This window comes from Mercenaria mercenaria, chromosome 3, assembly GCF_021730395.1.
Source record: "Mercenaria mercenaria strain notata chromosome 3, MADL_Memer_1, whole genome shotgun sequence".
Classification (NCBI taxonomy): domain Eukaryota; kingdom Metazoa; phylum Mollusca; class Bivalvia; order Venerida; family Veneridae; genus Mercenaria; species Mercenaria mercenaria.
The window spans coordinates 86,576,887-86,637,111 of record NC_069363.1 but is presented as its reverse complement, the minus strand read 5'-3'; the positions used below and the strand labels follow the sequence as shown (position 1 = coordinate 86,637,111).

At 34.4% G+C, this 60,225-nt stretch overlaps 4 protein-coding genes and 1 non-coding gene across 7 annotated transcripts; 4 read left to right on the top strand and 1 right to left on the bottom strand.

Moving 5' to 3' along the window:
* Positions 1-1,418: 1,418 nt before the first annotated feature.
* On the top strand, positions 1,419-2,495 carry LOC128555957 (histidine-rich protein PFHRP-II-like). The gene has a single exon (XM_053539809.1). It carries the CDS (start codon positions 1,419-1,421, stop codon positions 2,493-2,495), a length of 1,077 nt encoding a protein of 358 aa, XP_053395784.1.
* Positions 2,496-3,942: 1,447 nt separating this feature from the next.
* Positions 3,943-4,704, top strand: LOC128555956 (histidine-rich protein PFHRP-II-like). Its single transcript, XM_053539808.1, has one exon. The coding sequence runs from the start codon at positions 3,943-3,945 to the stop codon at positions 4,702-4,704; it is 762 nt and encodes a 253-aa protein (XP_053395783.1).
* Positions 4,705-7,485: 2,781 nt separating this feature from the next.
* Positions 7,486-24,313, top strand: LOC123523370 (uncharacterized). Its single transcript, XM_053539807.1, has 7 exons — positions 7,486-7,679; positions 10,328-10,573; positions 19,365-19,610; positions 20,176-20,376; positions 21,856-21,973; positions 22,709-22,839; positions 24,231-24,313. The coding sequence occupies exons 1-7, from the start codon at positions 7,523-7,525 to the stop codon at positions 24,311-24,313; spliced, it is 1,182 nt and encodes a 393-aa protein (XP_053395782.1). The 5' UTR covers positions 7,486-7,522.
* A 5,522-nt stretch (positions 24,314-29,835) lies between these two features.
* Trnai-gau (transfer RNA isoleucine (anticodon GAU)) lies at positions 29,836-29,909 on the bottom strand. The gene has a single exon. It is a non-coding gene; the product is annotated as a tRNA-Ile (tRNA).
* Positions 29,910-30,617: 708 nt separating this feature from the next.
* On the top strand, positions 30,618-57,156 carry LOC123523371 (uncharacterized). 3 transcript variants are annotated; one of them, XM_053539161.1, is made up of 11 exons: positions 30,618-30,692; positions 32,580-32,685; positions 36,863-37,114; positions 49,966-50,184; positions 50,577-50,786; positions 51,631-51,810; positions 52,733-52,912; positions 53,300-53,405; positions 53,661-53,722; positions 55,475-55,489; positions 56,070-57,156. In XM_053539161.1, the coding sequence occupies exons 1-11, from the start codon at positions 30,690-30,692 to the stop codon at positions 56,096-56,098; spliced, it is 1,362 nt and encodes a 453-aa protein (XP_053395136.1). In that variant the 5' UTR covers positions 30,618-30,689; the 3' UTR covers positions 56,099-57,156. The 3 variants fall into 3 exon arrangements, with proteins under 3 accessions (XP_053395136.1, XP_053395137.1, XP_053395135.1); XM_053539162.1 differs by lacking the exon at positions 55,475-55,489; XM_053539160.1 differs by having other exon boundaries at positions 55,475-56,110.
* The last annotated feature ends 3,069 nt before the right edge of the window (positions 57,157-60,225 follow it).

Below are 60,225 nucleotides of genomic sequence, written 5' to 3'. Positions count from 1 at the left end.
CACAGAGATCATGCAGTTTTAAAGGTTTACATAGATCATGCAGCTTCATAGGTCCACATAGATCATGTAGCTTCGAATGTCCACAAAGATGATGCAACTTTAAAGGTCCACATAGATCATGTAGCTTCAAAGGTCCACATAGATCACGCAGCATTAATGGTCCACATAGATCATGAAGCTTTAAAGGTCCACATAGATCATGCAGCTTTAACGGTCCACATAGATCATGCAGCTTTAACGGTCTACATAGATCATGCAGTTTCATAGGTCCACAACCATCATGCAGTTTTAACGGTCCACATAGATCATGCAGGTTTGAAGATCCACAGAGATCATGCAGCTTTAAAGGTCCACAAATAGCACGCAGCTTTATAGATCCACAAAGATATCGCAGCTTTAAAGGTCAACATAGATCATGCAGCTTCAAAGATCCACACAGACCATGCGGCTTCAAATATCCATATGGATCATGAAGCTTCAACGGTCCACATAGATCATGCAGCTTTAAAGGTCCACAGAGATCATGCAGCTTTATTGATCCACAAAGATCTCACAGCTTTAAAGGTCCACATTGATCATGCAACTTCAAAGATCCTCACAGATCATGCAGCTTCAAATATCCATGTAGATCATAAAGCAATTACAGTCCACACAGATCATGCAGCTTTAACGATCCACAAAGATCGCGCAGTTTTAACGGTCCACAAAGATAATGCAGCTTCAACAGCTCACAAAGATCATGCAGTTTTAACGGTCCACATAGATCATGAAGCTTTAACGGTCCACATAGATCACGCAGTTTTAACGGTCCACATAGATCATGCAGATTTAACGGTCCACATAGATCATGAAGCTTTAACGGTCCACATAGATCATGCAGATTTCACGGTCCACATAGATCATGCAGATAAAAAGGTCTACGAAGATCATGCAGATTTAACAGTTCACAACTATCATGCAGTTTTAACGGTCCACATAGATCATGCAGTTTGAACAGTTCACATAGATCATGCTGTTTTGACGGTCCACAGAGATGATGCAGCTTTAACGGTCCACATAGATCATGCAGCTTTAACAGTTCACAAAGATCATGCAGCTTTATCGGTCCACATAGATCATGTAGCTTTAACTGTCCACATATATTATGCAGTTTTAACGGTCCTCATAGACCATGCAGTTCACAAAGATCATGCAGCTTTAACGGTCCACATGTAGCTTTAACGGTCCACATATATCATGCAGATTCAAAGGTCCATATAGATCATGTAGCTTTAACGCTCCACGTAGTTGATGCAGATTTAACGGTCCACATAGATCATGCAGCGTTAACGGTCCACATAGATCATGCAGTTTTAACGGTCCACATAGTTCATACAGCTTTAACAGTTCACAAAGATCATGCAGTTTTAACGGTCCAGATGGATCATGAAGATTTAACGGTCCACAAAGATCATGCAGCTATAACGGTCCACATAGATCTTACAGCTTTAATGGTTCACATAGATCATGCAGCTTTAACGGTTCACAAAGATCATGCAGTTTTAACGGTTCACATAGATCATGCAGCTTTAACGGTTCACAAAGATCATGCAGTTTTAACGGTTCACATAGATCATGCAGCTTTAACGGTTCACAAAGATCATGCAGTTTTAACGGTTCACATAGATCATGCAGATTTAACGGTTCACAAAGATCATGCAGTTTTAACGGTCCACATAGATCATGCAGTTTTAACGGTCCACATAGATCATGCAGCTTCAAAGGTCCACATAGATCATAGCTTTAACGGTCACATGGATGGAGCTTTAACGGTTCAGAAAGATCATGCAGTTTTAACGGTCCACATAGATCATGCAGGTTTAGCGGTTCACAAAGATCATACAGTTTTAACGGTCCACATAGATCATGCAGCTTCAAAGGTCCACATAAATCATGCAGCTTTAACGGTCTACATAGATCATGCAGCTTTTACAGTCAGTTTTAACGGTCCACATAGATCATGCAACTTCAAAGGTCGACATAGATTATGCAACTTAACGATCTACAAAAATCATGCAGCTCTAATGGTCCACATAAATCATGCAGCTTTAACGGTTCGCAACGACCATGCTTCTTTAACGGTCGACAAAGATCATGCAGCTTCAAAGGTCCACATACTTCATGTAACTTCAAATGTCCAGAAAGATCATGCAGCTTTAACAGTTCACATAAATCATGCAGCCTCAAAGGTCCACATAGATCATGTAGTTTCAAATATCCACAACCATCATGCAGCTTCTAAGGTCAACATAGATCATGCATCTTTAATGGTCCACATAGATCATGCAGCTTTAATGATCCACATAGATCATGCAGCTTTAACGATGAGTTTTAACGGTTCACATAGATGTTGCAGCCTTAGAGGTCCACATAGATCATGTAGCTATAAAGGTCCATATAGATCATGCAGTTTTAACGGTCAACAAAAATCATTCAGCATTTACGGTCAGTTTTAACAGTCCATATAGATCATGCAGCTTGAAATGTCAACATAGACCATGTAGCTTTAAAGGTCCACATAGATCATGCAGGTTTAACGCTCCACATAAATCATGCAGCTTCAGAGGTCCACATAGATCATGAAGCTTTAAAGGTCCAGAAAGATCATGCAACTTTAACGGTCAGTTTTAATAATCGGCCTAGATCACGCAGCTTCAAAGGTCCACATATATCATGCAGCTTCAAATGTCCACAAAGATCATGCAGCTTCAAAGGTCCACATAGATAATGCAGCTTTATCGGTCCACATAGATCATGCAGCTTTTACGATCCACATAGATCACGCAGCTTCAGAGGTCTCCATAGATCATGTAGCTTTAACGGTCCACAAAGATCATGCAGCTTTTACGTTCAGTTTTAACAGTCCACCTGGATCATGCAGCTTCAAAGGTCCACATATATCATCCACCTTCGAAGTTCCACACATCATGCAGCTTTAACGGCCTACATAGATCATGCAGCTTTAACAGTCAGTTTTAACTGTCCACATAGGTCATGCAGCTTCAAAGATCCACATAGGTCATGGAGCTTTAACTGTCCGCATAGATCATGCAGCTTTAATGGTCCACATAAATCATGCAGCTTTTACGGTTCACAACGATCATGCAGCTTTAACGGTCCACAAAGATCATGCAGCTTCAATGGTCCATATAGATGATGCAGCTTCAGAGGTCCACATAGATCATGCAGCTTCAAATGTCCACATAGATCATGTAGCTTTAACGGTCTACAAAGATCATGCAGCTTTAATGTTCCACATAAATCATGCAGCTTTAATAGTTCACTACAATATGCAGTTTGAAAGGTCAACATAGGTCATGCAGTTTCAAAGGTCAACATAGATCATGTAGTTTCAAATGGCCACAAAAATCATGCAGCTTTAACGGTTCAAATAGATCATGCAGCTTCAATGGCCCACATAGATCATGCAGATTTAACCATCCACATAAATCATGCTGCTTTAACGGTCTTTTAAGCGGTCCACATGCAGCTTTAAAGGTCCAAATAAATTATGCGGCTTTATCGATCCACAAAGATCATGCAGCTTTAATGGTCCTCATAGATCATGCAGCTTCAAAGGTCCACATACAACATCCACCTTCGAAGTTCCACAGATCATGCAGCTTTAACGGCCTACATAGATCATGCAGCTTTAACAGTCAGTTTTAACTGTCCACATAGGTCATGCAGCTTCAAAGGTCCACATAGATCATGTAGCTTTAACGGTCTACAAAGATCATGCAGCTTTAATATTCCACATAAATCATGCAGCTTTAACAGTTCACTACGATCATGCAGCTTTAACGGTCTACAAAGATCATGCAGTTTCAAAGGTCAACATAGATCATGTAGTTCAAATGTCCACAAAAATCATGCAGCTTTAAAATAGATCATGCAGCTTCAATGGTCCACATAGATCATGCAGATTTAACCATCCACATAAATCATGCTGCTTTACGGTCTTTTTTAGCGGTACACATAGATCATGCAGCTTTAAAGGTCCAAATAGATTATGCGGCTTTATCGATCCACAAAGATCATGCAGCTTTAATTGTCCTCATAGATCATGCAGCTTCAATGGTCCACAACTATTATACAGTTATAACGGTTAACACAGATCATGCATATTTAAAAGTCCACAAAGATCATGCAGCTTTAAAGGTCCGCAAAGATCATGCCGCTTTATCAATCCTCAAAAATCTCGCAGCTCGAAAGGTCCTCATAGATCATGCAGCTTCAAAGGTCCACACAGATGATGCAGCTTCAAATGTCCATATAGATCATGAAGCTTTAACGGTCCACATAGATCATGGAGCTTTAACGATTCACAAAGATCTCGCAGTTTTAACGGTCCACATAGATCATGCAGCTGTAACGGTTCACAAAGACAATGCAGCTTTAACGGTTCACAAAGATCGTGCAGCTTTAACGGTTCACAAAGGTCATGCAGCTTTAACGGTTCACAAATATCATGCATTTTTAACGGTCCACAAAAATCATGCAACTTTAAAGGTTCACAAAGATCATGCAGCTTTAACGGTTCACATAGATCATGCAGCTTTAACGGTTCACAAAGATCATGCATTTTTAACGGTCCACAAAGATCATGCAGCTTCAAAGGTCTACATAGATCGTGCAGCTTTAACGGTCCACATACATTTGTAGATCATGCAGCTTTAACGGTCTACATAGATCATGCAGCTATAACGGTCCACATAGACCATGAAGCTTTAACGATCCACATAGATCATGCAGCTTTAACGGTCGAAGTAAAAATATGCAGAGAATTTTACAGATTGAAAATGTACATTTTGATAAAACATAGTCTTTAGTAAATACGTTTTTGATACATATACACTTCGTTTTAACATCTTTCAAAGCATGCTTCTCAATGTTTAGATATTTTCGTTTCTGTGTGATTCTTTTATAGATTTGCGCTACATTATTTATCATCTGTATTCGTAATTAAATAATATCGGTTAGATTATCTAGGTGTTGACAAGTCTTGAATAAATAAAGTTGGCGTCTAATTTTTCTAAGGCCCAGATATGGCCGAGATTGCTGAACCATCTGTATCGCTTTCGGAAGTGTTGATGAACTAATCAAATTAAAGGACTCGGTTATTTGTTCATAAAACCCTGTATTGACCCAGATGAATCAAAATCTTATTGTCTACGTTTTTACTCATCGCATGACTTTGGCAATTAATATCTTATTGAAGCAAATAATACTTACTTCGTTGATAATTCTTAATGTTTTCAAAGAATAAGATACGGACTGCGGGGTCATGAGTTTGATCCTCAGGCTGGCTGTATGTTCTCCGTGACGATTTGATAAAATACATTGTGTCTAAAATCATTCGTCCTCCACAATTGATTCAAATTGGGAAGAACGCAGTTTCTTGCGGGAAACAGGTTTGTACTGGTACTGAATCAAGTAACACTGCTTAGGCTAACTGCCCGCCGTTACATAACTGAAATACTGTTGAAAAATTGCTTTAACCCCAAGACAAACAAACAAACAAACAAGCAATTTTTGTACATAATTACTGAATGCATAAGTCAAATTTCCGAGCTGTGAAGTGATGGTTTCAAACTTCTGGGCTGCGAATATTGGCTAAAGAGATTTGTCTTATGTATCGGCATTCGGGCAGAACGCTCTGCAAAATTCATGTTCAGTTTGCAAAAACATTTAAGACATATTACTAACACTGAAGTATTTTTTTTCCATTTTAACCGAATAAATACGTCGCTGCTTGGATATGTATTGGAAAGCATATTTGTGATATGATATATTTTACATGTTTTATAAAGCGTTGGTCACAGAATACCAATCATGTCGGTCCGCCTAAAGGAAATACCACTCTTTACTGTGTGCAACGGAAAGAAGTCAGAGGAGAGTTTCCGCGGAAAGGATCGTCCCACATGATTCAGATAGGCAATCTTACTTTCATTCCACTAGTATGAGAAGATTACACTTCTGTTTCAACTAGGTGACATACAAAGCGTCGGGATGAGAAGCGTGAGCTTATTGTAATAGTGGTTGTATATGACTTGATTGCAAAGGATAGGGTAAGTAACTACGTTAGGAATACTGTTACATTTAAACATGGATCAGTTTCCAAGTCGTTTCGTTCTATGACCTGTCTGCAAATCTGTTTATTAGGTGTGTCTTTCATTGTAACCTTTTTCCGAAATAGTGTGCTTATCTAGTAATTTGTTGGAGTAATAAAAAATGTAGACTAAGTACACTTAACAATTAATATGTTTAAACTGAATAAACTTTATCATAACGTTCTCAATTGGAATATCTTGTTCTTTTACTTTATTTCAATGTCTAAAGTCATTTTTCTTGTCAAATTATTAATTCATCGTTATTGTCATAATCTAAAGTAAATCAAGAACCGTTATAAACCATGGCAACTCTATTATTTGTATGTTAATTGAAAAACTTTGATAAAGAAGTTATGTTATGTTGTTGAAACCGTGTCTTAATTCAATTTTTGGTTTATACTGCTGAAGTGCGAATTCTTTTATCGCTTCGCACTGGATACATTAAACTGATATATGAGTGTTTTTTTTTCGATTCCTTTGTTTATCCAAGTAGCTATTTAGATAACACCAGGAAGTTCAGCTGTTGACATTGCGCATTGAACTTTTTGGACTGAAATGTATGAACGACAAAAGGAAAGTACTGACTGAAGTCAGTACATGTCAAATGGTAAGCATGTAGTGTTCATTTGCTATTACAAATCTTAAGATGTCGTAATTCTGTTTAAACCAATATTTCTTGTAAATATATCATAATTTCTTATTTTTACAACATTATTTCTGATAATAAATGGGACATATCTTGTAATAAGGAGTAAGGATATTGAAATTACGTGTAAAACGAGTCTTAAATACTCAACTAGTTGTTTTTTGGTGATCTTTTCGGCTTCAGGTATAGGTCCATGTTTCGGAGAAAAAAGTTCGAACGTCATCAAATCATAGTAAGAAAACGATTGTTTTACATGAAATTATAACAGCATATAAAACATTTATATTATTGTACAAAACCATTGTCAATTTATTCATATATGTATTGAATTCCAGAAAGGGACTACACGAAGGGGCCACATTTCTGGACAGTCCAGCGCCTTTAAAACCTCATCAGTTTTAAAAAGCTGTTACATGTCGTCGTTTTGATGCATTTGCAACATCGTGCGGGTGTTTAAACTTTACATAACTAGGTATAACATCGTTTTGACAATTGTTTACATTTATTTCTTTACAAACGGCATTCTAATTTAAAGGCGGACAACTCATTTAGAATAGTTTAAGTATCCAACTCCGTGGGACAGAACAGTAAAACATGTATTGGACAGATAAGTTGTGTGTCAAGATGCTGTTCATTCGCTAAAAAAATCTGTTGTTTTGTGATATACTGCTAAACCTTCAGCACAAATCAGGAAAATGTAACACCGTTAATTGAAGTTGAATAAATGCTCCTTCTATGGACTATTGTTTCCATGTGTACAAGGTTCGTGTATATTTTAGATTTGAAAGTCATGAGAAGATTTATTTGGACAGCTGTTGTACTTGCTTGTATGGTCTGTTGTGATGTCATTTGTACAACTGTCAACGACTGGCATTTCTCAGGTAATGTAAAACACAAATTAATTGTATCGTTTGTACAAGGTGTAATGAATATTGCACTTGTATACATATCTTTAAAGGCCCTCTGTAGTAGTCCAGGGGAACTGTCGGGTGATTGACATTTATTGCTAACTAATGGCCCATTGATCCAGCAATCTGACCACAACGATTATTTCCAGTAGGGTGTGAATTGTCTAAGTTTCATTGAATTCTTAAAGATTCCTCTGAATATTTGATAAACATAAAACACATTTCTTACTTGTAAAAAGCCTTCCATCAGGACAAGGAATATATTTTGCACTTGGTTTCCGCTATGTTAGGTTTCTTTATAAACATTTCAATTACAGCAATAACATCAAAGCAAAAGCGTAATTTTGGAAAAAAAAACAAACCCAAAAATCAAGAAAAAAACTAGAATACTAGAATAATAAATCAATTAAAATAACAGTTTTTTTTTGTACTCATTGCATTGAGCTTCATGATGCTTTCCAGCAATACTAAGGATATAGTATATGCCACAATTTTATTTGCTAAAAAAGGTATTTGCCAAGCAGGAAATCACCTACTGTAAGACACATATATACTGGTATCAGATTTGACCAATTATTGTTATTATTGTTGACAGGCATACAGGAGGATTGACACACAAACAGACACACAAACAGACATAAAAATTAGTCCATTTTATGGCCCCAACCGGTATGATTATCCATCAGGGTTTTGATATAATCCTCGTGTGAATAATAACATACATTCAGGCATCACTTCACGTTTGCAGTACACACCACTCTTACACTCTTTTTGATAACTTTCAAAACCGTTTATAAATACTTTTCTGAATCAGAAGATTGCATTCAGAGGGTTTGGGAAGGATGGATGGACGGACGGACTGATAAGGGCAACTGTAAATGCCCCCGCGCCCTTCTCCCTATCCCTGCCCCCAAAATGAAGAAACGTGGGGCACAGGATGGACAAGATATTCATGGCATCGGTTATCGGCATAGAACATTATGATGAATAAATTGACAATGAACAGAGGGATACTTTTTTATTAGTATGTAAATGATGTGAAGAAAGTGTTTGATATTGAAAAGATAAGGTTTCTATATAATTTTAGTAAAATGAATATGCCAAAATTCGGAAAAGTTAGTACTATAAATTAAAATACTACTATCATATAAACATGAAATATTATTCTTGAACCAGACTTTATGAATATAATTATGACATGAAGTTGACATTCAAGCACCTAACTAGAATTGTACTCACTATGTTTTTATTGGAGTTTGTCACTTGCATGTACGTGTAAAATGTAGACCATGATTTAGTTATACTGATTATTTTGTTATATAAGATATGTATTTTTTTCATTTGGGCATTGTCTTTCAATATTTTATGTAATCAGTGGTCATATATCTATATATATATATATGTAGAAATTGAATTGAACGAAGTTGAAGTTTATAGGAATTGTACCATTAAACGTTTTGTAATATGTTATGTGCAAGTACAGTGCTGATATATGGTTCTTTTTTATTCTTTCCTTCTCGCAAAATATTTGCAAAATCCAGAATACTTTAATGTTATGAGATGACCTGAGCTAATCACAGAAATTTCTACCGATAATATCAATCTTGAAATTCACACAAAAAGTTAACTTAATAACCTGAACCTACAATGTGTTAATGATAGTTGCCAATCTTCCAAAGTTTTCCCTGGATACCCAAAGTTGGCCTTTAAGGTAAGGTTTACTTACCTCTTATACTTATTAGCACGGGTTAAATGTTATAACCACAATTTACTTTTACGTTAAATTCAAACAAATTCATCAATATTTCTTATCAGAAATTATACTTATTAGCACGGGTTAAATGTTACAACCACAATTTACTTTTACGTTAAATTCAAACAAATTCATCAATATTTCTTATCAGAAAATCCATCAAAAATTTAATGCTTGATTCCCATTGAATAAGAAACAAAGTACGTAAAACTATACAACTGATTACTTAGCATTTAGTAGAAGTTATAGTAGTTTTGATCTCAAGAATTTGACCTCGTATGATTATAACGATATCGTCTGATTGTTGAACATGTAACAACATGATATCAACTTATGTCTGATGTAACCATAAAAACCGTCCGATTGTTCGAATAATGAAAACATTACATTGTTGAATGTTCCGCGTAAACATTTCTAGTTTCCGATTTTTCAGGAAGTCAAAATTTATCCTATTGTCCGATTATCTGGAATTGTCGCATCACTCTTAACAAAATTTATGAGAACGAAAAATAAACGTTTACTTTACTGTGTTTTTCATTGTTTGAAATGAAATTAAGTATGCATATTTTATTCACTGGCTCAATTTATGAATATCAAATTGATTGCCATAATATATACCTATCATACAATGATAACAGCTTGGGAATAAGATAAATGTACCTGTAGTTTCATTATACTTTGAAAATTGTCATTAACAATGAAAAAAAAGTCTTTCCATCAGGAATACATAATATTCACACATTATTATATACTAAACTTTTATAATTTCACACCTGCTTTTTTGCCAGATTTGAATGAAAATATGTTTAGATTAAAACATGAATATAATATTTTCCGCAGTAAAATTCTAGAAATATATTTTTGTCAGGACCAAATATTGCCCTACATAAAAGCGCTACCCAGAAACCAGGAACATACAAAGATAACAGACTAGGATACAGCTATCCAGCAAGTCTGGCTGTTGATGGAAATGATGATAACGACTTCGCTCATAAAAGTTGCAGCCTGACAACTGGCACTCTAATCCATGAACCGTCACAGCATATCGCACAATGGTTGGTTGAACTTGGTGGCAACTTTTCTATCACTGGTATCATCGTTGTGAATAGAAAAGGTAATATTTTAGTTGGTTATTTATTGCTTTAATCCATCCACTTGACAGTTTACTTTAAGAAAGTTGTAGGGTTAACGATAATCTTTATTTATAACACAATGAAAAGTTTTACCAAAGAATTACTGCTCTAGAAATTTAAAATAAGTGTATACAATTTCTACACAGTACAAATTAAAAAAATTACTTTTGACAAAGTAATGCGTTGTCTGTTTAAGAAATAATATATCTCATCCAGTGATTTGTCGTTGAATAAATCACTGCTTGGAGTTCAGATGCGAAGGAATTATATCACGAGGGCGTAGCCCGAGTGGTATAATAATACGCATCTGAACGACAAGCAGTGATTTATTCAAGAGCAAATCACTAAATGAGATATATTATTTCGATTCTAACACGTTATAAAGGATTTTAAAGTACATTCTTGATGACATGCATTAAATATTTGCCCGTTTTCAATCGGTTTCTTTTCCAGCGCGCCGCTATGCCGCTTGACGCCGTGACGTAATAAATGTGACGTCAGAACAGTGATTTGTTGTATGATAATTCATTGCTTTCTTCCTTCTTTGTTTAATAGGAAAATGAATCGGATCGTGTTAGAATTACTGTATAAACTACGTTTTTATTCATTTATATAGAGTTAAACAGTTCCTTGACTTTATTTTATCCCTCCGTGATTTTAGAAGTCAATTATATATTGCAATGTGATGTCTTAAAAAAGTAACGAACATCATTGACAACATTAATTATATTAAAAATGGGTGTTTAGATCAATGAACAATACAGGCGACCTGTTATTTACACACAAAAATGGCAGGGTGTCTTAGCTGAAGCAACGAAAGTATTGGGTTATTTGAAATATGAAATATGTATTTTCTTGAAAAGACGTTTCCACTGATAAGATGGTTTGATTACAAGAGATAGGGGATGCAATCTTTCCGAGTAACAATTTCTATACTCATATGTGGTATGCATTTTACCTGCTCTAGCTATATTCTGTTTACAATGTATTACAACACAGTATTTACCCTAACGGGTACCAAATGTTTAAAGACTCTATAGTTCTCACTCAGTTTTATTAACGTTTCGGCCATAAGGCCTTTATCAAAATGACAAATTCCGAGAATTACTCTACATCATGGCGTCTCATAATATAACAACATTTGAAATACAAAACCGGAACTGACGTAACGTTATTAAACGTCAACGTCAAATCCCGCTAAAATTCGATACACATTTATGATGTACAAGGACTGTCTTCTGGCCTAATGAAGTTATGATTAAAAGATAACAGACTTAATGTGCAGAAACACATCAAGCTAGTGAAGTCCCAATGCTATCTGGGAAATAAAATTATATCCTAGTCAATGCGTTGGTAAGACAATGAAAGTTTATATACCATAGATATACGACAAACAAAAAGCTAAAACAAACAAAGATACTCATAAAATTTTGCTCTTAACCATTAGATCATTACTAAAATGAACAAAAGTAAATTTAAAAACGAATAGTTTATCATCAAACAAAATAGAAACTATAAAAAATAGGCAAGTTTTACGTATAAAGGGAAGTAATTACAAAAAAAATCTATATAAGTAACGGAACCAGTAAAATATGACAAGTATGTATTCGAAACTCACACAAATGTGCGTTAAAGGCAGAAAAAAAAGGACGTTAAAGGCAGAAAAGAAGGACATAATATATGAAAGAAATATATATTGAGAACATATTAATGGGTCGCAACGACAAACAACCAAAATTAATACAAAAACGCTTACTTAAAACCAAAATACCTCCGGATGTTAAATGTTACTTAAGCATCAATTTGATTGAGTTTATTTATATTCTCTCCAAAGATACTACCGACAGATCAAGGAGCTTGAGCGGATCCACGAGTTGCAGACAGAGGCGCCAAATGGACTTAACACGAAAGCGAAACTTGGGGTTCTTTGGAGAGAATATAAATAAACTCAATCAAATTGATGATTAAGTAACCATGCCATGAATATAGATCTACTACCACTTTAGATTCACTACAGTTTACCGGGTTGTAGTGATGAATATAGCCAGTCTATCACTCTGATCCGTGACATTCCGCGCAAAGCATGGTTGTAAATTATCTAAAACATGTACACTGCTGATTATTGTGAAAATTAAACCAACTTGAGCTAACGCGGTCTCAATCAAATCGAGTCTGCAATTTGCCTTGTCCGCGGTGTTTCCGAGGTTTTGTTAATATATTATGTTATTATTAAGTTATTAAGTAGATATCTACTTCAAGAATTTTACAAAAAGCAGTTGATAATTTTAGGTTTTTATTTATCAATAGCATCTTTACATCTTTTAACGATGTTTCAGAAATAACCTTTTTTATTTACACTACACTATTTTCTTTGACTTTTATGGCCCCAGAGGTGGGCATATTAAGATCGCTTTGTCCGTCCGTCCGTCCGGCCATAACTTTCTAAAATCTTGTCCGGGCTGTAACTCTGCCATCCATGAAGGAATTTTGAAATAAATTGGCATGAATATTATCCTAATGAGATGACGTTTTACGTGTAATACTCAAACCCTTAGCTACAAGGTCAAGGTCACACTTAGAAGTCAAACGTTAATTCGGTCTGTTTCGTGTCCGGTTCGTAGCTTTGCCATTCATCAAGAGGTTTTGAAATTACTTAGCATTAATGTTTATCATAATGAGACGACGTGTCATGGGCAAGACCTATATACCTCTAGCTCCAAGGTCAAGGTCAGACTTAGAGTTCAAATGTGAACAGGGTATGTTTATGTGTCCGGTCCATGAAGGGATTTTGAAATATATTGGCATAAATATTAACCATAATCAGACAGTGTCATGTACAAGACCCAAATCCCTTTCTCCAAGGTCATACTTAAAAGTAATAAGTTAATAGGATCTTTTTCGCGTCCATTGTATAACTCTGTTATCTATGAAGGGATTGTGAAACAACTTGGCATAAATGTGTACCATTACGAGGCAATGTGTTACGTGCAATACCTAGACCTCTAGCTCAAAGATCAAGTTTACACTTAGAAGTCAAGTCAAAGGTTAATAGGGTCTGTTTCATGTTCTGTTCGTAACTCTATCATTCATCAAGGAATTTCGAAATTACTTGGCATAAATAATCCGCATAACGTGTCACGCATAACAACCAGACCACTAGCTCTGAGGTCAAAGTCATATTTAGAGGTCAACGGTTTACCTGGTGGGTTTCTTGTCTTCCATCCATGAAGAGATTTAAAAATTACATGACATAAAATGTTCCCTATATTGAAATGATGTGTCAGACACAAGCCGAAGACCCCTAGCTTTAAAGTCAAAGTCACAATTAGAAGACAAATGTTAACATTGTATGTTTCTTGTCCAGTCAATTACTCTGCAATTCATCAAAAATTACTAGTCACAATTCTTCCCTACGATGAGTTGGTGTGTCATGCTCAAGACCCAGACCCTAGCCCCAAGGTCAAGGTTACCTTCAGAGAGCTTTTTTATCTGGTCCCAAAATGAGTCATACCTACACTATTCTGGCATATTTTGGGCAGACAACTATCTCATTCTTGGGCACACTTCGGGGAATTTTGCCACTAATAGTGCCAGCTCCCTTTTGAGCTTCAATTCTAAATGCTTACTATATTTTGAGAGTTATATATACATGTATTTTCCCTATAGAACGTCAAGGTCAGTAGTGGCTATTGTCAAGTTAACTAAAAGACACGTCACAAAATAACTGTAACCATTTGTGTTTACCAATCTGGCTTAAGTACACCTCCTATTACGCTACGCTTAGGATCTGAAGACGTGCTATTGATAGTCTCATTCTGTCGACCTTTCCACTAGCCAATCAGTAGGCTTACTTACAATATTTTGTAAACTTTAAAAATCTATATTTAGCCTATATTTTTTTTTCTTTTTTTCGTATTTACAATTCTCATGACGACCACATCGCGACTACTTCCTCATGTTTTGAGAGAAATCATGGTCATGGTACGGACTTGTAGAGATGGTACCCAAGGTCACGTATTCAACGACAACAACAACAAATCAAGTGCAAAACTGAAGCGCATATCGCTTATCTCATGCTAGCAATATTATAACATAGCACCGTTCAGTAAATACGGGAACTTTTGACAGCGAAACCGGCTTTGTTATTTTGATGGATTAGCTAAAGAAAGGTGATTATCAATTCTTTTTAACTAACGCAACCATTTTATTTATACTAATGACCGTCTACATTATATTAACAGAAGTTTCTGTAACGGTAAATTCAGCAAGGTAAATGCGATTCCGCACGCCTCGGTCAATATGCAAATTAGGTACATTTGTAAACACAAGGTGCGTGCCATAAAAAGTGAAATAACTTCTTTCGGCACAGTTTTTGGTATGGTTTTGGTGTGACCATCAGATAGAATATACATTTTTATATCGCTCTATTTTAACTCATACATTTTGAGGCCTTGATTATTCTAGGCAAACGAATTTTGTAAAATGTTGAGGGATTCGAGGTCGTAAAATTCTTATAGTCTATTTATATTTTTTCTCACGAATAATGTTTTCTTTCCTATGATCATACAGTACCTGTAAATTATCGACAGTAATGAATAAACAGCATTGTCTTTAAATTATTTCTTTCAAAATGAAAGATAATGCTCAACTTTTTTTGTTTGAATGATTATTCATAGATCTTGAAGTAAACTATATTTTTGGGAAGCACATCCGAATCTGTGCGTACTTTGTTCACATAACTAAATAGTCCTAGAAGAGTTATCTGTCACTGGCTTCACTTTTTCAAGTAGGACTAAAGTTTTCGGATTAAATATTGCCTTTCAGCATGAAAAATGAAGTATGAAAGTTAAACCATTATATAATTGAGGCACTCCGGTATTACGTTTTCAACAGAAAATAATATCAGATGCACTTTGAATTTTTAGGTACCATCTCTAGGACTTGGTCGGGTAAAGTGTCAGTTAGCCAGTTAGCTCAGACGGTATGGCGCTTGCCCTGTAAGCGAGGGGTCCCGGGTTCGAGCCCCGGACTAATTTCATATTTTTCTTACTCTTTGACAGTCGACGCTGTTTCGATGGTTCAGCCGAATGCTTGTCCTCTGGTTGGTTCAAATAAAAATAGATTTGCGAAAATAAAAAATTGCAATATTGGAAATCCAAAATATACAGAAGACGAATGTGCATGGGTCATTCTCAGATCTTCGTTCAGAAAATCAAGTACTTTAGTCAGATTGTGGTAATTCCATGTCAGATGGTAATTATCACAGAATGAAAAAATAACAAGTACCTAGTTACAATTTGACAGTAACAGATATAAGGCTAAGACAATGTATTTAATGTCTAAATATATCATTCAATTAATGTAGTAGTATGTCCGATACTTCATTTATTAAGATGAGTATAGACCACACTTTGTTTCTATAGTGTAAGATAGTTAATATAATATTATTCTGAGAAGAGAATGGCTGAATAAATTTGCAGATGAAGTTGTGTAAACAGGGCATAGATTGCCCACCTATCGTCTTGTGGAATAGTTCAATTATACCAGTATTACAAGAATTATTTGCACCAAGTTCACGTGGGAGGAAAAGTTAGACCACTAGTGGCCAGTTTTTCAACTATTAAGTAATGACTTAAGCTCTGACTTAAGCCGTGTCGGATATATGTACAACGATTAAGTCGTCAGCACGTGAATAACGGGGCTCGACAAAAGTTAAACCTTCGATTGGATTTTTCTACTTTGAGCGGTGTCAGCAATGGCTTATCTTTCTATTGTTATTTTAAACCTGGGGCATAGGTGGTTTAAGAAAAGATGGAGGCGGAATATTTAGACATGGATTTAAATTTCCAGTATAAAGCAAACATAGGAATGCTTGTAGTCTTACATTCAAATAAATTCACCTTTTTTCCAACAAATTCTTTTTTTCATTCATTAGACGGGCGCTAGTGCTTCTGTGTCTCTGTATTTTTCTATGATTTCTATGAGAATTTCTTTTTCGAAAGTAGTAAATCACCAAAGTAACACGTTTTATATATGACAAAATACAGCGAAACGGTCCGATGACTGTATCTACATGTTCATAGTGTGTGACCAAGGCTTAGCTAATACATCGCAAATATACCCGCCGAGTATTAGTAAAAATCCGTTAGGAAACAAGGTTGAGCGATGGCTTAACTAATACTGGTTTGAGCCTTTCTTAGTGCTAGAGTTGAAAAACTGGCCATAGGTATTGTTAGGTCTTTAATACTTCTAATTTCTTGAATACCGATGGATAAAAATAAATGCTATAGCCTATAATTAACGGTCAATGCAAATAGGATAATGTTACACACCGATAGCCACACGAGAACTACATGCAGATATAGATTTGCCATAGTTCGCTACAGCGAAAATCTAAAGTGGTAATATTGGACTGGGAATTCATGGCATGATTTAATATCCGGAGGTATTTTGGTTTTAAGTAAGCGTTTTTGCATTAATTTTGGTTGTTTGTCGTTGCGACCCATTAATATGTTCTCAACACAGGAGCCTGAAATTCTATCCAAAAGCCATGAAAAGTCTGTATACGAAAAAAGACCCCCCTTCTATATAATAAAAAACACCAGGAATGAAACGCATTCACACCCCACCCACCACGAGAAAACAAGAAAATTTCAAAGTAAGCAGTGCGAGTGTTCTCGGATTGCGTAATTATCTAAAGGCAACTAAAATATATGCGGCGCTGTGCTTACTGGTCGCTTCACCGTATTAACTAACACGAAATCAACGATTTCAACAACATTTCGTTCATCGTCCAAACTATTGCGTGACGTCACACCTTCATGTATATTTCTGCGCCGGAGAGAATACAAAATAATTTCAAGAACCAGGTAAAAAATATCTGTATATGTCATGTTTTATTATTAATACTTCTTTCAATAAATATTACATCTTTGAATTTCTTTAACCATTAAATAATAGAAGAATTAGGCATATCATGTTGGAAAAAACCCATTATGGGAACTAACTCTAGCATTGACAAAAGAGGGGAAGTAACCCAACCATTGACGGAAGCAGCGCAGAACAGAAAAAAGAATATCATGGCTGCTCAGCTACGCTTAGTGATACGGAATGAGTTTTCTGATATCAAATATTAATTGTGTTGTAAATGACAAATGACATAGTTTACACGATGCTGTTCTGTTCTGTTCTAAATTGTGTACGGATCGGACCGGATACTGGCATTTACACAAAAGCAATATTAACTCCGGTGCAGAAATATACATGAAGGTGTGACGTCACGCAATGGTTTGGACGATGAACGAAATGTTGTTGAAATCGTTGATTTCGTGTTAGTTAATACGGTGAAGCGACCAGTAAGCACAGCGCCGCATATATTTTAGTTGCCTTTAGATAATTACGCAATCCGAGAACACTCGCACTGCTTACTTTGAAATTTTCTTGTTTTCTCGTGGTGGGTGGGGTGTGAATGCGTTTCATTCCTGGTGTTTTTTATTATATAGAAGGGGGGTCTTTTTTCGTATACAGACTTTTCATGGCTTTTGGGTAAAATTTCAGGCTCCTGTGGTTCTCAATATGTATTTCTTTCATATATTATGTCCTTTTTTCTGCCTTTAACGCACATTTGTGTGTGTTTCGAATGCATGCTTGTCATATTTTACTGATTCCGTTACTTATATAGATTTTTTTTGTAATTACTTCCCTTTATACATAAAATTTGCCTATTTTTTATAGTTTCTATTTTGTTTGATGATAAACTATTCGTTTTTAAATTTATTTTTGTTCATTTTAGTAATGATCTAATGGTTAAGTGCAAAATTTTATGAGTATCTTTGTTTGTTTTAGCCTTTTGTTTGTCATATATCTATGGTATATAAACTTTCATTGTCCTACCAACGCATTGATTAGGGTATAATTTTATTTCCAATGGTAGCATTGGGACTTCACTAGCTTGATGTGTGTTTCTGCACATTAAGTCTTTTATTTTTTAATCATAACTTCATTAAGCCAGAAGACAGTCCTTGTGTAACATAAATGTGTATCGATTTATAGCGGGATTTGACGTTGACGTTTAATAATGTTACGTCAGTTCGGTTTTGTATTTCAAATGTTGTTATATTATGAGACGCCATGATGTAGAGTATTGTCATTTTGATAAAGGCCTTATGGCCGAAACGTTAATAAAACTGAGTGAGAACTACAATGTATTAGTTTATAACTTTTGCTGTAAAAGATCAATATGAATCCAGCAAAGGTTTGTAAACAGTAGGTGCTTAGTCTGACATCATTTTGTAAGTACTTCCTCAGGAGCACACATTGAGGCTTCTTACATATGTATGTCAAATGTTTTAGAAGAACATCTTTAATTTTAAAAAGCGATAAATGTATACTACATTTTCCAGAATGTACCTTTATTTTCATAAATGTGGTATGTATTTTAATCGCCTGTACAGTTTTACAAGCAGGTCCTATATTACTAAAAATTATGATGCTATATTTCTACGAGCAGGTCTCATATTACTAAAAAATGCAATGTTACATTTAGAATTGCTTGAGGTTTGATTTATGTACCTTTGTCACGTTTTTCTAAATAAACTGTATTATAATAATTCTATGATCTAACCACAGACATGTCTGTATATAAAATCTTACATAAACATAAACAAAAAAAAAAAAAAAAAAAAAAAAAAAAAAAACACGACAAAACGTCATGTGTAATAATATTTAAAATATGAGCTGAACTAAGCATGTTTGTTCTTAATGTAATTTCAGATTTAAAGGTTCGTCTGAAAGATTTTGTTGTTTTTGGATATAGCAAAACCTTTTGCTCAAATACAGATGATTGGTGTCAAATATACAATGATACTAATTTGAATATGTACATGAGAGACGAGATTTACATACTAGACGATTCAAAGCAGGCGTATTCAAAAATAGCTATAAATTTACCCAAACATTCTGGAGATCCGGACAATGGATTCTCATATTTAACATTATGTGAAGTAAAGATATATGCAGGTAAAGTCATAAATCTCACTTGCTTTCACTTAAAACGAAACACAAAACTTAATTAGATAATGATATAACATATTTACAATTCACGAGCTTTTAAGCAAAACATTTTTTTAAAATTTTGCTTTAATCCTTTATTGCATTGGATGTCAGATGATTCTCGTATAATTATGCATTGTTTTAATGTGTCCTGTTCTTTCATAAAATCATATATATATATATTCTATAACAAACAGTCCGAATATTATTTGCCTTTAAAAATACCTTTTCGGATATTTGCATATTTATGTGAATTGAATATACAGTACATTAAATGAGAGATAGTATTTTTTTTTGTAATTCATATAACAAACAGCCTTTTGATTTTAACAAATGGAATGCCATTTTTATGTTCATTTGTTTGTAACTTAAACATTTTTATAAGTTGTAGAAGCCTATATAGATCTAACTGTTCAAGTAACTTTCGAAAATGGAAAGAATGTAAAGAACAACGGGGTTAACACTTTTTAATAAGCTTAAAGAGGGTGAATGTCTGAGTAAAGAATTCAAGATACCGTACAACTGCTTTCAGCTCAACAGCCAGGCTGCAGAATTAAAGGACAGTTTGGTAAGAGCGACATTTACAACAACACAGGTACAATAGTTAATGGATTATATACAGCTGGAACAGTCATTCAAACCTCGTGCGAAGAGGGCTTTCTGATAAGTGGGTCAGCATTTAGTAAATGTTTATCCAGTGGAAATTGGACAACAAACACTGCGAAGTGCATTGGTAATAAATGATTTCGCCACTTCTTACACGAACTGAGAACAATCCTAAAACTTCCATATGATTAAAATAACGTTTAGATGACTTCAATCTATTTTGATCTGATATACGGTTTGAAACATAAGTGATGCGAATGGTTGGTTTACGTGTTCCTGCTGAAATCACATTAAGCCTTTTCCCAAGGCTGTCACAAGACGGAGTTAGTAATGTCTCAACATTTGTCTTTGTGAGAACAGTGTCTCGAACTGTTGTTTGATTTGCATCAAAATGTTCCAGGTATGACGGATCAAAAATCTATTGCCCAATTCCGACTAATGAACATCCTAGGACCGGCAAACCCATGAATCGGGCTCGCGGTTCATATATACTTTGTCGATCCTATTTTGTCGTTCATTTCGCATGAAAACCGAAAAAGTTTCATTTCTGATATTTACACTAATTTACATGTATATTTTCTTTCCATTTGTAAACAATATTATTTTCGTTTAGAACCACTATCGCTTCAATATCCATAAATAAATCTATCCTTTTGTGTACTTTTTACGGTCGTCTGGCAAACATTTACCCTTTTGCACGCCAGACTTTTTGAAACTCAGTACAAAAAAGAGACGTTTAGATGTACATAGTCGTCCCTGTGCATATCCCGAGTATACCCTTCTAGAGTAAGGTTATAACCACAGATAATAAAAACGATCTCGTGCGATGTTCATTTTCTGTTTCAGTTGTCTGTAAGCTTATGAGAATTGTTGATGGGTATATGTACCCTAATCAAACATTACATGGAGTAATAGGATCAGAATATATCTTGTAGGACATAGTTTATATATTATGTCGAGATAGTGGGAAGGCCCGTCAGAGTACTCTATTTGTGGTTGCATATACGCCGTTTTTAGGTGTTTTGATATTATACCCCAGGTTTTATCTGAACGACATGTTATTGCTTTACTACCGTTGAGAATATAGCCTGTATTGCATATGGTATCTATTGTAGTGATATAAAAAGAAAAACCAGAATTGTACAAGGTTCCATTTTTATGACGATACACACCGTTGGTAATATATTCTGGATACGGACATTGCTTTCTCTTGCACACGGGTGACTCACCACTCCAAGCGTTATTACTTTGGCACTGTCTAACTTCACTGACTTTGCTTTCATATCCAATAACACACTTTCCAGTAATAGTGCTTTTAAACGGTAACGAAGAAGATGGAGAAAATACGTTGTCACTGGGAAAAATACCTTTTACATAATATCCATTTTCTGGTTTGCCTGGGTAATCGCATTGAACTTGCTTACAAAGATCGTAACTATTCCAATATCCAGTGTTCATACACGTAATATTTTGACTTCTTGGTTGAAAACCTTCATTACAAGCAATGGTCGCCTTTGTATGTAGACACGAGCGAGAAAAGCCCGGATATTTTCCGACCGTTCCTATTAACTATCGGCATGATGCATTACCTCGTTCTGTATTTCAGTTTCAGAGGAATCCGTATCTGAAGGTGAAAGAAAGGCGTTAGTAATTGGGTGTTTCTTCGTAGCTGCTGTTCTCATAATAATAGTCACGTCAGCTCTAGCTATCATCTTATGTTGCAGGTAATAATAGTATTTAAAGCAAAATCGGTTTGACTGAATCAATTTTTGCGCGGCAAAGAAACCTTCAAAACCTGTCTTGCTCCATTCAAGATACAGCTAAGGACCAACCTATGATATCTTGCATTTTTTAACGTACTCGAAAGAAACTAGATTGTAACAACATCGAGACTTGAGTTAATATTTTACACAGTTATAAAACCCTGATTCAAAATAAGGGATAGCCTTACTAATCGTTTGAAAACTACCAAGTTCTCTTCCGTTTTTATTCATCTATTAACATAAGGCCCGCCCGCTTAGCTCAGTAGGTAGAGCGTTGGTCTACGGATCGCGGGGTCGTGAGTTCGATCCTTGGGCGGGGCGTATGCTCTCCGTGACTATTTGATAAACGACATTGTGCCTGAAATCATTAGTCCTCCATCTCTGATTCATGTGGGGAAGTTGGCAGTTACTTGCGGAGAACAGGTTTGTACTGGTACAGAATCCAGGAACACTGGTTAGGTTAACTGCCCGCCGTTACATGACTGAAATACTGTTGAAAAACGGCGTTAAATCCAAAACAAACAAACAAACTATTAACATAAGTGCGCATTGCAGTTCTTGAACAATTTCCGATGAAAGTTACTCTTTAAAATAAAATTTCACAGAGCTGTAACATTCAATGCCCTTTCTTCTATAAACATTTTTGCAAAGAAGACATCTTAACTTTGTTTCGGTTATGTATTCTAATTACCTTAGGAAACGACGCCGACAACGAAATGAAAGAGAATCAAACCTGTACACAGACCTTTCATGTGAAAGAAGAACATTAGAGAGCGAATATTCTAACACTTACGAATTACAACTTCCAAATGGTTTAAATTCAGCAGGTACTTTATCTTAAACGTCACCATTGATAATCGCTTTAAGACAAAATCTGTTGAATACTAGAACATTTGTACAGGCAGAGTAAGGAGCGTTTGTATTAGAGATTAGTTAGTGTTTGTAACGATCATTTTGCATGCCTGCAGTTCGGACACATTGATTAACTACTTTCATGTTTTCTGCAAATATCTACAACATTTGTGATTTGTTACAATTATTATCAGTATTGACATTTAAGTGAGAAGGAATACTACAACGTTTAAAAACTTGCATCGAACTATAACCTCTTTACTTGACATGTAGGTGAATTTATGTCTAGAATTTGTAAACTCGAAATATACGAGGGTTATTAATTTAAGTCCTAGACGACCGCTCTAGATTTCGACAATATCATCGGCAATATCATCCGATTGTTCTGAAATTTTATACAACGCGAAGTTTTATATTGTAATTATGTCTAGAAAATATATGAAACGAACCTGTAATAGTAGAAGTTATAGTAACTATAGCATCCCAATGAAAGTTTATATACTTAAACTTTAATATGCTAAAGTTCTGAAATTTATACGTATTTTTTGTGCGGAAAAACGTCAGACGATGTTATAAATTCATTGACGTAAAAGACTGTGAAAAATTAACGTCATCCGTGCACATTTTTAACGTTTATAGGTTTTACTCTCATGCGTACTTGTATTTTTTATAAAAAAGGATTAACAATTTATCAAAGACGGCTTAATATCGTAGAATTATGTGAACGTATTTGTCACACACCAGCTCAAACAAAGAAACTTGTAGATGATTCATTTGGAGAACATTCTGTGAAGAGAACCACAGTGTACACTTTGTATAAATGCTTTCATGGACTTTTCACTGTTTCCAAGAATCAATTCAGAACTGCGAGGCATCAGGTTTGAAAATTTGAAAAATCTGAAATAGGGGGTAAGCCGTGTGTTTGCTTCGCTGGATAACAAGTAGTTTCGGGACACTTTCTCTGACTTAGTGCATAGACATCAGAGGTGTGTGGCGGCCGCCAGTTGCTACTTTGATAAGGAATGAGCTTCTGAATTCTTGACGTTTTTATAACGTCGAAAGTGTCGACGTTAACGTGGGCCGCTTACCGTTCCCTGGGTATTATCATTTCTAACAAACCAGTAGTCGTATCATATTGAAATTAATACAGATATGTTTGAATTATAATATTATGCTTGTTTTATTACTTTTAAGCATCAAATTGTTCAGGAGTTATAGCGGTCGTCCGGGAATTAAATGAACAACCCTTGCACTGTATACATACATTTTGTAATATAAATAAGTGTGTTATTCTGGTATCGGAGTTTCTAACGCATGGTTCAGTCAAATGGTTCAGATTAATGGAAAACTATCTTTATGTTTGCAGGAAGAGCATCAAGCCACGAGGCTGAATCATGCAGTGCTGCGGAAAAAGAAGGACCGTTTTATTGTAATATTACGCTCAAATAACGTATCAAACCTCAAGATTTGAAGGCTATATTTCTGCTAAATGCAGTCACCAAGACAAGAGGAAATCGTTGAGTTATACTACGTTAGAGTTAGAATTGCATTATCAGCTAAATGACAATATCGCCCATTGCGGAACATTTCACTTTATGGAAGAAATAGTTTTCTCATAATATAAAATAATTTCATAGCTTTCTATTGATTCTACATGTTACCGCGTGAATACATTGATTATATATACACATAGACAGTACCATTTAAATGAATACCTCTAAGTTGTCTTTTACCAAAGTTTCAGAATCCTGTATAAATTTATTGCTAGCCTATCTGACATATCTGGTATATTTGTCTGGTAGTCCTGTTCATTTTGTGATTGGCAACAGTTCCTTATTACCTGTAAACTACATGTACATCTGCATGAAAGTCATGAATTAACATGGGGTATCATTGTTTTACACATGCATACTAATATATCTTCCTTTGGACTTGCGTCAACTGATAAATGTAACGATAAAAAGGCAATGGTATATAGTTACGTATTCCCGTGGTTATATGTTTTTATGCACAAACCTGTTTTCTGGACGAATATTTTGATTTTCCGAACTCCATAACGCCGGTGTTCATTTTTTACCACAAAGAAGGTCCTGCGCGCGAGGGATCCGTTTTCTCATTTACCACAGAGAGGGGTCCGATATGCATACACACCGTGTATCTATTTATGTTGCAGTCATCGATAAAGTATATGAAAGTGGTTGAGAAAAAATCTAGCTAGTGTTGCGTATGAAGAGATATTATCGGGTTATGGTAAAATTTCTAAGTTGTTTTTTTTTTACAAATATTCACGGACAGTTCTATTTCATTCGTTAGTTTCCACAGCACTTCTTTAGCAATGTCTACCATTTTACATTGCAACCTGAAGCTGATGGCCAGGTTTGGTTTACACATGTACGTTCATTAAAAAAAGGCAAAATGTGTATAGCGGGTTTCGACTACATGCTCGGGTTATATTTCGGAATGCTGTATTAATGGTTTGACTGCACGATTCGTTAGCATAAAGATAATTATGTAGGTTATTTAAAGCACTTTTGCACTTCATTTTGTGATTGCAAGTCAGTGTTTAAAAAAGGTTCCAATTATCGCCGAGTTTGAACTCTCATTAAAAAAGTTTCTTCTAGAATAACAAAATCTTTTCGCTAACACAGCACTAGTAACGGCAAATTGCTAATTATGGAATCATTTATAAACATAATAAAAACAAACAGACACAAACTTCCTCGCTATTCCCGAACGCTACAAGCACGTAAGTCGTTGAATGTAAGAAATAAAAAAAAATATCACCATGATTACTGATCTGATATTAGTGAAATGTTCCAAAAACTTACGAAATATTCAAGAAAATTTTGATTCATCTTTCAGAATATCTATGTACCTGCACGTAAAGCAGCCACTCACGACCGCAATGAATTTCAATATTTAATGACATTTTCAGTTGATAAATTTGCTAATAAAATAACAAAACAGGTAACAATGGCATATATATGTTAATAGGGGTTTTGCAAAACAGAAAAGCGGTTCCTAGATTATTTAACTTTTATCAACTGTAGGTTTTACATGTAAACAATTAATTTTGCCTGGACACGGAAATTTATTATATGTAACCTGGGCGACGTCGCTTACATTATGAATGACCTTTTGTTAGCCGTAACAATCTACATTTGAGACAGAAGTTCAGCATTTTGAATAAAACAACTTTTGATCATATTATTGATTCTATTCTTGTTATATGACTGCCAAAATTAATTGAATATTATTTGTATATAACATGTAGAGTCAGAGAAAAACTGATGAATAAACAAATAACAGTGCAATATAAAGCGAACCATATTCAAAATTATATGTTGAATGTAGACCAGCTTAAATGATCGAATCATGAGATTTCTGAAGGACAGGCAAATGGTCACATTATATTTCTCTGTTTTATTTTTGCTACAAACAACTAACATATTCTTTGACGCCACAGACGTGTGAATAAACGAAAGTACGTGTATTTATTCAGAAAGTACCTCCCTCTTAACTCAGTGTACATGCTATACTATGAAAACCCTAAAGGGACGTATGAGTTTCGTACTTACTACATTTAACTTCTGCCTTTGGCATTATTCACTTGCAAGTTTTCAAATCTTTACTTCCAACTTCTAACTTCCGCACTTCTGACTTCTAACTTCCTGACTTCTGACTTCCATCTTTCTTTTTTTCAACTTCTACCTCCTCACTTCTGAATTGTTTACTACCTCGTTTCTGTCTGCTGACTACCAATTTCTTCACTTCTAATTGATAATTTGCGAAGTAATTTTCTGTTACACGGTTAAAAAGAGCAAATGACAGAAAACTGTCATTAGAAATTTGTATCAACGTATTGAAACACAATACCTAGAAAGAATTATATCGATCAAATTGCACAAAAATACAAGCGACAGCGCAGCAATGACACATTGCGAAGTTTTACAAAATTTCGCTTTGTGAAATTGATTTTCGGGGAATTTTCAAATTTCACAATCGTCATGCAGTTATTATACGATATGTATTGACTGCAAAACCTTGCGAGAATTGTTAAATCTCGCATGTGTATATATATTTCAACACACGGAGACTATTGTGGTTGTTGGTTTGTCACGAACAGGACTCCGTAGTTTGGCATAAACTGGTGTCTCATGGCTCTAAAGCCAATAAAAAAATAACGGACAGTTACCAAAAGCTTCACTTTTTTAATTCCGTTGAATATCCAGATATTATATTACCCTGAAATGATTCTAACCATAATGGAAAATATCTAGAAAATTTGAATTTGCCACTCTCCTTGGTAGAACTATACATACTCAACTACAAAACGTATGGATCCTTTACCTGCAATTTATTTTTGTAGATAAATTTCAATTATATGCACCCTGTCGCTGTATTTGATAATACCTCTGACGATGGATGAAAATAAACAACCCGTTTGCACATAGATACCGTCCTCGTTATGTCAATGAACATCTTTAAAACTTCCCGCAGGGATTACTTTTCCTCCGGTACACTAAATGAACGCAATAGAAGGTAACCGCTATGAGGAGCTTGGTAATTTATAAGAACTAGATAATGGAATACATCATGTTACCCGACCTTTAGTAGATCTATATAATTAGAAGATGTAAAGAAGTGAGAGTGGACCGTGTTTACAGTATTTCACCTATATTAAGCCTTCCCTTACACCCACCATTCTATTTTCTCGTCTTCTTGAAGTTACTCTTTTTCTCCTTCAGTCTCTTTCTAAACACGACATGTGGACGCACCGTGCATATGGTAAGACCCTCCTTTCATTCCCAAAAGGGAATCGGACCCCCTCTCCTGATTTGCGCATGTATGCGTATAGGGAGATGCTTCGGCTTCGCCAAATTTAACTTATATCGTATCGGGTAATGTTTGCCTCTGTTTATAGGTGCAACCACCATTAAAGTAGAGCTCATTAATTTATCCGACAAACCTGCAAACCTACTAACAATAAAACAATGCTGTTACTGTCAGTCTCAATTTCAATGTCTGCAGGGCCTACGGCCATGGGTCTCTTCGGTTCATAGGGGGCGTAGGAACGGGGGCGGGGCAAGGGGACACATGCCCCCAACTCCTGGCCAAAATTGGAGTAGCAGACTTTAACAGACTTTGCTGCTTCTGAAGTCGCAATTAACTTGGTAAGAACACATAAGAATGTGTCTATGTGGATGATCTTAGTAGCAAATTTGAAGAAATTATGCGAGAAGTTTTCTTTGGATAGGCGGCTTCCAGTAGCTGAAGGATATAGAAGACCCAAGTTTTATCTTTATCTTGGTTGGCCATTGCATATTATCGCTAAATTTTAGAAAAGGTCTGCATTAATGTAATGTTCATTTCAATAACGAGGACGGTATCCGCTCGATTAACAGAAACAACGAAGAAGAAAATAAAATCTGGAAAGTAGATTCTCGGAAGCACCGAGAACAAGGCAAATAGTGAAAATTGCAGACTCGGTTTGATTGAGTCTGTTCATGGGCAGTAATGGAAAAAGCAACATTGCCCACGCCCTCTAGCACCAGCTTAAGCAGTATTCAATCTTCAAATCTAAATGAGTTGAAATCAATGATCCCGAAGGACCACAAAATATAACAACACTGTCAAGGTATCCCTTTTTCTACAAAATGTCTTCCGAACAAACGCTCTAATTTTACTGTGCTTCCAGTTTTTGTGAAACTAAAGCAATGGTTAACACGCAGAATACCTGCTTTTCATTTACTTATCAAAAATTCATAATATAATCCTAAATAATACCATTATTGATGAAAATAGATAGCATCGCCTTAAAATATCTTCATTTCCGCGACAAAAAAACCCGTATTTTTCATAATTATTCATATCATATGAGATAGAAATTTAACATGGATATATTTAAGGTATGCTCTTAACCATTCAATACTAAAACTTCCCAAATCGTCAATTAAATATTGAATAAATACATGTTTTAGGTGTGAAATGTGTATAAACCACACGAGGACGGTATCGCTTACACGAGTAGGTAGCCGAATACCCTGTGTGTTAATGAATTGAAAATCTTTTCTATTCACAAATGGTTACGCAGCTCATGAATATCTGATTATATATATTTACACGTCATTACGTATTGTTCGTAAGTATTGACCTGGCAGTCATTAATCTTCGCCGATCTTTTCGGGACTTTTCGTTATTTTATGCCGTATTTGTGTCCTGAAAATATCTAGATTTATCAAAATAACCAAATTAGTTAACAAATGGCACAGTGGTGTAGTGGTAAGCTCTTTGACTTTGAAGCACGTTACCAGGGATTCGAAAGCAGTTCTGACCTTTTCTTTTATGCAATTCCGTGTATTTGTTATTGCATCTATATTACATTTTTATGAACCATTTCATTTGTCCGGTCCTGAAGATTTTAAACATTTTGTAGATGGGTTTGCTTACATGTACGTAGAAGAATGTTAATGGATCTTACAGTATTTCGTTGATAAATTAGGATAAGTGTGACAATTGTGTGAATTTTACAGACGGAGGACTCGAACACACTACCCTGAGATTAGCAGTAGATTCAAACGCTTTGTCCGCACATCTATATATGCACATGATACATGATGTATGTATGTAATTGGTTTTTCAATAGTTATATCGCTGTTTAGGTTCGGACACCAAAAATTAATTTTCGGAAATGTCACAGGGTGAGAAAAATGTGCAGACAGACCGGGACTCGAACCCGGGGCCTCGGAATACCGTTCCGATGCTCTACCGACTGAGCTATCCAGCCGCCTACACATTTTCCCCCCGTTTTGATATTCAAGTTCTATACATATTTCCCCACCATTTTGAAATTCGTCTTCGAATTTCAGAGGGTACTTTATATATAAGCAATTACAGGCGTCGGAGACTAACCAGTTTAATGCCGTCACGGCCCCACGTTAGGCGCCATATGTCACAGGGCGAGAAAAATGTGCAGCCAGACCGGGACTCGAACCCGGGGCCTCGGAATATCGTTCCGATGCTCTACCGACTGAGCTACCCGGTCACCTACACGTTTTCTCCCCGTTTTGATATTCAGCTTCTATACCGTGATATATTTCTCACCCATTGACATTTGACGCCCATCGTGGGGCCATGACGGCATTACACTGGTTATTTTTCGACGCCTGTAATTTCTTATACATAAAGTTGCTGCTGAGGACGAATTTCAAAATGGCGGAGAAATATGTCACGTTATAGAACTTGCATATTAAACCGGGGAGAAAGTGTGTAGGTGGCCTTGTAGTTCAGGTTTGTACAGCATCGGAACGGTATTCCAAGGCCCCGGGTTCGAGTCCCGGCCTGACTGCACATTTTTATCACCATGTGACAGAAACATACGGAAAATTCATGAGTACCAGGTCAATACTTACGGACAATATCTTAGAATTTACGTATTTACACTTAGTAATGCGATGTTACACTTAAACAAGTACGTAGACTAAGTTTAAATGTAGGATCATTAGTTTCCGCTATTTCTTCAGGCGTTTCAATGGAATTTTGTTGTTTGACATCGGAAATTGATTTCATAGTTTTATTTTAAAATTATTGATTAGACAATTAAACCTGTGCTGAGTATAATATTGCTTTGGCGGTTTTTATAATGAATCATGTAATAAAGTGTTATCTATTCAAACATTTCAAGACTAGATTACCATTAATTTATTGTTTATCCAATATATGTGTTGTCAAACGTTATCAATACGTGCAAATATCTTAATGTTTATGTGTAGGGCTTTGCAATGTTGTGTTATTTTCGGAATTAAATATTTGGATTTAAAGTAGAATGGTATGTGTTTTTGATTTCCATATTTAAATAGGTAGGTCTTTGAATATTTTGTTAATAATCAAAGAATGATACATGTATGTTCCTTAAAGAGCACTTTCAAATGTGTTAGTTTAAAATAATAGACAAAGCTAATATTGTATACTGCAATATTAACTTTTTTGTAATATCGTCTTAGTAGGTTCGTTATAGACGGTTTCCTATTTGGAAATCGAATTTCGTTCACTTTGACTGTCTAATTTGTCAACACCTATTTCGTATACTTTGCACGTCAGTCTGTCAGTTAAACTCAGATGCATGTCTTCACATGGCGCATAGATCTAGTCTTAACGGAACTCGACATACCTACAAAGATAAAGACACATACATATGGAATGAGACACAAGATAGATCGATTTCAACTATGAGTTGCATACAACATTCTCCGTTAAATGATATGACTAAATAGATACAAAGCACCAGATTAGCCAATATAATTGTGCATGCTTGCCAGATTTCATTACGCAGTTGCGTATCTACGTACAGGCAGCTACGCGCCTGAATTGATAATGGATAAAGCGTAAAATTATTTAATCAAATAATCCTTTGTACATCCCAATAGTTTTTACAATGTCCTTGTTTCCTTCTTATATCATTTTTATTTAGTTCGTTTCTTTTGCAAGAAAACGCCTATGTAGCCAGTGTCTTTAGCAATTTATAGCCAACGCTATGCTGAAAGTACACATTTAGATCATCCATTGGAATGTTTGCAAGATACAGTCAACACAGACACTAAAAGTATTTGCTGTTCATATTAAGTTACACTACATGTATCATGTGCTTCAACGAATTTGACATCGAAACTTTTTAATCTGCATCAGAGCGGGAAACATGATGTTGGCTTTTTGGGTTTAGCGCCGTTTTCAACGGTGTTTCAGTTAAGTTTGGGTGGACAGTTAACCTAGCCGGAGATTCGGTGCCCTTAGTAACGTGTTTTTCGTATGTGCCAACTTCTTCACATGAACAAGAGTTGGAAGACAAATGATTTTAAACTCAATGTTTTTATCATAGCGGAGACAATACGCCTCACCCGAGGATCGAACTTCGCTACTATTACACTAACATTTCTAAGGCCCACTGTGCCATTGGTACATAAAATACCTATCTTTATCTCCGATGAAATCCAAATCATGGTCACATTCTTCCTTAGGGAATTATTTCCATTGAAACGTTACAATTATACGCAAACCATGATTATTTTGTCAATAAGTAAGCACAATTTGAAGAAAATAATTGTGATATTCGTTACTTTACAACAGTTGAGTTATCTTGAAAAAGCACCAGATGTCCTGAGATTAGGCTTATGATGTCAGAGACTACCATTTTTGTTGATTTTAAACTTTTTTCACGGTTCGTGTCGCCAGAGTTTTTGTAATAACAGAGCCGAATCATCAATTACAAACCAGATATTTTACACATGTGATGTATTATTATATTTATGTCGAATAGCATTTTTTTTTTCAAGAAAATTATTCTCGTCTCATACTAAGCAAAATCATAACTTCACATTCCTCAATTTCGTCTTTTTTAAGCGCAACACCAGCACCGGACGTCGCGTTCTAATCACAGGTCTTACCGCAGTAGGTTAACGCTATTCCGAAACGCCGTTGTACAGTGCCATTCAGGTAGCAAGGTATTTGATACGCCAAAAGCAATTCTCCAGAATCAAATCCAGAGGTCGTGGGTTCGAGCCCCACTGAGGTCACGACCATGACCAGTACTAGTTTTTCCAGAAAGCGGAATCGAGAGTGGTTATGATAAGCTTAAAACTTTTATCACAATAGATCTAAAACAAATTAGTATAAACTAAATCTCCAGACCATGGATGTAACAATTGCTCTTGCTTTGCAGCACCAAAAGACGGCCGTCAAAACTTACATAATTCCATTGGTAGTCTATACATATATGTGCACGTTTCTTCAGTCCGCAGAAGGGAATGATGACTGGCACTTTTACGGTAAATTTACTTTTTCTACACAAATATAATTGAAGCAAGATACTTTTAATATTTTGTATAGTTATTTGATTTTTTGTGATGAAGGCCCTACTAGAAAAATAAAAACGTTGGAGAATATATATTAAGAAATGTACATTTTCACGATTTAAATGCTGAAACCTCATATTTGAAACAAAGCAAATTGTCTTATGATAAAATAACTTACAAGCATTGTTTATTTACTTTCTGTATTTTCACTGTATTGTAACAATAAATGATACAGATTTTACTGTGAGTTTATTATCTCTGGGCACTGCATGGTGCTCCATTTTTATCACTAGGCCTGATTATTTTTTTAACCATTAATACGTTAACATGAGTTGTTGTTATTACATGAATGCATAGCTTGTTTTGTTAGGACAGACAGTATTAGATAATTTTATTATTATATAAAACGGCTATCTTTATCTGAAATATTTTATCTTTCGATAACTGTAATAAACGTTACCAAATGTATAACTGAATTATGTATGTAGAACTACAGTCATGATTAAATGCACTGGCACCAGATGAGAAAGAAAATGCCTCCGCACGTGTTATACCCTACCCCTAGGTATTCTATAAGAACCATGGTCGTGAACGGGAAAATATACTAACCCATTTCAATCGGGTATTTCATACCTTAAACACGCAGTTCAGTAAATGTGTACTATTAATATTAAACAAGCAGTAATTTATCTTCCGTTGTGTACCGGTCACATTTCTTCAATACTTCTTATCTTATACAACGTGTAGTTTACAGTGTTTTCAAAGGTACACAAACAACTTGTTTGAACTTCCCTGGTGGAGTTCCGTTCTAGATTACAGACACACTCTGATTGGCTGATGTGAAAATGTATGTCAGTCGTCATTTTACTACACGTGTACGCTAAAATGTTTATATGCAGCATAAATGTGCAAAATGAATTAAATAAACAGAATAGATGTATACCAATGTATGATTTCAAATTCAAAATCATATACAAGATGAATTTTATTCATCATTTCGAGTCTTATCGTAAAACCGTGAATATATTGCATTCTGTTTTTGTTTGTTTACATTTCGTTTAACATGTGCACACTGCCGTGACCTCTAGACCGGATGTTCATTAGGGGAGTTCACGCAAGTTTTTTTCTGTAACGTTGACTGAAGCATAAAATATATGGAGCAATGGAGCATCTCTGCAATATGGAATATTTAGACAATGTGACTGGTGCACGATGGAAGATAAATTATCGCTTGTTTAATATCAATAGTAAACATTTACTGAACTGCGTGTTTTAGGTATGAAATACGCGATTGAAATGGGATAGTATATTTTCCCGTTCATGACCATGGTTCTTATAGAATACCTAGGGGTAGGGTATAACACGTACGGAGGCATTTTCTTTCTGATCTGGTGCCGGTGATTAAATGCAATGCAGCGACACTTGATTATTGTTGTTGATGTTGTGTTTAGCTATACATGTACATATATGCAGTATATACTATTTCAAACCTAATAGATAATACTATCTGTTAAGACACAGAATCATAATTGTTCAGATTTTCAAATATTAAATTTGGGTCTAAAACATGTTGCCTTAAAAACTCACCATTTTTAAAACGTCAAAACCGAAATAAAAATAAATAATTAAATAAAACCAAAATGCAATAAAGCAATTATTGAATGGCTTGCATGTTAAAGTCAAATTTATTAGGCCATAGTTTTGTCCATTGTCAGACAAGCCATTCAATTCATTGATTTACTGTGTAAACCATGTATGTAAGTAGATAGACAATCCTGTATCAAATAAAATCTGGAAAGTAGATCCCCCGGAAGCACCGAGAACAATGCAAACAGTGAAAATTGCAGACTCGGTTTGATTGAGTCTGTTCATGAGCAGTAATGGAAAATGCAACACTGCCCACGCCCCCTAGCCTAGCCTAGTCAAAGCCTAGTATGAATATCTGAGCCTGATACTATGAGTTTCGATTTTACCATCGGCAATGACCACAATCTTGAGTAATACAACAGAAAGAAAAGCGTATGTGACCTGATTCATATTTCGTGTAGTGTCATTATGCATATAAATATTGGATTGAAAATAAAAAAAGGAAAGTGACTCCTTATATGAATATGTTTAAAATGTCTTGAGTATAGATCTGAACCCTTTCTTAGGAAAACATGTAGTAGTAACTTCGATCAAAATATAACATCACAATCATTAAAATACTTTGCTACACTTGAGGATAACAGAAAACTTTTTTATGTTCAAGTGAAGTATTTGATTATCACCTCCCAGATGTTTTTTTTCTACTTTAAAATGTTACTCATCATAGATCATTGCCATTTTCAGAACTAGAATAGGGAAAATATACTAAACGGAATAAAACTTTTTACTCGATCAGTCAGGTTATAAATGTAAGATTATTATATCTATTAAGATGTGCAGGTGGTGATAAAATTTTGAACCATGCCATGAGAAAACCAACATAATGGGTTTGCGACCAGCATGGATCCAGACCAGCCTGCGCATCCGCGCTGATCCATGCTGTTCGCTGTTAGTTTCTCTAATTGCATTAGGCTTTGAAAGCGAACAGCATGGATCCTGACCAGACTGCGCGGATGCGCAGGCTGGTCTGGATCCATGCTGGTCGCAAACCCATTATGTTGGTTTTCTCATGGCACGGCTCAAATGATCCAATCGTATCTAGTTTAAAAATGAGCGACACTTTATACTTTTGACGATTCTATTATTACGTTCACTTTGAAATTTAGTACTTAAGGTATTAGATCACTAATAGCTATGTTTACAAAATGGCCTTTGCTTGGTATATTCTGAAAGGTAACCGTGTTTTGCACTATTATGTAATTTTTCAACAACTTTTACCGTGCCGTTTTTTATAAATTTTGCATAACATATGGTATCTCCTCAAGCTCAAGTGGAGACAAATTTCAAAGTGATAGCCACTATCCAAAACGTTTTCAGAGAACTCATTTTACCATTAATTTTAATGAAAGAAACATTTAACTATTTGTAAACAATTATAAAATACAAAATAAAAATGTCAATATCATTTTTTCTATGGTGCCTGAAGAAAACGGATTTAATGAGACAGAATTCATACTTCAACATTGAAAAAATAAGGTCGAATGAAGTGTTTCTGTTTTAAATTTTGCTTATTCCATTTAAAAATAACCTTATAGCTGACATAAAACCTACCTAAATTTCGTCCACAATATATAATCTAAGAGTGAAAGCAAAATAGAGAACTTTCACCGCATGTAACTCAATATTTTTAAAGATGTTAACTCTACCCCTTCTGTTTAAGCAGTAAAATCAATTTGAACACCAAGAAACCGCTTATAAGATTCATCTTTTTCCATTTTTGTACAAGAAATCAATAATAAGTCTTGAAAGAAGTAAAAACTTACTAGAAAAAAGGAAAATAAGGGAAAAAAATTTGGTCCCAGTAGGGCTTGAACCTACGCCCCCCTAAGAATTGCAATAAATGTAGGTTCATGGTAGGAATTGAATACTCTTCAAAAAGGAGGTTCTCTATTAGTGGTATAATACTTTAAAGTAAATTTCAAATTTTTATTTTGTCGTTTTATTTTAACAGTTAACTTGCATAGTATTTGAACAAAAATTTTCTAAAGGGAATATCGTTTATTTTGTTATACTACGTAAAAGTTATACCTTCAAACATAATAGTCTAACTTAGATACTAACTTCAATAAAACATTATTTATTTCAGTTTTATCTGTCGTCAGCTGTATCCAATTATGTTTTATAAAATTATTCTTTAAAAAATCTGCACTCAATTTGATGATATCAAATGCCTATTGTCATAAAATTAAGAACGATTATTTAAGAAAATGCATTAGTACTTCTTGTAAACTTTTAATGTGTACGAATTCAAAAGAAACAGAAGTGATCGAAATGTTTTAAGGACGAGTGTATATTAAGACCAGTAGGCTTTATTCTTAAAGAACATGTAAAAGACTAAAACAGTTTTATCCTTGTAATACAGGTTTTTCCTATGGAACAGTTCCTATAATCATATAAAAATGATATGGAATCACATTTTAGCTTGCCATCATTTACTCTATTTTCCTTTCCAGTCTAAGGCTAACAAATTTGTTGTATTATAATTAAATATGTTTTTTAACAGGTGAAAATATAGCGTTCCATAAAACTGCAAATCAACTGCCTGAAACGTTTTTTGATCATTTAACTTCTGCTTACTCTGTGGCTTTTGACAAGTATTATCCCGCTAGTTTGGCCGTTGACGGAAATACAGATAGTTATTTTAAACACGGGAGCTGTAGTCACACAACAGGGAAGTCAATCGTTGATGCATCATGGACGGTGGACCTTGGCAAGCCATTTAACATCACAGGAATTGTTATATACAACAGAGACGGTAACAATATTTATTGAGTTTTAAGATCTATTTAATTAGTCCATGAGCCAGACCCAGTAATTTTGGCTAGCGGTACCATCCGAGGGGATTAAAGCTCAATGCTATTTTTGGATAGTTCAACATCTGACAATTCAGAAACTATGTGATAGCATTGCAGTGGTGGTAGCTTTTTGTGAGTTATTAGCCGTGCAGTTACCCCATCCCAAAATAGACTTTCATCAAACTTCTGTTATACATAAGAAGACTTTATATTTCAAACTAATGGTTCTCTGTTATTTTTGACTATATTTGCTTCAAAATTGATAGACAAACAGCTCAGTTTATGTATTTTATAGAACTGTTGTTGAACTATTGCCTCTTTAGCGTTTAGTGATTGCAATTACAGACACACATAGACCAGTGCTTAAACATAATTAAAGAACACAAATATTGTTTCATAATATGCAGTTAGAAAGGTATTTTGCTCATTCTTGAACTAATATGACATGTTTAAATACATAGAGTATAAGGCAATAGAATTCTACAGATCACAAAATCAAGTTATCTGCCATTGGCTGTTGGGGCGCTTGTAATTTACGGTCTATTAATGTGCGTTACCTACTTCTTTGAAATTCATTACATTTTGTAGTACTTCTATAAATGATATGGAACAGAAAAGTATGAATATTATTAAATCAAAACAATTTCTGAACTAGTTTTGATATGTTAAATCTACAGTTAGACAGTTATTCGCAGGCCATTAGTTTTTAATATCAAAGTCACCTTGTTGTTATTGTAATTTACGTGACAATACACGTGTAGACGCAAAATACAAAATATGTGGTTTAAACATGATATTTTACAATCTGATCTGTCTAAAAGGTGCATACTCCTGCCAACTTCTGTATCTATCAATGTTCTTATGCTTAAATTGTAAACATTTTTATGCAGCATAATACCAGATGGTAGTTTCAAACAGTAAAATACGTTACCATAAAATCAAGATTTTCATAATATTTCATATAAACATGATAAAATGTTGTTATTTAGTACTATGTTTAGAAAAGAAACATTTTAACTAATCAATAAAATCTTTCTACAGTTAGGTATCAAATGTCATGTTAATTAATTGAATGGAAAAATGTAATTTATGTTACAATATGTTACCGTAATCGGTAATATGCTGCTGTTATTATTTTCAGTCATTCTCTTTGTATATCATGTTAAAGTTATTCTTTGTTTTCAATAAACCACATTTTCCATGTATTCAACATACTAGAACATTCTTAGTTATGACTCTTCATCACTGTCTGAATCTTATAAGATATATCGTCAATATTGGTTAGCTCATAATCTTCATCAGTTTCACTGGTTTCGTTTATGTCAGTGTTGCACAATATGTCAATAAGTTTATCAGGAACAATCTTTTTGTCACTCAAGTTGTACACTAACTGTTGTTCATCATCAAAGTCCCAGCAATTTTTATCAACATCAGGAAGATAAAGGCTATTCTCATGGACATGTAACCAAATATACACCTTAAAGAAAAGATCAAGGTCGTTTAATTTTATATGAATAAAACTACAAAAGTATTAATTTAATGTAAAAAACATTAAGGGATTGTATCAAATTTGAGTCTATTACAATAATGTTTTCCTATTTTTTTACGATAGCTACGCAAATATGTATATTGAAAAATTTGTAGATTAATATAAATAAATGAATAGTAACTGAAAGCTGACTGGACTGGCAACAGGGTCATGTCTATGCCGTCGGAACGATCAAGAACGCCGTCTTGGTTGCCGTTCTTCTTGACAAACATTTTGTACCTAACCTTGCTGATGTTCCGATATTTTGGATGACCATTATACTGCAAATACAAGTGACTCTCCGTCCTTCAAAACGTCGTCGGAGCACACATGTTGACGTCCCGCCTGTTAAGCTGTCTGAACATAATTGAGTTTTGTTGTCATTATTGCTCATGAAATATTTCCAATTCTGCGGATGTTTTGGTATTTTTGACCAGAAAACAGAAGTGTTGGTGCAGTTCAACGTCGTATTCTTTCGACAGACTAGATTGTTTTGGAAATGTATGTATCTGCAACGAAATCTAATATGAAAGCATCGCCATCAATGATGTGAGATATATTTTCAATAGAATGATATGATTTTTGCAGCTCGATACTTCCTTCAACGTAGTATAATAGTTTGGCTTTGTCTGTGTTTGTTTCCGTAGTTTGCCAAGGACACAGGAAATTCTATGTCTACATTATGCGCATTCAACAACTAATATCACGAATAGTAGAGACACATTTCTTTCAGCTTTGAATGGAAACATATTTTTTTCTACAACTGTCATTACTTTTTTACATCCGCATAATCGGCTTTGATCTGCGCAGGTTCCACTTCTTTGTGTATGGATTTGTCTTCTAAAGTCATGTCTACTTTCGGTTGTGTAGCTTCAACATATTTAGCTCGCATGTGCTGTGTCAAACAACACTTGTAGAATGAAGAACATTTTCTGCTGAAACTTATGGTGATGTACCTCAGGCTACATCTTATGGGGTGTATATTTCTCAATTAATTCGGTTTGCCAGAGCGTGTAGTCATGTCAAGCATTTCAATGAACGTAATCAATATATTACAAGTAAACTTCTTCAGCAAGGCTACCGTTATTACAAATTGCGTAAATATTTTGCTAAAATTTACTATTGTAATTCTGATTTAGTTTTAAAATTCAATAGTAATTTAAAGACACTTCTGCGAGAAGGTATTTCTAAACCCGTTTTTTATAAGGATGTGGTTTACAAACTTCGTAAGATCTTGGGTCATGGTAATTTTCCAAATGTATTTGCTAAAATTATAAAACGTTTTATTAAAAGAGGTTACGACCCAACTGTTTTGAGACATACCGCATGTTTAGTGTTCAACTCGTTTACAGTTGGACACTACGCTTCCCCCTTTGATTCTGTCTGACGAAAGAGGGGGGTGGGAAATCTATGATAAACAGTTTTTAAGTCCTACCAGAACTGAACTGTTCTGGCCTGTTTCGTCGGGCCCTTAAGGGTGTTTCTCTTGTTGCTGTGACTTCTGAAAAGGCATTGAGTACATACGTTTTTGGTTCTAAAGGTTTGCTTTTTATATATTTATACACGAGCATTTTTGTGTTTTACTTGCCATGCCTTTTTGTTTCCATTACGTGTGTTAGAGATTCAACTGGAGGGGATTACTTTCATTTACACTGTCCCGTGTCTTTGGAACATGGTGGGGGGTAAGAGTGATGTTGAGTGCGCACCATAAACCGGTTTAAGCTCCCCAGTGGTGTTTTTGCCACTGACCGTTCCAAGGCGGTGCCCCACTGTGTTCCTTTGTTTGTTCGTTTTGTCCTAATGTGTTGGCTTTGTGTGTGAGCGCGTGTATGTGTGTGTGTGTTTGTGGTGTGCGCGTCTGCGTGCTGTGGGTTTCGTTTTGGGGAGGCTGCGATTTTGGTACGTGGCATTCCTTGTTGGATATTTGTATTTGTTTTTTCTGATGTTTTTCTTTTTCTTGGCATGAAGGTTGATAGCCTGTTCTATAGTAAGTTTTACAGCATTCTATGATGCTGGTACGGCTGATCTAGACACACTAAAGCCATGACCCCTCAAAAGCTTTTCTGCACAAGGGTGGGTTACTTCAAGATTCATCATAAGGAACAGATAGGGGAGCGGTGGTCTAGTGGATAAGGTGTCGGCTCAATCCTGGAGTCATGGGTTCGTGGAAATGTTGACTTTTCTATTGACACCAATACTGGTTTTCCAGGAAGCGGGCTCGACAGTGATACCAATAGGCTTGAAGCTTTCATTACAATCGAGCTAAACAAATTAATATAAACTGATAAGCAGGTAGATACATTGCATCGTTCAGATGATTGGACGCAAATGATAGTGGGCACAACTTGTGCCAGACTCCTATATGCACATCCAGGTCGTTGACATTTGTGGCCTCTATTAATGCCAGTAACAGAAGTGTGCCCTTTTCCGTGATCTCTCTCTCTCTCTCTCTCTCTCTCTCTCTCTCTCTTTGACTTTCAACAGATTTTTAAGGCTTGGATTGTCAGCAAGTTCCTTTACTTGTTTACATAAACATCGGTTGAAGGTCAAATAATTATGATTGAATATATGTGTCATCTGTCAATAAGTAGGTGTCAGAAGATTTCTAACATTTAAACTAAGAATGATAGTGTCCCTATTAAGCCATGGTGTTCCGATGAGTTTTCTATTTGTTTAAAACCTAATGCTAAAACGTATTACAATGTATACATGTAAAATTATGTTCTTGTATAATTGATTTGTACTGATTTCGGTAACACATATTATTGTAACGTAAAATTGACACAACTAATGAAATGAGATGGTGATTCTTTGCATTCTAATAAATATCTAGTTCAACAATACAAATTATGTATACATGTAGTTATTATAAAATTTTATAACTTTTTCCCGATCTGTGTAGGGCATTATCTTTACTTTAGAAATTTCAGTTTTGTAACATTTTGGTAACATACAAACTTATACGGAGATTACATCATGGAAAAGTTCCTTCCACCGCAGAAAAAAATAGTTATAAGAAACACTATTTAGTCTGTACTTTTAATTGTATTCAAGAATCATAACATCTTGGTTATTGGGTTATAAGTACGAGTAAAATATGTACAATGTTGGTTATAAAATCACTGTTACGTAAATTACACTTATTTAGATGTTAACGTGTATGTGAAAGAAATCTTGTTTTAAAGCACATTCAATTCATGGTTAAATAAGACTGTTAATAAACTACAGAATGCACTTTTTCTTAATCATTGTGTAACACTATTTCATCGTCTTATATGTTTTTAGAAAACATATTAAATGTCCCGTAAATTACAAAAGCCCTAACAATCAAACGGCATTTATGTAGGAATAAAAAGCATTCAGTATGTACTTTCCGAAAGCCATAATGTGGAATTCCTTAGGGAAGACAGGGGGGAATGGTACCTCAAGGTCTAACATCTATCTGAAGAAAATCTAATTATGAACTGTAATTATGCTTTATAGTTGTCCATGCTGTTAAGATGTTCTTTATAATCATTATTCTAATTAACATTTATTCAAAGAAGCAAACCCAAAAATGTCGAAAATTAAGGAAATATTTTATTTATTTTTTCTTATATACTTGTTACAAATACATCAATTATTCAAACTGAATAGCATTATGTTCCATAAATCGTATGTCTACATTGGATATATTTTAGCTCACCTGAACTTGTATTTAAGTGTAGGCATATAACAAGATGATATCACACCAAAAGCTACCGTCGATACATTGCTATGATATATTATCTTACTCCAGGGTTGTATACCTTTCCAATAATCACTATGAGAATTAATCCCCCGAGATGGTACCAATCAACCCTATGGCTCATGTACTAAATGTTACAGACGATTTGACAGAAATTCTATTGTTGAACTTTTCTGAGAAACTATATACGCTGTCATACTAGTTTTGTTCTGTATTTAACAGTATATCGTGTTATCTGGAAGATTTTCTTAACATTGAATGTATGTTTGTGCTTCAATGGTTGATCCTGTCAACTTCCAAAGTGGGCTTCAGTTTGGTTTTACTAATAATTGGGTTGCTGTTGCATTCTTTTTGATTTACAGTTCCTTGCAGTAACGTTTTTATTATTCATACAAAATATATAAAAAGAGAGGTGATTCTAATTTCAGGTTTGTTAATCTTTTAAATTGATTTTAAGTAGCTTTTTGAATATATATTTTTCAATTAGTTAAATTTGCTTGAGCGTGTAAGTGGATGAATTCTTCAGAAAAAGTAACTTAATAAATAACTACACCGTATATTACTAATAAACTTAGAAAAACGAGAGGCTACCGAAAAGGGGGTGGGAAAGGGGGGGGGAGTGTGATATAATGGTTTAAAGAATCCATTATACCAAATACTTCTTAAGCATTCTTTTCAGTTAGCTTTACGGTCAATAATAAGTCATGTACTTTAAGAATATATTTCGCATTCCTTTTCACACTTAGCTTTACGGTCTAGAAATTAGTCATGTGCATTAAATGACAGGTTACATTATATCGCCCAGTTAATGCATTGTCAGCAATGCATGTTTCAAAATTACTATATTGTTTTGACAACTGACTAACTGGATAAATGACAGGGTAATTATAAACACCCGGTCTTTTGATCACGCCGCATGACTCAAGTCACGAATCATTTCTTTCATAAGCAGAAGTTTTGAGACAACACTTCAGTATCATTCTGGTACTCAGTTAGGTTAGATGCGTATGTTCGATACTAGCAAAATGAATTAGTTAGATAAAGACCGAGGCAATTAACGTTGAAGTAATTATGTCGAAGAATAGAAGTTCTGTTAATAACTGAGGAAATGTTAGTGAACTATGTTAGAGAATTATGAAGAAAGACATTGTTGTATATATTATCTTAGAATTAGTAAAATATTAAATAGTAGTTATCATACAGAACAGAGTTGTTGTTGTTGTAGCTAGAATAGTGAACTTTAGACCCTGTTACACCACACGGGTTGATTTGGTGCCTTAAAAGAACCAGGATTCGAACGAACCTTCGAAACGTCGCGGACACAACACAAAAGAAGTACTACCAACTACCACGAGGCCACCATGACGAATAAAATGGAATAACAACACTTGCGAATTGGCAGACGACTGGAAATGGAACTGACGACCGATAAACCTCTTAAGACAGCTGTTAGAACCCCCATGAACAAACGAAACGTACGGACAAGATGCAATTTAAGGCTCGGCAAGGAAAGAGACATCCATGGTGTATGGTTATGGAAAAAGAAATCGATACTCCATCAGGTTAGTGACTGTTCATTTTAACTCGTATACCAACGATGCTATTCGGGAATTCTTTAGATACATTTTTGATTTGAAGAGATGTTCAGCTCTCTTTAACATTTTTTTACAATTTTACAGGCGATCCAAAAGAAACTTTATTCTTAAATTTTACGAATTTTCGTACATTTAAGTCAACAATTAAGATTATTTTACAAGAATATCATATAGAATTTTTCGAAAATGGTATATTTCATAAGGAAAATGCATTATTGTTGTAAAGATAAATTTCAAACAGATTACTCATTAAAATATAAAATTGACAAGCATATGTACATACATGTAGTCCAGCTTCGTTTTTTTGTTATATTAAGTGAGGAATACCCTTAGGGAAGTAAAGTTGTATAATTGCTCTCAATTACTAAAATGACAAGATAACATTGTATGAATCATAACCCAAATGCTCTGAACTCCATGAGATTTTGAGATGACGTTGATAACGTCTGTGATGTGTGTGTAACGCTATATGTATTATTAAAATGTATCGTTGTATGATGTGTCAAGAACCATCATAGAGCATGTGTAATGCTTATACATAGTAGAATGTCGCAAGAAATGCGACCGTTGATGAAACAATAAGTTTCTTATTTTATGAGTCTTAGGGGAATTATGTCGCTAGGAAAGCGACCGTGTATTGATATGGAACATGAAGTTTATTAAGTTGAGTTGTAGAGAATAATGTCGTTAGACATGCGACCCTTGCAATCAAACCTGGAGATTGCTTCTTATGTATGAGTCAGAGTAGTTGCGGTTATGTGTCAATATGAATTAGTATTACTTGTTAATTAGCTGGAAATTCATTAGTAAAATATTTCATTGCATTACTGCTATTAAAGGCGGAATTCCGTAAAGAAGAGAAATAAAACATGTTTTTATAAATCTAAGAATAAGATTTAATGACAAATTAGTGCGTGATAAATACATATTTTTTTCAGCGTAAAGATAACTGTTATTAGAATTATTTTGAACATTTATGAAGAAACTAACATTTTGTATTTTACAATAAATGTATCCCGAATAGTTATTAGAGGTTTACGGTGTTTTTAACAGTCCTGACTTAAGACGACGACGCTTTGTTACTAAGATGAAATGAAAACTATAGAAAATGAAAAACAGAAAACAGGAACCAGATTGGCATACAAAAGACAAATTTATAAACATTCTATTTAGAGATTCTAAGAAGGCATCATTAAGTAAAGTTCTTATATAGACAAACGAAACTTTTGACAATGTTAAATGATTGCTTGTATATTCATTAAACCGAGAGAATGCTGCTGGAGCAACACGCCAAACCTTCTATGAAAACGACCTTCTGAAGCCGGGCTAAGCTATTACTCAACAATGAAGGCTATAATAATGCGTGGTGACATACGAACATATTTCATGGCTTTTTGGAGAAAACTGACAAGTTGATGGGTCACCACTCTTACTAATTCGACTATAGCAACTGCGGTGTACAGATGTCAACCATGGAACTTGAATGAATGATGTCGCCTTTCACGTAAAAACAAGTATCGTTCCGAAAAACAAGTATCGTTCCGATTGTTAAATATGATTCTAGAACATTGTTTCATTTTTTAGTATATACTAAGTTGTAGATTTTTATTATTTCATTATAATATAAAAACAGGTTACGGGATTTTTCTTATTAATATTACTTTCGCATATTTAATCTTATTTTCTAGAGATTTGTGAACTTATATATATATATCATTACATATCAGTAATTGACATTTTACGCACGTCTAACTGTTACTTGAAGTATTTCCTAATGATGATATTCTTCTTGACAGGTATATTTTTGACAGTTATGTTGTGTATAAACAATTATTTTTTTTTCATTTCAGTTACATTCTTGAAGGCAAAACCCCTCTGGGCAAGGGAGGAAAAAGTGCATTTTAGTATTGTGAAAAATATTGTGAAAATTGTGTCCGCTAGTAATGCAGTGTTTTATTTAAATTAAATGGGGTTTTGACTTCAAAAAGCAAGAAAAACAATCTAGGACTGAAACAAAAAAGAAAACAAATTGAATATTCTAGGACTGAATCAAAAAATCTGTGAAATTGTGAAATTATATCTACGAATACCTTGTGTTTCATCTTATTCATTGATTGTGTATATTATATCATGCATTGATCTTATTATATATTATATCATGCATTGATCTTATTATTTTTGATTTTATGAATTCAATTGTGTTCTAATTCTACTTAAGGCATTAATCTTCAGTATTACGGCTAAAACTTTAAAAACAAAATTAAGTATATATTATCAGCCGGTTTTATGTATTACCTCATGTTTAATTTGTTGATTGCCTCATGTAAATTTTTGTTTTTGTTTTTATTTTTATTCTCTTATAGATAATTAAAAGAAAAACTCACAAGAAAGGGGCGAGTGTGATTAATGGTTTAAAGAATCCATTATACCAAATACTTCTTAAGCATTCTTTTCAGTTAGCTTTACGGTCAATAATAAGTCATGTACTTTAAGAATATATTTCGCATTCCTTTTCACACTTAGCTTTACGGTCTAGAAATTAGTCATGTGCATTAAATGACAGGTTACATTATATCGCCCAGTTAATGCATTGTCCAGCAATGCATGTTTCAAAATTACTATATTGTTTTGACAACTGACTAACTGGATAAATGACAGGGTAATTATAAACACCCGGTCTTTTGATCACGCCGCATGACTCAAGTCACGAATCATTTCTTTCATAAGCAGAAGTTTTGAGACAACACTTCAGTATCATTCTGGTACTCAGTTAGGTTAGATGCGTATGTTCGATACTAGCAAAATGAATTAGTTAGATAAAGACCGAGGCAATTAACGTTGAAGTAATTATGTCGAAGAATAGAAGTTCTGTTAATAACTGAGGAAATGTTAGTGAACTATGTTAGAGAATTATGAAGAAAGACATTGTTGTATATATTATCTTAGAACTTAGTAAAATATTAAATAGTAGTTATCATACAGAACAGAGTTGTTGTTGTTGTAGCTAGAATAGTGAACTTTAGACCCTGTTACACCACACGGGTCCCAGTTAGGTGTCTGCGCAAAATGTTTTTTGATTTTCTTTATATTTTATGACAATATACATGTATTAAGTTTCATTCACAAGTGTTACTGTTATCAGTTTTGACTTACTTTTATAGAAATTCACATTTAAAGTGGGTGGGGCATAATTAAGATAGAAGTTGATTATCTGAGGCCATTTCTTGAACTGCAAAATTATTATTCCTATAGTTGTGTTGCTTCGAATGTTTAGCTTCGCATGTTTATTTACCCCACCCACTTTTCCCTAGTTTGAGAGTGTACCACTCTTTCAATATTAATCAGAGTGAACTGATATATTGCCATTTTAATGTTTATTTAGCTTACAATATCTGCTGAAAATAACACCTAAATATCTCAACTAATAAAAAATGTTTTAGATTTTTGGTGAAGTTCGTCCATTGAAAATCAGTAAATTTGATTAGGCCACTTTGTGGCTCTGTGTTGAAAAAAATATTTACGACAATTTAAAACGCAACTTGTTGTGTAAATGTCCATTGCATAATTATATTATCACGAAAGTTCCAGGTAAAAAGTTTGAACCATTTTTAGAAACGCGGCAAAGATTATGTTCCTGGCTGGTTACATGTCAAATTACCCCACCCACTTTAAATGTGAATTTCTATAAAAGTAAGTCAAAACTGATGACAGTAACACTTGCGAATGAAACTTAATACGTGTAGGTATATTGTTATAAAATATAAAGAAAATCAAAAAACATTTTGCGCAGACACCTAACTGGGACCCCCCGCCCCCCACCCCCCCGCCCCCCTTCCCTTTGGTGAATTCCAATTTTATCTTAAACTCTGATAACAATCTAAAGACAATTCCACAAGAAGATACAGCGAAGTGCTCAAACAAATGAAGCTTGTCTTTGTTTACTGGGTAAATATCCATTATCTACCTATCCATATGAACACATTATGTATGTTCTAATACCTGTTATCTACATATCCATATGAAATACTGTATGTTCTACTTTGTCCATGTATTATAAGTAAATATTCATTATCTACAAATCTGTATGAAGCACTTCTGTATGGTCTACTTTGTCTATGTATTAAAGGTATTTATCTATTATCTACATTTATATCTATATGAAGCATTTATGTATACTCTACTTTGTCTAGGTTTTTAGGGTAAATATCCATTATCTACATATCATATAAAGCACTTATGCATGTTCTATTTTTTGTATTTAAGGTAAATATCCATTATCTACATATCTATTTGAACCACTTATAAATGTTCTACTTTGTCGTTGTATTTTGGGTAAATATCCATTATCTACATAACCATATGAACACCTTATGTATGTTCTAATTTGTCTATGTATTTTGGTTAGATATCTGTTGTCTACATATCCATATGAAGCACTTATGTATGTTCCACTTTGTCTATGTATTTTTGAGTGAATTTTCATTATCCACATAGCCATATGAAGCATTTATGTATGTTCTCCTTTGTCTATTCATTAAGGGTAAATATTTATTATATATATTATCTTCATATCCATATGAAGCACTTATGTATATTCTGCTTTGTTTTTGTATTTTGGGTAAATATCCATTATCATGATCTACATATTAATATGAAACACTTATGCATGTTCTACTTTGTCTATGTATTAATGGTAAATATTCATTATCTACATATGGATATGTAGATAATGAATATTTACCATTAATACATAGACATATGAACCCGCACGCTTAGCTCAGTAGGTAGAGCGTTGGTCTACAGATCGCGGGGTCGTGAGTTCGATCCTCGGGCGGGCGTATGTTTCCGTGACGATTTGGTAAACGAACATTGTGTCTGAAATCATTTGTCCTCCACCTCTGATTCATGTGGGGAAGTTGGCAGTTACTTGCGGAGAACAGGTTTGTACTGGTACAGAATCCAGGAACACTGGTTAGGTTAACTGCCCGCCGTTACATGACTGAAATACTGTTGCAAAACGGCATTAAACCCAACCCAAACAAACAAACAAACATATCCATATGAAGCATTTATGTATGTTCTACTTTGCATTTTGGGTAAATATCCGTTACCTACATATCCATATGAACACCTTGTGTATTTTGTAATTTGTCTTTCTATTTTGATAAATATCCATTACCTACATATGCATATGAATACCTTATGTACTTTCTAATTTGTCTATGTATTAAGAATAAATATTCATCACCTACATATCCATATGAACCACATGTGTATGTTTTACTTTGTTTTTGGATTTTAGATAAATATCCATTATCAAAATATCCATACGAAGCAATTATGTGTGTTTCACTTTGTCTTTGTGTTAAGGATAAATACCCATTATCACATTCATTTGAGCTGGTTGGATTTGTTTTTCATGGGTTGCAATCTTAGAACGTGGTTATTCCTAACTTTCCTCAAGATAAAAATCATTTGTCTAATATGTGTTAAACACTTATCAGCTTGTATAAGATTTAAGCGGTTGTTATACCAGAACAATAAAAAAAATCAATATAACTGGACTCAGCTTCATTTTCATGGCACGTTTTTTGATGACTGTGTCATTTAAATGTATAGTTATTGCAAATAAATGACGTTTAGATTTTTAAGTTTGTAAACTGCAAGAGGTTCAACAACACTGTTTCCCATAATCATTCTATATTAAATTAAAAACGAACCAGTTATTAAAAGAATATTAAAAAGGAGTTTCTGTTTGTATATTATAAGTCCTGTTGTGATGTATATCCAACGGAACGCCATATCCATTCTTTTATCTCTAGAAACATTGCAGTCGTTTCATAAGTACAGAATTGACTTCTGTTTAATTTAGTTTAATTTTAAGTTTGCAGTACTCATACTTATCATATTCTCAAGATAAATGACATATATGATATGACTTCCTTTAATATCAAATTACAGAGGTAAAAATCCGATTAAAGAATTTCCAGATATATGGCGATGACACCACATTGATTCACAACAGTGCTGGCACTGACGAATATAACAAAAACATACTTACTTTTAAACTTGATGGGTTGCGTTCATTTTCTACTATAACAATACTACTTCCAAAACAACATGGTCATTCAGACGGAGGGAATTATTATTTAACACTATGTGAAGTTCAAATTTATGCAGGTAAAATCGTTAATTCCTTAAAAAGTTTTATACACTATGCGCGCACTTATGTGTGCTGATGCGTTTTTATGTTGCGTGTGTGAGTGCCTGAGTATGTATGCGCAAAATCAATACAACATAGTAATTATTATTGACTGTTAATTTGTCTTTAAGACGTATTAGAGAAAGTCACCTGTACGTGGTCACATCAGTAAGATCAAATAGTTCGGATTATATGAGAAAAAATATCTTCAGAAATAAATTACTTAAAATGGATAGTCTCCAGAAAATGTAAAACTGTAAACTCCATGATAGTTAGAAATTTAATAAGTAGCACTTTCAATGCTTGTACATGTCTTCAGTCCGCAACAGAGTAAGCAACGTTCTAGATATGTGAATACATTCAATTTAAGCTCCACGACCTGCTTGCGATGTAAGCCTAACAGACGTTACAAACGGTGAAGCACAGATATTCAATTACACTGGCAGACTAATTAATCATAAATATACTGTTGGTACAATCATTGAAGTACATTGCAAGGAAAAATTCCATCCCGATGTATTAACACGTTTCGAGTGTCTTGCTTCAGGCAAATATAACTATACAGTTCCAAAATGTTTAGGTAGGCAACAACTTTTTATTTAAACTTTCTCACTATAGGACTAATATGATGTAAATTATTATTATTAGTAGTAGTAGTATACCAGATTTATAGAGCGCACTTTTCATGATAAACACGTTCAAATGTGTTTTACATATATAGCAGACGAGGCCACACAAGGCGCGAATTTCGTCCTCTACTGGTAAAGATCTGACCAGAGAGACAGAGTGAGACAATGACCCCAGAATAGATACAAAGAAATCACTTTATGATACAGGTCTGTCCGGCTAATTTATCCCAGATCTTTGAAAAAAGAACCAGTAAAGGCCTCATAGTTAGATGGGAGACACTCGCAACATTTCAGAAAATTCCAGTGCCTAGACCGGAATTCGAAGCCCGGACCTCTGGATTGACAGTCAAACGTGTTACCACTAGACCACAGCCCAACCACATAATATTAAAAGTTAGCAAATGATGTTGGCGTTATACAAATGATAATGGAAGTCATATAAAAATGTACTTGTATCTCCTCTTATGATGTATTGATATATCACATTTAAAAGACATTTTGAAAATATTTGCACCAAATATATGTCAAGCATCTCGTGATTTAAGTTTGATTTATTAAATTGTTTGAAATGTTCCGTCGAAAAGAAAAACCGTTTAGAATATGGGTTAAGATCGTATGAAACCTTACACTGCGAGGAAAGCGGAATTATAAATATATCTTTGACATGGTATATACAGGACATTGTTTATATATGTTTTCCTATGTTTATTAACCAAAGGCAAGCTACAATATTGTATGCTATTGCTAATAAATACCACAGGAACCTGAAAATCAAAATTAAAATATCAATTACAGATTCTCTTTGCATAATACCAAACATTACGAATGGCAAATTTATAAATGTACTGTCAACAAAGTTTGACGTGGGAACAACGCTTCAATTTATTTGCGACAAGGGATTTACAGCAGCAGCCTCGGAAGACACTATAACCTGTGAAAAAAACTTTCAATGGAACATAACACCTGTGTGCCAAGGTAAACTGTTCTTGAAACTTTTTATATACTACAATATTGTCATGTACTAAATCAGAAATTTGGGAATGGCATATTTTACTCAAAAAATCCGGTGAAGCTATTTCTAGTGGAGGTAGTTAGGGTGGACGTGAGAGGTATTGCACATACCACTAATTCTCTTGAACAAATGACAATAAAACTGATTCTGCTGTTGTTTTGCTTACTTTTATATGATCTTCTTATTGATTTATTTTACACAAATTTGCTTATTTATATTTCGTCTCTTCTTGTTTTACATAGGATGTTATTATCAATGTACAATTTTGAGGTCAACCTAATTTTGCAAGTACGATTGATTACAAAATGAAGTTTGGTCTTATTATGAACATTGAATTTGTTTCTAAAGTATTTCAAAAGTTCCAAATCAAGAAAAAAAGATGACCGCGTCGGATATCGAACCCCGGACCGCCGCTACATTACATTTTCTCGTCGTCGTAACAAATGGCGCTATAGCTAAAGTAGTGAATAATGACTTCAAAATATAGATATTTATAATCGAGACAGTTTACATGGTGTAAAAACGTGACAAACGCTTTTAGATTTTCATCGCCAAAAGTAGTAAAAACAGCAAATTCGCGTGTGTTTCCGTAACATAAAGTTTGCCAGTAATTAAGTTTTAAAGCCTTCTTAAGAAATATAGTAATTATTTCAAGATATCTAACATATTTTAGTGGTTGTCGAACGATCTGGAGGTTTAAGTTTTGAAATTAATCATAAGGCGGTGACGCAAATTAGACTAAAGTATATAATTCATACAAAATGTCAAAATATTTATCTTTATTAAATTCTATAGATTTGTTCTTTGCTTTGAGCACATCTATTTTGTAATTGCCTTTATCACTGTAGTTAAAGCAGACTATCAAAATCAAAATATCAATTACAGATTCTCTTTGCATAATACCAAACATTACGAATGGCAAATTTATAAATGTACTGTCAACAAAGTTTGACGTGGGAACAACGCTTCAATTTATTTGCGACAAGGGATTTACAGCAGCAGCCTCGGAAGACACTATAACCTGTGAAAAAAACTTTCAATGGAACATAACACCTGTGTGCCAAGGTAAATTGTTCTTGAAACTTTTCATATACATGTACTACAATATTGTCATGTACTAAATCAGAAATTTGGGAATGGCATATTTTACTCAAAAAATCCGGTGAAACTATTTCTAGTGGAGGTAGTTAGGGTAGACGTGAGAGGTATTGCACATACCACTAATTTTCCTGAACAAATGAAAATAAAACTGATTCTGCTGTTGGTTTGCTTACTTTTGTATTATCTTCTTATTGATTTATTTTACACAAATTTGCTTATCTATATTTCGTCTCTTCTTGTTTTAGATAGGATGTTATTATCAATGTACAATTTTGAGGTCAACCTTATTTTGCAAGTACGACTGACTAAAAAATGATGTCCATATTTTTATGTCGCTCATGTTTTCTTCAGCTGTATCTGACACTTCCAGCAGACACACAATTGTGATAATTGTTGTGGTTGTAGTTGCATTTGTGTTTGTGATAACACTGGTATTAGTAATTTTCATCTACAGAAGGTAAAGTTTACGTTATGTTTTATTAGTTACTGTAGCATAATGAAATCTCAAAATGAAATTCAATACATCTTCTTACTTTTTGTACATTTAATAACTATCAAACATGTTTTTGTGTTAAAGTATCTGTTTGCGTTAATATGGGTGTACATTTTAAATAAGTACAATTTATCTGTCATATATACAATGGTTACATACGTTATATGAATTGTAACTTATTTTATACTAGTATTTGACATTTATGATAACTGCATGTAGGAGACAAAGGCAACAAAAAGACCCGGCACCAGATGCTTTATATACAGTTAGCACTCCTGCAAGTAAGTGATTAATATACAGATTGCACAAATAAGCTGAAAAATATAAACGATTAACGAAATCGAGATTAAAATGTTATTACTCGTTACAGGAGGGGAGTTCAGAACAATTTGAAACTACCCATATAAAATATAGAAACAAATGTTTTTAAGGATAATACCTACACCGGTCCCTCGAGATAGTCATCATAAACAATAAAAAAACTACAGGGTAGTCTGCCCTTGGTATACTGTGCAGACACTGATCCATTGCGCTACAAAGGCGCTTCTGAAAATGTATCGACGCCCAGCCAGAATTATTTTTCACCAAATGAAAGAAAGAAATATCACAGGGACTTAGGTCAGGTGAATATGGAGGATGCGACAATTGCTTGACATGCTGGTCCTTTATATACTGCTCGTTTGTGCAGATGCATTGTCACGATAAACACAGATGCTCCATAAACTAGTTTTAGGGCGACGTTTAAAAGTAACGTTTTCTAACTGATTTTAGAACCGTGTTCCTGTAAATCTAGATCTGCCGGCTGCAAGGGGTATTTGCACAAGGCCTTTTGAATTGACAAAATGGTGTACAGAACCCGTTTTCAACTTAGATTTCTGTTTTTATGATAACTGGTGGTTTCTACCCTTTCCTACGCTACAGCTTGTTGTGTGTCTGCCCTTGGGGTTCGAACTAATATACACAGATTTATAGACTTTTAGAGTTTTTCAAAGCAACATTGCGCCCTCCGGACGGACTCTGTTATTTTGTCAAAAGATAGGAACCTACCTGTCACACACTTTTCATGAACACTTCCCAAGGAAATGCATGCAGAATCTGCGATGCTTGTATATTCCGAGAGCAACGCACCTTTACGTAGGCTTTAATGTCCTTCCTACCTTGAGCCTCCGTGTCTACGATGAAGTTATATAGTGTGTTGTGTTAAAACTTTCAGTCTCGGCTATAACAAAACCAAATACCTTCAAAAGTGCATGTACCTGAATAGTTTCAACGGAATCGCCTTAGTCTCAAAATTGTCTCAATTTCCTTTGTATTATTATATATAATAAATCAAACAGGTTGTGTCATTTTTGATTATTTGTTAAGTAAATCAGCATTAATGGAAGTTGTTTAAAGGAAACAAAAATACATACTTGCCGAATGGAAAAGTGACAAACAGAAAGACATTTTAATCATTTAGTCAATGTGACAAGTCAGCAGATGTTTTTGTGATACATGTTTCACAACATGTAGTCTTCACTCCCATTTTCTCCATCTGAATATGTCAGTCAGTCAATCAATCAGTCTGTCTTTAATTTTACTATTAATTAGCTTTATAATTTAAAATCAATGAGAAAGCAAGATCCAGTGTCATACATTTTTGTAGTTACTGTTACTTAAGCCACTGAAGTACGTTTGAAATCGCCGTGGTATTAAGTCTACATAACTATTGTATTTACATCTATTTATTAACACACGGCATGGCATGTATTTTGAGAAAAGTTTCTGCTACGTTAACAATATATCACTGGATAAAATTTTTAATAATATTTCACTCTTTACAATGCTGTAAGGATAAAAATAATTATCTACGCGGCCATTAAATGTTAACATACATGTTCCTAAACTCTGTTATGTCTGTAAGTTAAGTGTTCAAGTTTAAGTTGTCTTTCTATACTTACATCGTGTAAGATCGTGTAGAGTAACACATACTAGACGAAAATAACACTTCTACGAGTTTCTTTTTAATGATTATATACTTTATTTTGTTACAGAATTGCGGCGTAGCGGTAAGTATACATTTCAAAAATGTAAACATAGTGGCTTTGCGACCAGCATGATTACAGACCAGCCTGCGCATCCACACAGTCTGGTCAGGATCCATGCTGTTCGCTTTCAAAGCCTATTGCAATTAAAGAAACCGTTAGAGAACAGCATGGATCCTGACTAGACTTCGCGTATGAGTAGCCGTTTAGGAAAGGTTTAAATATAAAAGAATAAAAGGATATTGTTCATATAGTTAAGTATCATCCTCTAAGCGTGTCTCCTCGGCTAATTACAGAAAACAGCGATTAAAAAGAATGTATATTTATAGTAGAAGCACTTTCAAAGTCACCGTTTTGTGAGAAAAATAAAGGCACACTTCTGTACTATATAATGTTTAAGATCTTATGTAGCAATTTCCAAAATGCAGTATGTGACATGTAATATTTTGTTCGGATCTAATATCCTTGTTTATATCCGTGTATAATATTTGTCCATTATCAAACTTTCATGTTTAACGGACTATCAAACAATAAGTGTTATAAAACTTAACAGATGTGTCGACATGAAGCCAATCTAATGGTATATTGGGAATGTTTCTTTCAGGCGAGGTGCCAGGCACGAGGATGACATGAAGTAAAACATGTATTAAATACCAAACATGCATGGAGACCAACTGTCTAAAAAAACTTTATTTTTGATTTAAACCTTTTACCTGTGAACAATGGTCTGCTGGAAAAAAAGAACACAACTGAGCTCTCCTGAGCGCGGACTTACATTATAGTTTTCGAGGCATGTGAGATGAAATGCAACGATGATTAAATTTTGTAACCTAGCGTGAAAGTTTTGTTTGTTTTGAAGGAAGAAAATAATTCATGAAAACTATTGATAATATATATATATATATATATAATCGAGACTTCGTCGAAAATGGATTATTAATTTGGTATTTTCCCTTTCAAAGGCTGATACATCATATAGTTTAGTATTGAACATGATCCAAAAAGTATGCATATTTATCAAACTTATTTTAACAAGACATTTTCATTTTCCTTACAACACTGTAAGTCAGGTCTGCAATCCGTACGAGCACCACATTTGATTGTTTTATATATTCAATGGGAGTTGATGCAGTGTTTAATAATCGTGTGCGAAATACAGGCTATATTACAGACAGAAAATCAAGGTATACGTCATAACAAACATGTATATATTTGTTTCATGAACATTTTAAATATCAGACATATAGAGTCAAGACTTTGGCTGTTAGAATGTTGTGTAGTTATCTACAACATGAAGAAAAAATATACAAAGAATCACTAAGAGAAAAATTTTGTTTATTAATACTTAAAAGTTCAATGGCTTTGTACGCAACAGTAACCGGTTAAAACACTCTAGAGAAGCTTTAGCCACTGACCATTTTAAGGCCTATCCTGTTGTTTTGTGTATGTATAATGCTTACCCTCCCTTTTTCAACACTATATGTACTTTATGTATGCATTTCACTAAGACTTGAAACTGAAACTGAAACTGAAACTGTTTCATTTGATTAAACGCCTATTTTTACGCAAAACATATTCAATGGCGTTTTACAAATACATAAAAATACGACAAAAATTAAGATATTTAATGACATATAACATAAATGAGCATAAATACCATTGTGAATAAACTATATAGTAAGCATTAAAAAAAGATCAGACATCAGACAAGACTAATAAAATATTAGAATATTAAGATACAGTAAGACAGCTGTTTGTTATTAAGTAAGAATAGGTTATTACGACATGTCCAGAAGTTATTACAAACAACTGTATTTTGTATTTGTTACAATATAGTTCATTTTCGAATGTATTTACACAATAAAATCATCCAGTTCACGTTACTTCAGTTTCTTAAAAATATCATTCACAGTCTCTAAAAGAGTGCAAAGTAATCTCCAAAATAATGAGTTTTCAACTTCTTTTTGAAAACATCTATTGAGTCCGAGTTCCTTATTTCGAGAGGCAATTCATTCCAGAGTTTAGGTCCAACAGTACCAAAACTTCTGTCGCTGAACGTTTTGCGCTTGTTGAAAGGAACAACGAAACACCCAGTAACGGAGTTTGAAGAACGCAAGTTTCTTGTCTGTGTTTGTTTTATGAGAAGTTCAGAAAGATATTCTGGAGAGTTTCCAACTGAACAATTATACATGTAGGTGAGCATTTTGAATGTGATTCTGGCTTTGATTGGTAGCCAGTGAAGGTCATACAGCGCTTGCTTGGAACTGTCATATTTTCTTCGATTTAGGACAAGTTTTGCACACATGTTCTGAATTCGTTGCATTTTGTTTACTTCGCTTTGAGCAATACCATACAGAATGACATTACAATAATCTAAATGGGATATCACCAATGATAGGACAAGGGTTTCGGTAGCCTCTTTGGTAAGATATTTCCGGATACATTTTATTCTAAAGTAGTTGAGCATTGCTGTTCTACACTTTCGTTTTACATGCTCTTTTAGATTCAAGTTTTCATCCAGGAATGCACCTAGATATCGAATAAAACTCACTGATTTCACTTCATCACCTACAATGCATACTTTGTCAGTTGAACACTTAGAGAGCTGTCGCCTACTACCAAACATGATGAACTCGGTTTTGGAAGTGTTCATTTTAAGCTTATTTTCATTCATCCAGTTGTTGATTGTTTTAGCACATTGTTCAAGTTCTCGTATTGCCTGGGATTCTACTGTTGGAGATAATGGTTTTAAGCGTTTATTAGCAGTGTGGTCATCTGCAAAGCCGTAAACTGAAATCGACGGCGGAATAACATCAAACAGTGTCCCCGCATATGTCAAATATAGCCACGGTCCTAAGCAGCTCCCTTGTGGAACGCTACAATTTAATTGGCGTGGAAATGACATGGCTGAATTGACATTTACACGACAACTTCTGGGGCGCAGATAGGAATCAACCCAGCTCAGTGCTGTTCCACGAACGCCCTACTGCTTGATTAACACATCAACAAGAATGTCATGATCTACAGTATCAAAAGCGGCACTGAGATCGATGGCAATTAGCGCCGTAACTTCTTTCTTCTCCATAGCATCCAGTAAATCATTTTCAAGACGTAACAGTGCTGATTCGCAAGAATGGTTTTTCCTGTAAGCAGATTGGTTTTTTGGTAGAAGATTGTGTTTGTTTACATGATCATTGAGTCTGAACAGAGCTGCTTTTTCAATTAATTTTGACAGAAACGATAAATTACTAACAGGCCTGTAGTTTGCGAATTCAAGTTCCAGTCCCATTTTCTTCAACAAAGGTCTTACAATTGCCTGTTTCCATTTTGTTGGAAAGATGCCGTCGCGCAACGACAAATTAACCAATTTGGTAATAACAGGCAACAGCTCATCCAAGTATGATTTTAGCACTTTTGTTGGTAGAATATCAAGTTCACATGATTTTGTCTGTAGTTGGTTTATAAGTTTTCTAACTTCTTCCTCGCTCAGATCTTTAAAACTGTCAAAACAAGGAATATCTTTTTCGTATGGTTGAAACTTATCGAAATGTTTCAACGATTCTCGATTTTTTTCGATTTTATTCATGAAATGATCTGCAAATTTCTCAGCCAGTGTACTGTCATGTCCAGTTGGCATAGGGTTCTCAGACCTAGTGCCTGTTGTCTCAGATACAAATCGATAAAGCTTTTTCGAGTCATCTTTTGCATTAAGAACTTTTTCACTCAGAGATGATTTTTCTCATGTTTGAGTTCTTTTTCGTAGTTTTACGTGCTGTTTTGAAGGCTTCATCCAGATGTGATTGTCTATGATTTTTCCACAAACGTTCAGATTTGCGAGCCACTCTTTTAAGGTGAAGAAGTTTTTCTGTGAACCAGGGTTTTGGAGCGCGATGGATGATTGTTTTTTCTATAAATGGTGTGTGAGACTTGAGTAAAGCTTTAAGAACAATTATGTCAGAAACTTTTATATAACACATACTTACCCTTATTTCATACTGAACCATAGTAGTACTACATTAGCATTAACCTAATATATACTTGTATACTATTTTAAATTAGTAAAACTTTTGAGCAAGCGAAAATAATCGCTATAGTCTATATACATTTTTTTCAAAGATCTGTCATTGAACAGTTTACCTTAAATTTATTTTGCTATTATAGCCTTATTTTGTTGCGGTATAAGAATAACCTTGATCGAACATTTACAGTCTTACCTACAAAATTGTATCAAACAATAAGTATATCACTTACTTGTAAATTGGATTCATATGATATAATACTTCCTTAAAACGTCCGCTTTAAAGATAAAAGAGTGCTCAAAACCAGAAATACTCTCTTAGATGAGATATATTAGTATGGAAAATCCTACTGAAAACAAATTGAAGAAAGAAATAATAAGTTTTAAAACGTGTTTTTTTTCGTAGAATAATCCGTGTTCTTGTGCGTAAGAGCATATCACGCAATATTTATTATGTCCCGTATAAGAACAAAAAAGTAGTGTTATTCTACGATAAATCACACTTGGGAACTTGTTATTTCGATTCTAACACGACATACTAGTATCAACACTGTAAGAAAAAATGGTAACTAATTTTTACGACCGTGCTACGCACCTGGATCGGATGACGTCACTGCACGTGCATGGCTTATTAAAGATTCTAACACGACCAGCAGATAACCTACATACATGTAGAGCAAAATCTATCTCGGGTTATTTTGCAGTAAACCACTCGCGTGCAATGACGTCATCCAACGGTCGT

Excerpts from the sequence above, each read along its gene's own strand:
- LOC123523370 (XM_053539807.1), top strand. The coding sequence starts at position 7,523 with ATGCTCCTTCTATGGACTATTGTTTCCATGTGTACAAGGTTCGTGTAT. Across the intron at positions 10,574-19,364 it reads CATCGTTGTGAATAGAAAAG|ATTTAAAGGTTCGTCTGAAA; the intron begins GTAATATTTTAG and ends ATGTAATTTCAG. Across the intron at positions 20,377-21,855 it reads AAACACTGCGAAGTGCATTG|TTTCAGAGGAATCCGTATCT; the intron begins GTAATAAATGAT and ends TCTGTATTTCAG.
- LOC123523371 (XM_053539160.1), top strand. Across the intron at positions 50,787-51,630 it reads TACAGTTCCAAAATGTTTAG|ATTCTCTTTGCATAATACCA; the intron begins GTAGGCAACAAC and ends TATCAATTACAG. Across the intron at positions 53,406-53,660 it reads GTAATTTTCATCTACAGAAG|GAGACAAAGGCAACAAAAAG; the intron begins GTAAAGTTTACG and ends AACTGCATGTAG.
- LOC128555957 (XM_053539809.1), top strand. The coding sequence starts at position 1,419 with ATGGATCATGAAGATTTAACGGTCCACAAAGATCATGCAGCTATAACG.
- LOC128555956 (XM_053539808.1), top strand. The coding sequence starts at position 3,943 with ATGGTCCACATAGATCATGCAGATTTAACCATCCACATAAATCATGCT.